Source organism: Callorhinchus milii, unplaced genomic scaffold, assembly GCF_018977255.1.
Source record: "Callorhinchus milii isolate IMCB2004 unplaced genomic scaffold, IMCB_Cmil_1.0 Scaffold18, whole genome shotgun sequence".
NCBI classification, from domain to species: Eukaryota; Metazoa; Chordata; class Chondrichthyes; order Chimaeriformes; family Callorhinchidae; genus Callorhinchus; species Callorhinchus milii.
Genome location: NW_024704759.1, coordinates 2,267,794 through 2,338,774, shown reverse-complemented (window position 1 = coordinate 2,338,774; position 70,981 = coordinate 2,267,794). Strand labels below are relative to the sequence as shown.

The window sequence follows — 70,981 nt, the reverse complement described above, 5'->3', positions numbered from 1 at the left end:
GCCCCGCAATTTTATTTTTATTTTTATTTTAATTTTTATTTTTTTCGCCCTGTCCTTCCCCGGTCAATATTATTATCGATAACGATATCGATAATAATAATAATAATAATATAATAATAATAATATAATAGTAATGATATAATAATAATATAAGATAATAGCAATCCCCCCCCCACGTACCTGCCCGTCCGTACCCTCCGTTCCTCTGGCTCCGGTCTGCTCCACATCCCCCGCCCCAACCGCCCGACCATCGGTGTCCGGACCTTCAGCCACTCAGCCCCGAGGCTCTGGAACTCCATCCCCAGTGCCTTCGCCGCTTCCTCCCTTTCCTCCTTCAAGGCCGGTCTCAAGACCTTTCTCTTTGACCGAACCTTCAGGTCCGCTCTCGACTCTCTACCCCCTCCTCACTCCCTCCCTCCCCTCCCCTCACCCTGACCATCTCCCACCTCCTCGCTCCCTCCCTTCCCTCCCCTCACCCTGACCATTTCCCCCCTCCTCGCTCCCTCCCTTCCCTCCCCTCACCCTGACCATTTCCCCCCAATGCTCGGGTCCTGACCCAACCGTCCAGCGCCTCGGGACGTCCTCCCGACGTGAAAGGCGCTCTATAAATGCAATTTGGTCGTCGTCGTTGTTGTTGTTGTAATAATCCTTGCATTTGATGTAGCGCTTTTCACACCTTCCCGACGTCTCAGATCCCCTCGCCCTTCCCCTCCCCCTTTAAATGTTAGGATCAATGACGAGAATGATCCTCGCCTGTGATATCGCGACGTGGTGGAGGCCAAAAAAAAAAAAATCGTCGTTCGTGGTATCGACAGCTCCGCGGACCGATAGGTCGAGAGAAAAAGATTGCAAACGGAAAGCCAGGCTCGAACGCGTCAAGAAACGTTAAGTCTGTTTAATTTGTAAATGATTTCAAATGCAATTTTTAAAATACTTTTGTCGGAAATAACCCACCCACCCCCACCCTTCCACCGCGACAGTAATTAAGGTCAATTTAATTGCCACAAACTATTATTCCGGTCGATCCTTCCAACCCTTCACCTCGGGGAGACCGTCTCAAATCGCTTCAGCCACAACATTACATTCGCATAGCGCCTTTCACGTCGGGAGGACGCCCCAAGGCGCTGGGCAGACTGAGCTTTGGGGGGTCGGGATCAGGGAGGGTGGGGGTTGGGGGAAGGAGGGTGATCTAAAGCACGGTCGAAGACCAGGGTCTTGAGATGGGTCTTGAAGGATGTATTGTAAATAACAATAATAATAATAATAATCCTTGTATTTGACACAGCGCCTTATCGCGTCATTGATATGTTCTAAAGCGCTTCACGGGATACACTGTAAAAGTGGATTGATGGAAATATTGCACAATTTCTTCAGCCAGGATTTGAAAGGGGAGGTGGATGGGTTGGGGGGAGCATGGTGGGAGCGATGTACGGGAAGGAGGGAAGAAGGGAGTTGCAGAGTAGAGGAAAAGTGCCTGTAAACCCATCCACCACTGTTGGGGTCGGAGAAACACGAGCAGCCCAGAGTGAGCAAGACTGGTTGTAACTGGCTTCCGCACACAATATTATTATGATCACTATTATACCTTTATTCAAATCTTACACTGAGCAGTTTGCCCTCTGGCTCCGAGTGTAACCAGCACCCGATCTGTGGACTGTCTTGTATATTGATGGTGAATGCAAATAGTTGCTTCATTATCTCAGGTTCTGAGGGTGTGTGTGTGTGTGTGTGTGTCTTTTTTCAAAAAAATTGCTGGTGATTAAAAAAGCAAGTTCTTTTCTTTACAAAGTCCTGGGTGGGGGCGGTGGGGGTTTGCGGGGTCTGCACTTGGGAATAATGTGCACATATGGCACTGCATTGAGGCTGCACAGCAGCTGCATCAGGGCCATCATCAATAATTTGTTGGAACAGGTCTGTCCAAAGCACTGAATACTTTATTTCAGCCATTGATTAAATTGGTTGAAAAAAGCCCATCGTCTCACAGAATTATTGCCAGTTTGCAGACTCACAGGCTCCCCAAGGCCGTGCTCTCTCTCCCGGTTTTTCTTCTGGTCAGTTTTTTTTTTGCTGAACGACACACACTGAAAGCCATCAAAACTCCACCGTGCTTAACAAGACAAAAAAAACAGACCGAGAGTTCCAAATGTGCGACGCCACTTCGCACCTGGGAATTTCCGGATATCTGGAATGGAATGCACACTCTCTCCCCGGAGGGACACATCCTGCTCATCTAATTCCCGGAGAGCATCAGGCCCAGATCGGCGAGAGCCAAGGCTTGGGAAATAAGAGTTTAAACCAGCTGCTGAGAGCGCTGTCTGGCAAGCTTCCCGCTTCTTGTCCAACTAGGACCACCCTCCCCGTTGGCTTGCAGAGTTAACAGGAGCCGAGTGGGAAGAATTCGTACCCCCTAATGCTCTTGCGTTCTCTAATGGCTGTAGTTTTTTGCTGAACAAATGCTGCTCGTATTCTCAGGACACCCACCCGGATGGGGGGGAGGGGGGGCGCAGGGAGGGGGAATCTATATTAATAGTAAAGCAGCTCAATTAGTGGCTGAACTGAGCACAATATTCTCTTCCCTTCCCCTCCCCACATCCTCCCTCCCGCTCTCCGTCCCAATAAAAGAATCACCGATAAACAAATAGCCAAACTTTATTGCACCAAATGCATTTAAAAAATCCATGGGGATGGAATGAACCCGTTATCGACAAGCGATGGAGAGAGAGAGAGATCTCCCAGAGATCACTGTGTGGCCAAGCCCAGCCCTTGGTCTCTAGGAGTGGTCGGTAAACACTTGACCGATCACAGCGAGTTTGGAGCTGAAATGCTGAGCGGGGCAGCTCAGGATCGGAAACAGTCTGCGGCCCGCCCTCTTGTCCTTCCTCGTCCTGTTCAGTTGGGCCCGCATTTCCCGTCTGTATTCCCGGCTGGTTTCCATCGTGTGCCAGCGCCTCCCGGCGTACTGCGAAGTGTGGAAATCCTGCATCAGCTCCTCGACCTCCCAACGCTCCTCCCTGCGGCGGCCGCAGCAGTGCAGCGCGGCGGGGTCGATGGGGTGCCCCTCGGTGTTGAAGATGTAGCCCCCTGCCCCCAGCACGCATTCCCCGTACGGCGTGGTGACCGTGTGGAATGAGACGCCGTCGTTGTGCAGGAAGTTGTCGGGATCGAAGAGCAGGTAGAGGTACTTGATGGTTTCCGCCAGGAAGAACGATTCCATGCGATTGTCCAGTTTGTGTTCCTGCAAGTCCTTGATCTGAAAGAGAAGGAAATAACCCATCAACGCCATGTCTGTGCCGCATGTATTAATTACCACTAGTTACGATTAATTTAGTTTCCAATATAATTAGAATTCAGTCACTTCAATCCACGACTGTTTGTGGGACGCTGTTGTGCGCAATTGGCTGCCACGTTTCACCCACAAAACACAAAGTCACTACGCTTTACAGTATATTTTGTGAAGCTCGTTGAGACGTGATAAGTCGCTATATTAAATGCAAGGATTATTATTATTAAAAGTCTTACTTGCCAACTCCTTCCCCGTGGCTGTTTGTTGGGGGCACTGCCGTGCACAAACAAAATTAACAGTCACTCCACTTTATAATAATATCCTTTAAAGGACTTTGACAGGTCCTCCTGACGTGAAAGGCGCTGTGTCAAATACAGTACTGTATATGTATTTCCCGCATGTGCTGGTGACCCCTTGTGGTAGAATGTCAGCACTACACCCACTTTTATTGTTGGCCACTTTTGGGTTGGGTTGAATTTGGACAAACAGTCCAGCCTCGATCCAGACGTTCTGTTAAAGTGGATATTAACACTGTTAAAGTGGATATTTGAACACAGGAACGGCAATGTTAGTGGAGCCCTAGCACTGGAACAACCACACTGGAACACCGTGCAAGTCAGTCGCAGGGAACCCCATGTACACCCATCCCCTTGATTTGTGGGATCTCGGATCGGGGCTGAGTTCCCGTGAGTTGGTGAGATGTGCACGGGCTTCCCTGGAGACGACACACTCTCCATACCATAGTGCTGGGACACTGGGACCCGCTCAACATTGGGCCCAATGTTTCTCAACCCAACGTTGATCATTGGACAACTTGACCAAAAGGCAGCACACCAGCTCCTGAGTACCAGCGTAGAGCTGGTGTGGGAGCTGGACAGACCGGGATCAGCACTCACCGTGGCGAAGCCGCACTCCACGCGGCTGATCCTGTCGATGGCCTCGATGACATCCCTGCCCACCTCCAGCAGAGTGGGGTCCCCCGTGGCTCGGTACAGATACATGGCGCTCTCGATCAGCTCTGTAATAATAATAATAATCCTTGCATTTGATATAGCGCCATATCACATCATTGAGATGTTTCAAAGCACTTCACAGAATATACTGTAAAATGCTTTTACTGTGTATTTTGAAGCCATTTGTGCACAGCAGTGTCCCACAGACAGTCGTGGACTGAGTTACCAATTTTTTTTGAGGGGGAGGGATTATGACCCCTGGAAAGCAATTCACCAATCACCTGACAACCAAGTAACCAGAAACTTGCCTAAGGTTTCACCCCGTCCGGGAATCAAACTTGGGTCCTCTCGCTTGCGAGGCAACCATGCCTCACAAGCGAGATAATAGCCGTTAATAGCCATTAAACTACGGGGCTCCCAACTAAATCTGTCAGAGGTGGGATGTACCTGGTCGGAGGGGATAACCTTCCCGCTTATCCACGATGGAGCCTTGCGGGATGCTGTAGAACTCGGGCAGGCCTCCGTACTGCTTCCAGACCTGGTAATAATTGTGGAAGGTTTTCATTGCGTTGTCCAAGTTGCCGATTAAACTCTGCAACGTGAAAACAAAACAGCGGTGTTTGTCCCGGCTCCAGACCCCAAAAACAGCTCCCGAGGGGGGAAAGGAGAGGTTCCCCTCACAAAAAAACGTCCATGAATTTGATTTATGAGTCCCCCCCCAACCAACATTGCCGCTTCTAATACTAATAATCCTTGCATTTGACATAACAACTTATAACGTCGTTGACGTCGATGTTTCAAACTGCTTCACAGAATATACTGTAAAGTGAATTGTAAAGTGTGTAGTTTGTGGGTAAAACATGGCAGCCAATTGTACACCGCAGTATCCCACAAACAATCGTGGTTTGAGTGACCAAAATGTATTTAATTTTTTTCAGAGGGATTATTACCCCTGGAAAATGATCCACCAATCGACTAAACAATTGGGTTCCTATTTATTGCTTGGTAAACAGAAATGTGTAAGGGGTAAGGAAACTTGCCTACGGTTTCACCCCACCCAAGAATTGAACCTGGGTCCTCTAGCTTGCCAGACGAGTGCTCTAACTGCTATGCTACAGGATTCCTAGACTATGAGCCCAAGTATTGATGTGAGTGATTGGGAGTGGGGAGGTGGGGATGGGGAAGGGGACCGGACCAGCAGGATATATTCAATGGGATTACAGTAGCACCACAGCTGCTGTGTAAGTCAACAGATAAGGTTCAGGAAACACAAAGGTGAAGGCAACATTGGTAAAAGGTAGATATTAGCAACTCTGACCTGGAGACCTGGCCAATAAGCATCCAGAGACTGAAAGATCGGCATTGTCACGCTGCCTTTGTACATCTGAACCCACACGTACCAGTCGTCAAACTTTGTGTAATTCTTAATGGCTTTTTCATATTCTACAAAAAGAAACAGCAAAGTCCAGTTAACAAGTTATTAGTAACAGTAATCCTTATATTTGGTACAGCGCCTTTCACGTCAGGAGGATGTCTCAAAGCGACCAATTTTATTGGGGGATTGCGATCATTTTCAGAACAATCTGTTGCCAGATCTCTTTCTCTCACATTCTCTTTCTCTGACATTCTTTCTGTCTCTCAGATTGTCTCTGTCTCTCACATTGTCTCTGTCTCTCACATTCTCTCACTCTCTGTCTCCCCTCTGTTGGGGCACTATAGCGGGGATAGCTCAGTGCTGCGTCAATGTAATAAAAACAAGCTGATGCTCACCGAGGAAGCTGGACATCAGCCCCTCATCCTGTAGAAGGATGGCTCCCTTCACCAGATACTCAAAGTAGGAATCCACCCCTGCCCCAACACCGGCATCCTGGGCCACCCACTTTGACGTCACCACATCGATGTGATTGCCCACCTGGATAGGAGGGGAAGAGAATGGAAATGGCCAGTTGCTACAAACTCTCATTTAATGAGCGAAGTAAAGGCAAACCAAGGTGGATCAATGTCCCGCGGGATTGGCTGCACAGCACCCCCTCCCCCCTCTACCATAATAATAATCCTTGCATTTGATATAATGCCTTATCACATCGTTCAGAGTCTCAAAGCGCTTCAAGGGATATACCGAAAAGTGGATTGACTGTGTATTTTGTGGGCGAAATGCACACAGCAGTGTCCCACTAACAGTTGTGGATTGAGCAAGCAAAGTATTATTATTTTGTTTTGTAGGGATTATTACCATAGAATCTCAGTAAATTTGGATACAGAAGTAAAACAATAATAAATAATAAGCCTTGCATTTGACACAATGCCTTACATGTCAGGAGGACACCTCAAAGAGCTTCACAGGATTACCTGTAAAGTGTAGTGACTGTGTATTTTCTAGGTGAACGCCTTGAAACAAAGCGCTTCACAGGTGATTAGTCTCATTTGAAGGGCTTGTGGAGTGGTATCAATCGTGAAACAAAAATTCAAAAAAAATAATAATTTGGTCACTTTGTGGGACGCTGCTGTGCGCAATTGGCTGCCATGTTTCGCCCACAAAATACACAGTCGATTCACTTTACAGTATATTCTGTGAAGCGGTTTGAGACGTCTCGAAGACGTAAAAAGGTACTATAACAAATGCAAGGATTATTAACAAAACGCAAAATACTGCAGATGCTGGAAATCTGAAACAAAAACAGAAGTCGCTGAGAACACTCAGCAGATCAGGCAGCATGTATGGAGAAAGGAAAGTGAGTCAACGTTTCTCTGTTAGCCCTTAAAAGCTTCTCTCTCCCAACATGCCCCAGTTCTGACGAAGGGTCATGGACCTGAAACGTTGACTCACTTTCCTTTCTCCATAGAGGTTGCCTGACCTGCTGAGTGTTCCCAGCGACTCCTGTTTCTGTTGGCAAGGGTTACTAAGTTTCTCACCAGTCCAATATTCGAACGAGTGCTCCACAGCGCTGCCATCGCCTTCCTGGCCACGTCCTCGAACACAGGGTCCCCGGTCAGCCGGGTAAGCGTGGCAAACTCCAAAATGAAGGTGCCGATCCCGGCTGTACAGGTGACCGGCGTCTCGTCGGGATTAACCCCGTTCATGAGGTTCACCGTGCCATACGGCATTCCTGTCGGGGTCTGGAAAGCTTCGCCCAACAATAAGCAAGAAAAAAAAAGCTTCACTCCAATGTCTTGCCCGGCTGAGGAGGCCAACACTAACTGTGTGGTTGGGCTGCCTATCTTTATGTCAGTGCATCGCCTTGGGGTATAGTACCGTGTCTGCCACTAGGTGACACACACAAAGACTATTTTTGTGCATAATACAGTTCATGATAATAATAATAATAATCCTTGCATTTGATATAGCGCCTTATCATGTCTTCTGGACGTCTCAAAGCGCTTCACAGGACATACTGTAAAGTGAATTGACTGTATATTTGTGGGCGAAACACGGCAGCCAATTGTGCACAGCAGCGTCCCACAAACAGTTGTGGATTGAAGTGACCAAATTATTATTGTTTTGTTTTCTTGAGGGATTACTATCAGGCATGTGGACTAAGGAAACTTGCCCAAGGTTTCACCCTCTCAGGAATCAAACCCAGATCTCTCGCTTGCGAGATACAGTAATAATCCCTGCATTTGAGTTGGCATCATTTGTAAATTGACATCTCAACACAGAAATGAAGAGGTGTCTGAATGGGGAACATTGGCACTAAATTGATCAAGTCCCAAACCCCCGCCTACCCCACCAAACACATGTCATCCCAAGGGTGTACATATTCAGCAAATAGAGTGATGTTTTGCTCTGCAGTGACTGTTATTAACTATGATAATAATCCTTGCATTTGATATAGTGCATTATCACATCATTAAGACATCTTAAAGTGCTTCACAGGATACACTGTAAAGTGGAGTGACTGTGTATTTTGCGGGTGAAGGTGGCAGCCAAATTGCGCACGGCAGTGTCCCACAAACAGTCATGGAGTGAGTGATCGATTTTATTTAGGGGATTGTTAGCTAGGACACCAGGAGAGAGAAACTCCCTTCTCTTTTTGAATAGTGCCGTGGGATCTTTAACATTCACTTGAACAGGCAGACGGGACCGAAGAACGGCACCTCCGACAATGCAACATACCCCCAGCGCTTCATTGGAGCGTCATCTTAGACTACGTGATTCCAAGGCCCAACATGGGTCTTGCACCCACAACCTTGCGACTGGTGAGAGCTATCACTGTGCCAGGCTGACACAAGCCTACTACATGTTAATCATGAGCAAACATTTGTGGGCAGAGGGAATTACAGCGCCAATGTTAATCTGACCCATGATTTGTTGATCTGAACAGCCTATTGGTGCGCAGAGCAGTGAGGCTACTCACTAGGTTATTAAGTGGAGTGAGTGAGAGATGCTTTGGAAGCACGAAACAGTGGAGGTTCCTCACCTGGTAACAGTCTGTGAGCAGCTTCTACAGCCTTTCGGAGCAGTGGTCCCGAGCAGGGCCAGCCCGGCTCCACCTCAATCCCTCCTTGCTTGGAAAGCAAGTGAGCCGACAACAGCCCCCCCACCACTGTGGAGAGAAACACCCATCAGCAAAATACAATGGCTCCCTGTAACCAGTCATGAAGCGAACGATCGATTGTATCCAGGGTATGTTGGCCAGGACACGGCAAGAAACTCCTTATTCTTTTCCGAAAGCATCGCGCAGTCTTTAATGTCCACCTGAACAGGCACAGGTGGGACCTCGGTTTAATCCTTCACCCGAAGCACGACATGTGCAGAATAATGATAGTCTCGGCATCTCAAAGCACTTCACAGGGTCACGCTGCCAAGTGAAGTGACTGGGCATTTTGTAGGCAAAGGAGGTCAGCGAATCTGTGCACTGCAATATTCCCCGAACAGTCATAAAGGGAATGATCAATTTATCTGGACGATTGTTGGCCAGGACATTGGGGGGAATTACTTTAACAAATTAGTTAAGATTAATTAATGAATAAATGAATTAGTTAAGATTAATTAGTTAAGATTATCTCCATTTGTTTCTGACTCTTCTAGCAGAGAAAAGAGCTGTTTGACTGTCCAGCTTGTCAATTCTTGTTATTAATTTGGACACCTCAATCGGACCAGCCGGGTCCTCGGGTCCAAGGAATATAACATATCTACCCATTACGTCATCATGGCTGCATCTTCCTCCCAGCTTACCGCGAATGTTTGTCTCAAACACAGAGGCGTTGACATCGATATCGAAGTCCACTCCATGCTCGAGCATATGGACAACCCTTTGAAACTCGGTTGTGTTGCCCAGCACCTGAACCAGAGGAGATCAGTGCAGTGAGTGGGGGACACTTCGTGGAAAGGATACAGAGGTTCAAACAAAGGACATCACTGCTATGGAGTGGCTACAGCGCAGACTTGCTGAGATGATGCCAACAACAAGAACAACAAATACTAATGTACATTTATATAGTGCTTTTCATGGCGGGAAGACGTCCCAGAGCACTGAATCAACAGCAGCAACAACAAGATTACATTTGTATAGCGCCTTTCACGTCGGAGGACGTCCCAATCCGAATCGAGAGGTTACGAAGTAGAACCCCATTATAAGGTGCCTTTTATACTGTTATAACACCGGTTTGCTTATTAGGCCCGGTTCCAGCTTCCTGTGCGCTAAAACTGTCCGACTTCCAAGTAAGATCTCCGAGGCGCCACCTGGCGTGAAGGGAGCTACATAAATGCAAGTTGTTGTTGTTGTCGGTCGTTGCACATAGGCTGCGCCCAGGAAGCGACATCGATGGCTACATGAAACGCAGGAGGGTATCATTGGGGGAGTGACCACAGCACTCAAACTATGGGCCTGAGTGGCCTCAGTCACTGATTCTACGAGAGACATATAACCCTGGAGCTGCCACAATCCGTCTCCAAGTAACTAAGAGAACCATCCCAGGCCACCGTGTGACAGAGGGGGAGCGGAAAGGAAAACCATCCCAGGGAGGAAGCCTGATGTTCTCAACAGCCCCAGTAAAAGACTTACCAAGAGAGTATCCAGTGCATCGATTAGGGTCAGAGAAAAGCTGTGGAACACAGAAAATAAACTTCAATTAATTTCTGCTCAGTAAGGCTCGAATCTAGGGTTGGTGTGGGGGGGAGGAGGGTACGAAGAGCTTCAACGTTGGCAATGACTTACCTCCCCCATGTGTCCTGCCCATCACAGGTCAAGGGTCTCAGTTCATCATACGGGAAAGCATTCTCCAAATAGTTGTTGTAGGCGTGGTAAAACATGGCTTTGACTCGCTCCCTGTGGGAAGAGGCACATTTGTACGTTTATCAGTCTGTGTTAACAGTAAAGGCATCAAACACTGTGGCCTCGTGGTTGGGAGATTGTGGGGCTCTGACATCTCAGCGCTGTGCTGCGGGGAGCGGGGGGGGGCAGGGAGGAGCGTCACATTATCAGAGGTGCTGAGATTAAACCGAGGTCCCATCTGTCTGTTCACGTGGACGTTAAAGTGGAGTGATGTCCTGTGGTGTAGTGGTTAGAGCACTCGCCTCGCAAGCGAGAGGATCCAGGTTCGATTCCCGGGCAGAGCGAAACCTCAGGCAGGTTTCCTTACACCACAAGCCACTGATTGTGGGACACTTGTGTGTGTATTTGGCTGCCGTGTTTCGCCCCAAAAATACAGTAAATTCACTTTGCAGTGTATCCTGTGAAGCGCTTTGAGACATCTCAACGACGTGATAAGGCTCTATATCAAATGCAAGGATTATTATTGTTATTATACAATTGGTCGTTCACCTCTCTGCTGTTTATGGGACATGGCTGTATGCAAATCAGCTGCCATATCACCTACAAACACAAGGTGACTACAACTGACAGCAATTCCCTGTGGAGAGATTCAGGATGTTTTCAAACACCTGTACAACATGCGAAGATTGCATTACGGTCGCAAAGCTGTTCCTGTTTATTCAGCAGGTCAGAGGTTAATGATGGCGTGTGCACATTAAGTTCTTCTTTATTTAGGAGAGGATCAAGGTTAACACAATCTATCTTATTGATAACAAACACAGAGGCTCCGTTCAAATCGTGTTTGCGAGCCAAATGACCAATCGATCGGTGGGGGGCGGGGGGGGGGGCAGTCAGCCAGGGCGCGAGAGAAACTGTTGTTTCTTTTCCAATCATGTCACGGGATCTCCACAGGAAAGCGAGAAGAGGAACTGTTCCAATTTCAAGTCTTGCTTTAATCTGCCTACCTCCGCCACCTGCTCCTCTCCCACCCACTCCCTCCGCTCTGCCACCACCACCACAACAACAACAACATCCATCTATTTATATAGAATAGTTTCGCCCGCCACCTATGAGCTCAGGCTCCCGCTCTGTCTCCGTAAAGCCTTTGAGACGTCCTCCTGTGTAAAAGGAACTGCGTTGGTGCAAATTTTTGCTCTTGTTAGCCTCATTCTCGTTCCCCCAGCCTAGCAGGCAGTTCAAGTTCAGCATTAAAAATACAGATGATCTTTCGTAACACAAAACACAGGAGGTTTTTGTGTAGTTGGATTCCAGTCCATTGCATTGTATTGTTGGGATCAGCGATGTCACCTGTCCTGAAACAGGGGAGCCAGGCAGGACTCTGGGAGTGTGCAGCACACACACAGACTGACTGACAGAATGTCAGACAGGCCGGCAGATAGGTAGGCAGACAGTCAAGTAGACAGGCAGAATACCAGGCAAGCACATAGCAAGGCAAGTAATAATAATAATAATCCTTGCATTTGATATAGCGCTTTTCACGTCGGGAGGACGTCCCAAAGCGCTTCACAGAACACACTGTAAAGTGAATTGACTGTATATTTGTGGGTGAACGCGGCAGCCAATTGCGCACAGTAGGTAGGTAGGTAAGCTGGTCCTGATTCTCACCTTCAAACCCCTCCATGGCCTTACTCCCCCTCTACCTCTGCGACCTCCTAACCCCCTACCAACCTGTCCGCTCCCTCTGCTCAGCAGGCTCCGGCTTGTTTCATGTCCGTCATCTCGCCCACCCCACCATCAGCGGCCGGGCCTTCAGCCATTCTGCCCCCCACCCTCTGGAACTCCATCCCGCAGTCCCTCCACCTCGCACCCTCCCTCGCCTCCTTCAAAACCTATCTCAAGACCCTCCTCTTCGACTGTGCCTTCGATCATATTCCTCCCCCCTCTGTCCTCCATACACCCTGATCCTGACCCCCAGCTTGGGTCTGAAACACTGACAGGCAGGGCAAACAGGTAGGTAGACAGGCAGGTGGGCAGGGAGGTAGGTAGGGAAGACAGGCAGGTAGGACAGGCAGATCGGCAGGGCAAACAGGTAGGCAGGTACATAGGGCAGGCAGGGAGGACAGGCAGGCAGGGAGGACAGGCAGGAAGGGAGGACAGGCAGGGAGGGAGGACAGGCAGGAAGGGAGGACAGGCAGGGAGGGAGGACAGGCAGGGAGGGAGGGAGGGCAGGCAGGTTGGACAGGTAGGGAGGGAGGACAGGCAGGGAGGGCAGGCAGGGAGGGAGGGAGGACAGGCAGGTTGGACAGGGAGGGAGGGCAGGGAGGGAGGACAGGCAGGGAGGGAGGCAGGGAGGCAGGACAGGCAGGGAGGGAGGGAGGACAGGCAAGGAGGGAGGCAGGGAGGCAGGACAGGCAGGGAGGGAGGGAGGACAGGCAGGGAGGGAGGGAGGACAGGCAGGGAGGCAGGGCAGGCAGGGAGGGAGGGAGGACGGGCAGGGAGGGAGGACGGGGAGGGAGGGAGGACAGGCAGGTTGGGCAGGGAGGGAGGGAGGACAGGCAGGCAGGGAGGGGGACAGGCAGGGAGGCAGGGCAGGCAGGGAGGGCAGGGAGGCAGGGCAGGCAGGGAGGGCAGGGAGGGAGGGGGACAGGCAGGCAGGGCAGGGGGACAGGCAGGGTAGGCAGGGAGGGAGGGAGGGAGGGAGGGCAGGGAGGCAGGGCAGGCAGGGCAGGGCAGGCAGGGAGGCAGGGAGGGCAGGGAGGCAGGGCAGGGCAGGGAGGACAGGCAGGGAGGGGGACAGGCAGGGAGGGAGGACAGGCAGGGAGGCAGGGCAGGGAGGACAGGCAGGGAGGCAGGGAGGGCAGGGCAGGCAGGGAGGGAGGGAGGGAGGGCAGGGAGGCAGGGAGGGCAGGGAGGCAGGGCAGGGAGGGAGGGAGGACAGGCAGGGAGGCAGGGAGGGCAGGGAGGGAGGGCAGGGAGGGCAGGGAGGCAGGGAGGGCAGGGAGGCAGGGCAGGCAGGCAGGCAGGGAGGGCAGGGAGGGAGGGCAGGCAGGGCAGGTTGGACAGGCAGGGAGGGCAGGCAGGGCAGGGCAGGCAGACCAGTAACACACCGCCTGGTCACTCAGTGCCGCACTGACCTGTAGAGAGCCATGTCCGGGCCCCGCAGCTCCCTGGCCCCGGCATTGCTGTTACCGGCTGCGGTGACCAGGAAGAAACAGGCGGTGCAGAGGGCGCCGTTCATGGGCACCGGCACCGGGAGCCGCTGATTGACGTGAGTCCCAAACCCGGAAGCGATCGCGGTGGTCCCGTCCCTCCTGCCCCGCCGGCGCATGCGCAGATTCCCATCTGTGGCCATTTAATAACAAATCATAATAATCCGTGAATTTATTGTAATAATAATTAATACTAATCCTGGCATTCGATACAGCGCCTTATCACGTCTCATTCGCTATATTGCAAAGTGTAGTGACTGTGCATTTTGTGGGCGAAACGCGGCAGCCAATTGTGCACAGCAGCGTCCCACAGACAGTCGTGGGTTGAAGTGACCAATTTATTATATTTATATATATATATACATGTAGCGCCTTATCACACTGGAAGGACATCTCAAAGCTCTTCATTGAATGTATATTGTTGTTCCCCCACAAAATATACACACAATTCATTTTACCGTATGCGCTGTGAAGCGCTTTAGGACGTGTCAGTGACGTGACCGGACGTTAAATTAAATGTAAGGAGTATCATAGAGTAAAAGTCTGCCTTTTTGCAGCGAGCTGCGATGCGGTGACTATGTGATGGTGCCCTTAAGGCAGCAACTGAGCTGGTGCTGTAATTAGAGGGTTGCATCAGGCTGTTACCACTCCCAACCGCCACAGTTGCTGCAGCTCAATTATTCATAAGCTCTTTGGGATTCCGAGTAAAGAATAGCGCGTTACGTCCACTGCCCTGCGTGTGCTGTGTAACTCCAGCAAACCACCCACCTCGAGAAATAATGTACTGTACCACTGTTCGTTCTTGTACGTTTGGAACTGACCACAAGTATGCATTTCGGGATGTCCTCCCGACGTGAAAGGCATTGCACAATTGTAATTTGTTGTTCTTTACGCAACAGCTTGCATTCACATTTGCACCTTTCACCCAGGATGTGTGTCTCAAATTACCCTCACCACTTTCCCACCCCCTTTGAGTTTATTGTTATCAGCTACAAGTAGTTGGCCATTCGCTTCAGGAGTGTTTGTGGGATGCTGCTGTGCGCAACTGTCTGCTGCGTTTCACCTACAAAAGACACAGTCACTCCACTTTGCAGTACATTTAGTGAAGCACTTTGAGACGCCTCAACAAGGCGCTATATCAAATGCAAGGAACATCGAAAGCTAACGTTGTCACAGAAAGAGGCAGTGATTCAGGCTGAGCAGAAGTTTGGGTGAAGCAGTTTGTTCACTGTGTACTTACTAATCGCTGCCTTTCATTAATCTCTACCAACCCTCAGCTGCCAGTGATGATATTTAGGAGTGATCTCATATCCCTGTTTATAATCATCCGTTACCAGGAGACTCGTGATTCGGTAGAAAGACCAGTAATCCTGTAATCCCCTGCGTATCTCCTGGAAGATGAGTTGTTTGCAAAGATATCAGTAGCGTTTCCCAGCACCAGCTGTTTATTTTTGGCCATCTACTTCGAAATGCAAGACTGTTTTATGATAGATGTGAAATTAGCATAGTTTCAAGAGTCATTCAATGTGATAATTATCAGCCCGGCTCAGTGGGCAGCGTTCTCACCTCTGAAATCGAAGGCTGTGGGTTCAATACCCACAGCAGGACTTGGTCTAATGAAAATGAAATGGGAGTTTCTGCCAGTGTCGTTGGCTATTTATGGAGTCAATTGTGGAGTCCTGTAGCTTAGTGTTTAGAGCACTCACCTCGTAAGCTTTCTTTTCTACCCCCCACATCTGTTCCCTGACCAGGACCGATTTTTTTCCCACTCCGTTATATTGCCCGCCTCCGTCCATACCTCATAGCCAACGCAGCCAAAACCCTCGTCCAGACCTTCTTCACTTCCCAGCTGGACTATTCCAATTCCTCGCTGGTCTCCCCGCTCCACTATACACAAAATACAATTAATCCCAAACTCCACTGCCTGGATACTCACCCACATAAAACTCTGTACCCCCATCACCGCAGTCCTTGACTGGCTATACTGGCTCCCAGTTACCGAAAGGATCAATTTCAAGTTCCTCACTCATTTTCATATCCCTTCATACCCTGGCACCTCCCTCCCTATTCAAACTGTTTACCCCTCACTCCACCACACACTGCCTCCACTTGGTTGGCTCCAGCCTCCTGTTTGTCCCTCGTCCCCTCCGCTCCACCATTGGCAGCCATCCCTACACCCACTATGCCCCGAAACTCTGTAACTCTCTCCTTCGATCCCTCCGCCATGCCCCCTCCCTCCCTTCCTTCAAATCGTGCCTCAAAGACCTTCCTTTTTGATCGTACTTATGGTCACCTCCCCCCNATACCTCTCTCCCTCGCTTGGTGTCAGATTCCGCCACTGTCAAGCGCTCTGGGACACTACCCTGTGTGAAGGGCGCTATATAAACGCAAGTTGTTGTGGTCGTAAGCGAGAGGACGCGAGTTTGATTGCCGGTCTGGGCGAAACCTTAGGCAAGTTTCCTTACTCCGCACGCCTGGTTACGTAGCAGCGAATGGGAAACCCGGTTGTTCGTTGGTTGACGAATCGCTCTTCCTGGGGTAATAATCCCTTGAAAAAAATTGTAAAAAATAATAACGTGGTCACTCAATCCACGGCTGTTTGTGGGGACGACGTGGGCGTAATTGGCTGCAGCGTTTCAAACCCCCCCCCCCAAAATATAGCCAATCCACTTCACGGGTGTATTCTGCGAAGCGCTTTGAGACGTCTCGAAGACGTGATAAGAAGGCGCTTGCTATATCGAATGCAAAGATTTTTATTACATTAACATGTAACCTCACCCCCTCCCCCCCCCCACCCCACACAACCCCCTCCCCCCCCCCCACCCCACACAACCCCCTCCACCCCCACACACCAGAATCACAGAGAGGGAAGAAGCAGTTCGCTGGATATGGAGGTACAGTATTTCTCAGTTACCATATACACACACACACATATACACAGTGACGCTTCCATTGCGGTTGGTCGTGTCTCCTCCCCTCCCCTCCCTCCCTCCTCCCCCTCACCCCTCCCCCCCCCCCCCCCTCCCCTCCCCTCCCAGCCCAGAGCCACTGGGCTTCCTCCTCCCTCTCTCGGTGACGCAGCCCCCGATGTTCAGTCGGGGCGTGAGATCATTCGCCATCAGAGAAGCGGAGACAACGTGGAGTCAGTCCTCAGTCGGTCACAGACTGACACCGGGGGACCGGAGAGTGACTCGGCAGAGAGCTGAGCTGCGGGGGGTCCGGGGAGGGCAGCATTTCAGTTCTCAGTGCCCGGTGAGTATTGGGGGGAAAACCGATACATTTGTGGATACATTGTATCCACATTTATTGGGGGTGGACACATTCGCGGATACATTTGCACCGATACATCTGTGGATACATTGTGTCGCGATCGATACGCGTTGTGTTGGTGTCTGAGTGGATACATTGTATCGCTGTCAAGACATTTAGTGTCCGACGCGTTGGGAACAGATACATTAATGATACAGTACCGAAGAATTGATACATTAATGGATACATTGCCTCTGATTCTCTCTCTCTCTCTCTCTCTCTTTCTCCTTTTCTCTTTCGTTCTCTGTCTCTCTTTCTCTCTCTCTCTCTCACACACACTGTGTGTGTGACAGAGAGAGAGAGAGAGAGAGAGAATCTGGTCGTTAATATTTCCCATCCAGAACCGGCTCTATTTTTCAATCCGATTCACTTCCAACCCACCTGCTTAATGTCTGGCTGGCGTGTCAAGTGAATTCATGACTTTTCTTTATGTATACATATATATATATATGTATAAAATATATACATTTAATTTTTTTAAATAAAAATCGCAGGGTTTGGAAAACGCATCAATATATTTCTCAATATGATTTAATTGCTCGAGGGACAGACTGCAAAAGGAGATGGAGTGGTGGCGGGGTGGGGGTGGGGGGGGGTTCATATCTATCTATCTATCCATCTGTTTATCCATCGCTCTCTCTCTCTCTCTCTCTCTCTGTCTAATGCGTGTGTCTCTTTCCTTGAGTACTGTTTGAGCCTGGGGTGGGCTTTAGGCGTGGTTTAAGGGGGCCAAGAGGTGTATAATCTTAATTTGTTGCCAACCTGGAGCCCCTTCTGGTTGGATTGGACTCGCCTGGTTTTGCTGAGGAAATGGACAAGCAAAATAATAAGGAGCAAACACCAGCCAAGGAGATCAGTGCAGTCACACACACACACACAGTGACTCACACAGACACACACAGACACACACACACACACACACAGTGACTCACACAGACACAGACATAGAGACACACACACAGTGACTCACACAGACACACACAGACACACACACAGTGACTCACACAGACACACACAGACATAGAGACACACACACACAGACACACACACACACACACACACACAGTGACTCACACAGACACAGACATAGAGACACACACACAGACACACACAGTGACTCACACAGACACAGACATAGAGACACACACACAGACACACACACACACACAGTGACTCACACAGACACACACACACACATACAGACATAGAGACAGACACAGAGACACATACATAAAGACACAGTCACACACACATACATACATACACACACATACATACATACATACATACAAACATACATACATACAAACAAGCGTGTGTGCATGTGTGTGTGTATGTGTTCCAGTTCCATGTGATGATGTACCGCAGTGTCTTGCACGTCAATCTCTCAGCTGATTTAATTTGTCTTAAAAACACGGATGTGATCTCTTTCTTTCTCTCTCTTTCGCTCTATCTATCGATCCCTCCCTCCTTCCTCCCCTCACTCCCTCCTCCCATCTTCCCTTCCTCTGTCTTGCGAGCATTTCAGATATGTATTAAAGGACGGCGACTTGCAGTGGCTGCGTTTCTTCTGCTGAAAGCTTGAGGTTTCCTGGGCTGATCAGCTGGTTAAGAAAGTCAACATGATGAGATGCAGTTTCCCAAAGTCTCATCTCTTTCCCTTCCCCCCCTCTGCCCTCCCCTCCCCTCTCTCCTCCCCTCTAGAAAATGTTTAATGGGATTGCATTACAAGGAAATGCACTCTCAATAACGTTTCACCTTGTGTGCTTTGACCTTGGAGGGGGTGGTGGGGGGAGAGTATAAATTATTTTTCTCTCCTCTCTCTCTTTCTCTCTTCCAGGTACAATAATAGCTAATACAGTAGTTTCTTGCTATATATACAGTTGTTAATGTCCTTATTTTCCTATCCTTCGCGCTGTCTTCCCCCACCCTTTAATTCTCACTCAGAGCTCCCTATTTACCTTTCCTAGATTTCGAGAGGGAGGGAGGGGGCAAAGTTCTGGGGGAAGTAACACTGCAAAGAAACACGAGATCAAACATCAAGCCACAGTGGCTGACCTCTCGCCCTCCATCCAGTGACCCATGGCTGCCTGGCACACCTGTGTGACTTGCTGATCTCCTCGGTTCAACACCTCCCCTCCCCAGGACCTGCTGCCCAGACTCCTGTATTGGGATTGGCCGCTGGAGTGAGACGTGCCTGGTGTCTCACCACGAGCCTAAAGTCTTCAGGTGAAAAGGGTGGCTATGGGTGCAAAATTCTTAATTAAATGCAATTAGTTGTTAAAATTGGGTGATTTCGAGGTTAATAATCCCTTCAAAAAATAATTATAATTTGGTCATTCAATCCACGATTGTTTGTGGGACGCTGCTGTGCATAATAGGCTGCTGCATTTTGTCCACAAAATATACATTCAATTCATTTTACAGTATATCCCGTGAAATGCTTTGAGTTAGTGACGTGATAAGGCACTATATCAAATGCAAGGATTATTATTATTATTATTGATTGTGTATGTTGTGGGTGAAATGGGGCAGCCAATTGTGCACAGCAGTGTCCCACAAATAATCATGGATTGAGTGACCACGCTCCCCGAAACACTTCGCCTTGCCCCCTTCCTTCCCCATCTTCAGGTCCCCCCTGAAGATCTTCCTCTTTGACCGTACCCACGCCTGTGTGAGGGGTACTGTGTAAATGCAAGTTGTTGTTGTTTTGTGATGAAAGCGGTGCTGGCCAGCATTCATGGACCTGCTTGGCTTGAGAAGGTAGCAGTGGGGATGTTCGTTCTCTCTCATGACTTGCCAGCCCACTTCAGAGTGCGTTTGCCATTTAAGGTCAGCTAGACAGGCACAGATAACAGGTTTCCTTGGCTGAAGGGCATTCGTGAACCAGTTGGATTTTCACAGTACAGTATGTTTTGTGGCCATTATTTCTGATGTTAGCTCAAATTACAATATAATAATAATCCTTGCATTTGATACAGCGCCTTATCAGGTCGTCGGGACATCCCAAAGCGCTTCACAGAATATATTGTAAAATGGATTGACTGTGTATTTTGCAGGTGAAATTATTAATCATGTTAATAAACTTTACAGTATATCCTGTGATGTAGAGCGTGGGTGCTGTGCTTTTGGAGGAATGCTCAGTCATTCCCCAGTTCGCTGTCACGCTTTAAACCCTGACCCGTGGAGTGTCAGTTTCAGCAGGAATTTCTGGCTTGCAAGCCAGCTCTCATCCGCTGAGCCAGCAGCTTTGTGCACGCGACTCCATTAGCCAAGAATCCCAGCGAGTCCCAGCGATTCCCAGTGAGCAGACGATCACTTTATTCTCGAGCGATGACCAGCGCGGCATTGACTGCTAATGTGGCATCCAATCCATGTGCCGCCACGTGATAAATTCACTGTCGATTCATTTTAATTATTAATAAAATTCCATACTTGATATACAGCGTAAACAAGCAAACTCCGAATAACTCGACCCCGGCTTAACTTGTCACTACCACTTAAATCATCGTGCTGTCAATATCTCTGCTGCAGTTATTGATGTATTTATACACATGCCTAACTCGCCACTCCTTTCCCTTGGTGTGACAAGTAATCAGAAGTTTATATACATATATACATATATATTATATACATATATACATATTATATATACATATAGTATTATATATTTCTGCCTCCAATTTTCTACTCACATTCTCCCGAAAGTGCTGACTTGTGCCAGTGTAACAGACACCCAACAAACACTTTGCTCAGCTGACCCCAGACAGTGAGTGTTGTCAGGCTATGTGTTGCTGGTGGGGGTGGGGGAGACTAGGATCACAGCTGAATCCAAACCTGTCCTCACCTGATGTCAGTACAGGCTCACAATCTATGAGGAGTTCTCACCCACGATGTTAATCCTTTTGTTTCATAATAATAGCTGTAAAAAAATGCCTTGAAACACAGCGCTAGCAGGGAAGTTGCTGCCGGGTGTAGTGACTGTGAATTTGTAGGTGGACTGGGTGGGGTCATTAGAGAAGCTGAGGTCAATTCTCAAAACATGATTGATTTAGAAATTTTAGCTGTTAAACAGAGGCTAATGTGGTAACGAGGCTCCTAGAGTGACGATGAGGCGAGTGGCTGATTCAACAACAACAACAAAATGACATTTATAGAGTGCCTTTCACGTCGGGAGTACGTTTCAAAGCCCTGAACAGTCAGATGTCAGGGCCCGAGCATTGGGGGAGGGGTGGTGTAGGGGTGAAGGAAGGCAGAAAGGTGGGAGGGAGACCAAAGGCACGGTCGAACAGAATTTGGGGTAAATTCTGAGATGGAGGGGGGTGGGGGGGATATAAATCAGGATAAACAACAACAAATTGCTCCCTTCACATAGGGCAGTGTATCAAATAATAATAATCCTTGCATTTGATACAGCGCCTTATCACATCGTTGAGAGGTCTCAAAGCGCTTCACAGAATATACTGTAAAGTGAATTTATTGTATATTTTGTGGGAGAAACACGGCAGCCAATTTGCCCTGTAAACAGTCGTGAATTGAGTGACCAAATTTTTGTTGAGGGGTTAATACCCTCTTCCTTATTATTATTATTATTATTACTTCAAAGCGCTTCCCAGTGGTAGAGTTGGATGCTGAGACGAGAAGGGGAGCAAGTGGGAGGGGGTGACTCCAGGTTTCTTTGAAACCACCTCAATCCTGAATAGCATATTAAGATGTGACGCTCTTTTAACCCAAGAGCCAAAGTGAAGGGCTGTACGTGTCTTAAGCGAAACAGAGGTTGAGCCATCTCGACTCTCCACTTGAACTCACAGATAAAATTGTCTGCAATTAAGCACTGATTTGGAAGTCTGACTCAGAGTCTGTGATGGCAGGTGAGGGAATATCTGTCTCACTGGGTAATCCAACCATGTTGCCATTTGAAACAGAGGCAGCTTTGCTAATGTTATAATAATAGTAATAATAATAATCCCTGCGTTTGATATAGTGCCTAATCATGTCGTTGAGACGTCTCAAAGCGCTTCACAGAATATACTGTAAAGTGAATTGACTTGTGTGTTTTGTGGGTGAAACCCAGCAGACAATTGCACACGGCAGTGTCTCACAAACAGTGGTGGATTGAGAGACCACATTTTTTGTGGGGAGAGATTATTACCTGGGGAAAGCGATCCACCAGTCGACCAACAACCTGGTGTTCTGGTTTCGTGGTGCAGGGGCAATGAGCAGAGATCAGGGGGCAGGAGTAAGTCAGCGAGTGCGAGTGCAAAACATAGTATGTTTGATGCGGTTGACTTCTCTAAGGAATTCTAGAATTGTTACAGCACAGGAGGAGGAGGAGGTTTGCTGTGTGCCTGTGCCAGCGTTGTGAGAGAGTCGCTGAGTCTCGTTCCCCAGGGCTTAATTAGAATCAAAGAATCTTACCGCACTGAAGGAGGCCATTTGGCCCATCATGCCTGTGCTGGCTCTTTGAAAGAGTTAACCAACTAGTCCCCAAAAATCTTTCCTTTTCAAGTATCTCTCCAATTCCCTTTCGAGATCTACGATCAAATCTGCTTCCACCAGTGCATTCCAGATCGTAACAACTCTGTGTGGATTTTAAAAAAAATTCTCTTGGTTACCAACCCACCTGCCAGAGGAAACAACTTCTCCCTACCGACTCTTATCAAAACCTCGCATCATTTTGAACACCTCTATTAAATCTCCCCTTGACCTTCTCTGTTCTAAGGGAGAACAATACCGTATTCTGTGCCAGGGCGGCCTTTTGGCCCAGGCTGTGACAGGCTGCTAAGGGGGAGTGGAGCGCAGATTAAAAAGCTGACGACTCTTTAAGTCCCTGTCCCTGTTGATTCCCGGAATGTTCCGCGTGGCGGTCACCCAACTGATTATCCAAGTGTCCGGAAATTGCGGCCTCCACCACCTCCGCATCTGCAAACGCCGTGATTTTTTTCTGTAGCGCATTGGTTAGCGCACTCACATCGCAAGCGAGGTGACCCAGTTTCGATCCCCGGATGGGTCAGGGCGAACCCTTTGGCAGGTTTCCTTACTCCACACACGCGCCTCTGTTTATCCAGCAGTCAGTAGGAACCCGCTTGTTAGTTGATTCGCGGATCGCTTTCCGGGAGTAATAATCCCTCAAAATAAAACTAATTGGTCACTTCAATACACGACTGTTTGTGGGACGCTGCTGTGCCCAATTAGCTGCCGCGTTTCACCCACAAAATACACAGTAAACCCACTCTACAGGATGTTCTGTGAAGTGCTTTGGGATGTCTCAACGACATCAAAAGGCACTATATAGAATGCAACTATTATTATTATATTGTTTTTTAAGGACTGCCGGGCATGCAGATTTTTTTAGATACAAGTGAAGTAGGCTTTAGAACTTGTTCGCAAGTTCCCATTTCTCTTTAATCACGTTAAAAAGACACAAATCCCAGGTTTTATTCCTCAGCGTTCCCATTTGTTCCAGTGATTATCTGATCCTCTCAACAGCCCCATCTGGTCCCATCTCTCGCTGCTCCAGATTCGGAAACACATTGTAATTATTTTAAGTACGTAAGACTTGCACATTTTATTTATATTGATTTGGTGTTGCCTGGAAACCTGCCACTGTCTGTGAGATGGCATTGTCACTGCCTTCTGATCACCAGCAGAGAGACCATTACAGGAGGCTGTGTCTCACACACTAACACTTATCTATAAATCGCTTCACGCTCTGGCACCTTCCCTACCTCTCTGCTTTCTCCCCACTCCACCACCCGCCGCCTCCACTCAGCCGGCTCTGGCTTCCTGCTCATCCCCTCAGCTCCACCATCGATGGCCGTGCTTTCAGCCACTACGCCCTGAAGCTTTGTAACTCTCTCCTTCCATCCCTCCACCTTGCCCCACCCCTCCTTCTCCATTTTCAGATCACGACTGAAGGCCTTCCTCTTCGACCGTACTTTTGGTCACCTCCTTCCTTCCTCCCCCTCCCCGGCTCAGTGTCAGGTTCCACACCGATAAGCGCTCCAAAATGCTGCCCTGTGTGAAGAGCGCTATATAAATGCAAGTTGTTGTTTTGTTGATCTCCAGGGGAAGAGAGAGCAGTGCAGACTGAGTGCTTTACACACTGATCTCCAGGAGAGAGCAGTAGAGACTGTGTCTCACACACTGATCTCTCTCACTGATCAAGACAGAGAGAGAAAGGCACATACTCTGTGTCTGTTCCTTGTAGATGATTAATTAACATTTAATTGTTTTTAAACACTCAAAATAACTCTCCATCATCGGACTCGCTAAATTTGCTTGACTTGTGAAAGGTACCAGGACTGTGGTTCCTCAGTGAGAGGGATGTCATTGCTGAGAGAGGGGGTGCAGTGTCATTGCACAGAACAGGTGACTTGAGTTGCATTAATCTGCAATTCCCGTGAGTCAGTGCAAGACCTTCACAGTAAAACACACGGCAGAACAGTCAATGATTAACGTCTGCCCCATTTAACTGAAGGACGGTCGTGTGACATAGGAACATAAGAACGTAGAAACAGGAGTAGGACATTCAGCCCCTCGAGCCTGTTCCGACATTCTATCAGATTGCGGCTGATCTGTATCTCAACTCCATTTACCCGCCTTTGTCCCATATCCCTGGATACCCTGACCTCACAAATATCTATCCACCTCAGTCTTGAAAATTTGAATGGATCCAATGTCCACAGACATTTTGGGGGAGAGTTCCAGATTTCCATGAAAAAATGCTTCATGATTTCACTCTTAAAATAGCCTGGCTCTAATTTTAAGATGATGCCCCCCCTTGTTCTGGATTCCCTCCAACTACCAACAAAGGAAATAGTTTCTCTGTAGATACCCTATCGAATCCCTTTATCATGTGAAACATTTAACTGAAGGACGGTCGTGAAACACCTCAATCAGATCATCCCGCCCACCATACCTTCTAAACTCAAATGACACACTATCTTTACAATACATCCTGCAAAGCGCTTTGAGACATCTCAACAACATGCTGAAGCGCTGTAGCAAATGCAAGGATTATTATTATTATTGTCAAAAGGCAAAACACTGCAGATGCTGGAAATCTGCATTAAAAGCAGACGTCGCTGGGACACTGGGGAGAGAGGAAAGTGAGTTAACATTTGCGGTCGATGACGAAAGGTTACTTTCCTCTCTCCATAGATGCTGCTAAGTGTCCCTAGCAACTTCTGTTGTGTTTTATTATTATTAATATTATTATTATCTTCTCTCCTCTGTGTTACAGTGACCTTGCCTGCTTGGGAGCAGTGCTTGGCTTTGTGCTCCAGCGCTCTGTACAATGGAGGAACTCCAGGACGTGCAGCTGACAGAGATTAAACCACTACTGACGGATGGGGTAAGGGACGGACTTGTTCTCATAAAGCAAAGTGAGCAGGTAGGCGGGCGTTCCTGACGCTCCTTAGACACACTCACTGCTGTCGGGGTTAAGAGGAGGAAAATAATGTGCTTTGTTACTGGGATGGGGGAAGGGGGTTAGCGTGGGGCAATGGTAGCGCTCTCGCCTCTGAGTCAGAAGGTTTGTGGGTTCGAGCCCCACGATGGTCCTTGGAATCGCATAGTCTAAGAGCTAATGCTCCAATGCAATGCTGGGGGCGTTGCCGCATTGTCGGAGGTGGAGTCCTTCAGGTGGGATGTTAAACCAAGGTCCCGTCTGCCTGTTCAGATGGAATTTAAAGATCCTATGGCGCTGTTTGAAAAGAGAAAGGAGTTTCTCTCTCTCCCAGTGTCCCTGGCCAACAATCCCCCAAATAAAATTGGTCGTTCACTCCATGACTATTTGTGGGACGCTGCTGTGCGCAATTGAACTGTCGCGTTTCGCCCACAAAATACACAGTCACTCCACTTTACAGTGTATCTTGTGAAGCGCTTTGAGGAGTCTCGACGACTTGATAAGGCCCTATAGCAAACACAAGGATTATTATTATTATGAACTAATTTGTCAATGGTGGGAAAGAGGAGGGAGAAACCTTGGATAAAAGTGGTTTAAAAATAGACTCAATCTCCACTGATTACTTCACAGAGCAATTTTTGTTTATCTCTCTCTCTCTGTGCATCATCATTCACACAGTAACAGGCTATAGAGCAACGCGTGTATGGGGGACACTTCATTATCACTGGTTGCCACTGTCGGTTAATGCAGTGAGACTTATCTCCCATTGACTTTAACTGTGGCCGACTGGCTGAATTGATAACCCTCTCCTGGGTGGCAATTAATTAGGTTATTGACGCCTTTCTCTTGTTCTCTCTCTTTCTTTCTCTCGCTCTCTTTTCCTCTCCATCACTGCAGAACTCGGCGAGGAATTTCCAAGACTTTGACTGCCAGGTGAGCTCCGCAGCTATTTCCACATCATCATCATCCTCCATTTGCATTGTCTCCTTAACATAGGTGCCCTCTCCACCCCCACTCCATTGCCTATTTCCAGAGAGTGTTATTATTGTCCAGCTACTGAAACCCAATGTTACCCTAACTACACATTAGGGATTTGGTTGCAATATTTCCCTTCTTTCTCTCCCGTGCCCCCCCCCCCCCACCCCCAAAACATGGCTAAATAGCCCCAGAACCTCACACAGAAATAAATCTACACCAGGAGGTAATTGGACCTTGAGAATGTGAGGTGGGGAGAGGGGGAATCTCTGTAGTGTTGACGATTGCTGACAATTGCTGACAACATAATCCACAGAACTCATATTATTCCTGCTCCCTGAATGGGAATAAAGGGGAGTAAATGGTGACTCGGTACATCAATGGTAATTATAGTAAATAATAATATTCCTTGATTTTTATATAGCGCCTTATCGTGTCATGAGCTGTCTCAAAGCGCTTCACAGAATATATTGTAAAGTGGAGTGACTGTGCATTTTGTGTGCGAAACACGGCAGTACAATTGCGCACAGCAGCGTCCCACAAACAGTCATGGAGTGAACAACCGATTTTATTTGGGGATTATTTGGGGGACTCTAGCCAACATTTGTGGGTAGAGTGACCAAATTTATTTCATTTTTTTGGAGGGATTATTACCCTGGAAAGAGATCCGCCAATCAACTAACAACCAGTTTCCTACTTACTGCTCGGTAAACAGAGGAGTGTGGAGTAAGGAAAGTTGCCTAAGGTTTTGTTCTGCCAGGAATCAAAACCAGGTCATCTCGCTTGCAAGACGAGCGTGCTAACCACTACGCTACGGGGGGGTGGGGGGGGCGGGCACTCAGTATTCAAATCATTGGAGCACCGAGCCACAAATCCCAGGGTTGGAGCTCTGATTGCGTTACAACAGAAGCGTCCTGTGTGCTCGCGGTCACTCATGTGTTATGTTGCAGATTTGCGGGTAATCCTGGATAGAGTGAGAGGCTTTAGTAAAGGATCGAAGGCAGCTGGCATTTCTCACTGCCGCACACAGCCTGGCGAGCAAGTGAGCGAGCAAAACTGTCAGAGGCTGCTGTCACCAGCCAATAATTCAAATGAAATCAATCTTTGAAACAATGTGCGCAATGAAACCCACTCATTAGCATGCAAGGGGCTGTGTGCTGTTTTGTGCTCTGTTCTGCTGCGTGGAGACCAGGTCTAAACACAGCCTCTCTTTACTAGGGAGGAGAGAAAATGGAGAGGAGACAGGATGAGATTGTGAAAGGGCAAGGCGAGGTAACAGGGGAGAAAAAAACTGTTTGCTTTAATTGGGGATTGAGCAGCAAGCGGACACACTCTCCGGTTGTTAGCAGAGAAATTAGACTGCCGAGCGCAATTAGCTGCCGTGTTTCGCCCACACGATATACCATCAATTGACTTTACAATATATTTCATGAGGCTGACAGGAGTTTGTTCACCCAGAGGATTGTTGGGCTGAGGCTTGAGTTGATCGCCACGAGTGGATGCTGAGGCCAGTTCAATCGCACCGTTCAAAAGCGAACACCCTAAACTTGTCCCGAGTGAAAACTATTCAGGGAGGCGGGAAAGAGCCCGAAAGTGGGATGAATAAAAACAAACGGCGATTTTGGTCAAAACAGAGTTAGCGGTGGCCCAGGGATCGAGCGGACTCCCTCTGTGCCAAAAATACAAACACAAAATAAAAATAAATAAAACTCCCAGGGAGCGCTTTGAGAAGCGTCGATGACGCGATGAGGCGCTGTATCAAAGGCGAGGCTGTATTGTTAAACGTCCACGTTTATTCCCAGCACAGAAGACGAAAGCCTTTTGGCTTCGTTCTGCCTTTGCTTCTGTCTCAGAGTCATCGCTTAGTTACTCACTTGTCGGACCTCCCAGTGTTTGGATGCTGGGTTACGGGGTTGCCATAGAAACCAGCTCTGCCATCACAGTACCCACTAATCACCGGCGGCTTTAACATTCCACGGCGAAGAGCTAAGACCGGGAGGAAAGGCAAAAGGTTGCAAAGCGCTCCCCACGTTCTCCAAATCAGGGTTAGCGAATGTTTTCTGTGTGGCGAGGCTGAAATAAGACGCTGTTATTCCCTTAACATGGGCGGTGAGGTCTGGGGTGGGTTATGTGCGTTCTGGCCTGTCACTACCCCTTGGAAATCCAGATCCGACCTTCACTAATCCAATCAGCTTAAACGGGTGGAGATTTACCTCGTGGCGGCTCTAAGGCACCCAGTTGCTGAGCGTTGCAGTCAGCGCCAAGGAAGGACTCGAACACGCACGCACACACACAACATCGGATCGGCACAAAACTTTCAGGGAAAGCCCTTGGTGTCTCTGACAATCGATCGGCCCACAATGTCAGGCTTTCTGGAGCTGCGGGAGATTGACTGCTCGCTTGCCGGGACGGTGAGTGTCAAACGGGTTAAACCGCGGTGGCTAGCGGAGCCCGTCTCTTTAAAGAATGTTGGCTTTTTCCGTTCGTGGCAAGTCACGTCATGTAAGTAAGTGCGTGTGTGCCCGAGCTGTGGACAAGAAGATGGCAACAATGCTCTCACGTATTTCATGCCGAGCTGCGATGCCCATCAGGAAGCTCACAAGGGAGTTCCTGGTACCTACCTACCATCCACCTAGTGAGGGCTCATGTATCAGACACCCTAAACCATAAATAAAGTACGTGTGGGCAAGTAAGTGGGTGCCTTGAGACGTCCTCCCGATGTGAAAGGCGCTATATAGATATAAATTTGTATTGTATCGTCATTAGGATTGTATGTGAGTTACAATTGAAAGACTGTTGCATAAGGGGGCGCATGAAACTGAGCACCAGCCTTAGCTTTACGTGCAGCATAGTAAACGCTCTTAAATTGTTTGTAGGAATTGGGTCCGTGCATTGGTAATTGGGGCATCGAGGGGAAACCCAGAGAGAGAGAGTGGTGGGGAGGGGCAAGAGAAAGGGGATGACCTGTGCCTTTCCCTCCCACAGGAGCATGAGATCGAGACAGCTCACGGCATGCTGCACGTCACCATGCGGGGGGCCCCGAAGGGCAACAGGCCCGTCATCGTGACCTTTCACGACATCGGCCTGAACCGTACGTACCGGTTTTTGAAACCTTTTATTTTGTGTCGTTTCTCCCTTCTTTCCCGTCTGTTTTGTCTTTCGGGTGGACATGAAAAGACCCCCCCCCATTCCTCTCCCACCCCCCCACCCTACCCCACCCCACCCCACCTTTCCACAGCCTCCGTTTCCAAAGAGACTTGAGTTTTTCTCCCAGTTTATCGCCAGCCCAGGTGTCAGCCTGGCTCAGTTGACAGCATTCTCGCCTCTCGGTTCAAGTTGTCCTGACCAACGAACGCCCCACCCAGATAAATTGCTCATTCATTGCTGTTTGGACGGGCGGGCGGGGGTGGGTGGGGAGTAGGTCAAACTTGCTAATGTAAATCACACCCACCTTTGCCTACAAAAAACAGGCGCTACACATCATTACCTTGGTTCAAGTATCTTTGAACTGGCACAGTCTCTGGTCTGACAGTCCAGGGCAGTGTCGGGGGAGAGTTGCAATACCTGAAACGTTAAACCGAGGTGATCAGGCGCTATATCAAACGGAAGGATTATTATTGTGGTTGTTCCCTGGATTGGGGGAGGGAGCGAGGAGGGGGTTGAGTATTGTGAGGACGAGTTGCCTTCACTCACTGCACATTTGGCTTGTTTCCGTCCCAGACAAGTCGTGCTTCAACACGTTGTTCAACTTCGAGGACATGCAGGAGATCACGCACCATTTTGCCGTGTGCCACGTGGATGCCCCCGGTCACCAAGAGGGCGCTCCACCCTTCCCATCGGGGTGAGATATTCTCTTTATCGCGGCTTGTTTAACACAGAGATTCAATTGCATTCCAACCGGACGGGGGGTGGGGGTCAAACTTGCTAGCGCAAATCACTGACAATTTTGCCCGCAAAAAAGGGTCACTTCGAGTGATTACCTTGTGAAGTGCTTTGAGAGGTTTCAAGAAATCACTGTGAAAGTTCTCTCTCCGTCTCCCGAAGTCTGGTTTGATTATTTTGATTGCAATTGGCTAAGATTTGACAGGAAGCACTTAACGTTGACCTGCCTCTCTCTCTCTCTCCTCAGGTACCTGTATCCAACCATGGATCAGATGGCTGAGATGCTGATGTCAGTCCTGACCTATCTGAAGTGAGTCCAGCTGCAGTCACTAGATAATACAATACACTATAATACAGTTACACAGCACCTTCCACGTCGGGAGGACATCCCAAGGCACTGGACAGTCAGGAGTTTGGACCCAAGCTGGGGGTGCAAGGCCGGGGTTAATAACACACGGGTGGTGAGAGGCTGGGGAGAGGAGGTGTGGTTTACATTCCTTGAGAGTTGAAGCTGTAAAAAGGTTGGATAAGGTGACTTGGCTGAGGTATTTTTGAATTAACAAAGGGATTTGACGGTTTAGTCATCGATAACTCTTTCCCTTTTGGGACGAATTTGCAATCGAGAGAGAGAGAGAGAGAGAGAGGACGGTTCAGACGTGAGAACAGAAAGAATTGCTGTGTGCAATGGGGGTGGAGAAGAATTCGCTTCACTGGGAGCTTTCACAATGAGAGAGGTACACACTTGAGAATTAAAGAGGAAAAAAATCTGCCGCGATCAAATATAGCAGAAATAGACTCGATGAGCTGAATGGCCTCCTGTTCCTATCAGTGGCTTGCGATGAATCCAAGCTCCCCTCCCAGTGATCTCCCCCCCTCCCTTCCTCCCTGGCGGTCTCTGACTCCGTTTTTTTCCGGTTTCTCCGCAGTATCCAGAACGTGATTGGGATCGGAGTGGGAGCGGGCGCCTATATCCTAAGCAGATTTGCTGTGAGTTCGCATTCCTCCATCCAGCCTCCCACCCAGGGCCGAGCTCCCTCCTCATCCTCAAATAATAACGTGGTCACTCAATCCCAAGACTGTTTGTGGGACGCTGCTGTGCGCAATTAGCTGGCGCGTTTCACCAACAAAATTCAATTTACAGTATATCCTGTCAAGCGCATTGAGGCGTCTCAATGATATAAGGCCCTATATCAAATGCAAGGATTATTATTATTATTATTATTGTCCTCACAAGTTCAGAACTCCGGAGATGCCTGCTTTGCTGCTAACTCAGAATTCACTCTGAGTGGGGGTGACGTGGGGAGGCGAGGGAGGAGATGGAGGAGAGGGAGGGGAAAGTAATCACATTAATCACAGCTGAAAATGTAGAGGCTGTTGATGGGGAAATGGGACATTGATATTCCTGGGAACATTGGTTGATAATAATGATAATAGTACAATAATATCATAATAAAGGCGAGATAGCCAGAATGTCGAATCCTAAGGTGATGATCAACAACAACAACAACTTACATTTGTGTATTGCCTTTCATGTCGGGAGGATGTCCCGAGGCACTGGAAAAATCAAATAAAAGTCGTTCCCTCCTCCTGGGCAGAAGTTTGCTGGGAGAGTTTGAGCTCAGGATTGGGGTTGGAAGTTGGGGGGGAGAGAATATTTATGCAATATTTCTGTCGCTTTCACCCCACCTGATCTAAAGAGCGTGAAGCACCTCTTAACTGTCTCCACATGGTTCCTACTCACTTGCTGGTCTCAAACTAACCCCCACTTTGTTCTGTGCAGTTGAACAACCCAGGGCTCGTTGAGGGTCTGGTCCTCATCAACATTGACCCGTGTGCTAAAGGCTGGATTGACTGGGCAGCATCGAAAGTATGTATGTAGTTACCCACTTGTTAAACAAACGTTTATTTTCATATATAAATATATATATGTATAACAAAGAAGGATGTTCTTTTTGGTTTTATCCACTATTAGCGGCTCAGTGTCATTAATCTCCACCCCCTCCGAGTTATAATCTGCGGAGATTAACCCTTGTGGTCATTATCGGACATTCAGCACAATGACCGGCTCAGGAATTTCAGGTCCCACTGATTATTGTTGTTGGATTACGTAATGGGTGAAATGATCCACATGTTTCCCAACTGGAATCACACTGTGTGCTCACACCATAGGAACAGGAGGAGGCCGTCCAGCCTCTCAAGCCTGTTCCACCATTCTATTAGATTATGCCTGATCTGTACCTCAACTCTCCAAGGCTCTGGAATGAGTCGTTGTGTCCCAGTTTCACTCTTTCCTCTCCCGCCATTCCCTCTCCCACCAATCCCTCTCTGATCCCCTCCAATTAGGCTTCTGTGCCACCCACAGCATGGAAACAGTCCTGCTCAAAGTCACTAACGACATTCTGAACATCTGCGACCAGGGCTCTCTCTGCCTCCTTGTCCTCCTCGACCTCTCTGCTGCCTTCAACACTGTCAACCATTCTATCCTCCTCCACTGCCTCTCCTGTCAGCTCAATCGTCACAGACCTACCCTTGCCTGGTTCAAATCCTACCTCTCCCACCGTATCCATTTTGTCGCCACTAATGGCTAGAGGTGTCCCTCAGGGCTCTGTCCTTGGCCCTCTCCTTTTTAATATCTATATGCTCCTTCTTGGTGACATCATCCACAGACATGGGGTCAACTTCCACATGTATGCAGATGACACCCAATTCTATCTCTCTGCCTCCACCCTCGACTCCAGGACCACTGTCTGGAGGCTCCCTCCATCCAGTGGGTTCCAGCCTGCTTTACGTCCCCTGCCTCGCCTGGCCCACCATTGGCGGGCCTTCAGCCACTCTGCCCCCACCCTGTGGAACTCTATTCCGCAGTATCTCCGCCTCGCCCTCTCCCTTGCCTCCTTCAAGACCCATCTCAAGACCCTCCTCTTCGACCGTGCCTACGGTCACCCTCCTTTGCCCCCCGCCCTCCACCCTCCCCGATCCCAACCCTCAGCTCTGGTCCAAAACATTGATTGTCCAATGCCTTGAAACGTCCTCCCGACCTAAAAGTGACTATACACGTGTAATTTTGTTGTTATTGTTGCTAATGGTGGTATCTCTTGCCTCTCGTTCTCTTCCAGCTGTCTGGGTGGACAACCAACCTGGAGGATATTGTCCTGGGCCATCACTTCAGCAGTGTGAGTTGAACCTATGTTTTGTTTAACTCTGTGTACCAGGCTTGGAATTCCCTGCTTAAACACCACCAGCCCCGTCCCCCCATTCAATTTAAACCACTCGCTCTCGCAAGCAAGAGGTCCTGGATGGGGTAAAACCGTACTCCAAGTCTCCTAACTCCACAATCAGCTTCCCGTTTCGCCCACAAAAGCACCCTGTCAATTCACTTGATACTATAAACTGTGAAATGCTTTGAGACGGCTCAACGACATGATAAGGTGTTATATAAAATGCAAGGATTATTATTATTTTTTGTTAAACCCCCCTCTGCTGCCCCCTGCAGGACGAGCTGGAAAACAACATGGAGCTGATCCAAACTTACCGACTCCACATCTCTCAGGACATCAACCAAGACAATCTTCATCTGTTTGTCAACTCGTACAACAGGTGAGGAACCTCCAAACCCAGCTACTGACAGCATTTAGCCCTCCTCGCACCACAGAGTCAATAGATCAAACCCGAGGAGGAGATCACATTGTGGGTTAGAGCTTTGCATTTCCTAAAGTCCTTCCTCCTCACTTCCAGATCAATAAATTCCAGATAATGGGAAGTAATCTTTGCAATATGCTGCTGGGATCTAAGTGTACAGGGTATCCACAAAGTCCTGTTACCCGCCCCCTCCCTGTTTTTTCTCTACACTGACCAACAATCGGAAGAATGATGATCATTGTATTTACGAGTACTTCATTGTATTCAGTACAAGTGTTTAACTGTGTTTAGATGTCCAGAGGATCAGTGTCTGTGAGTGTGTGTGTGTGTGTGTGCGTGTGCGTGTGCGTGCATGCAAACGAAAGTGATCGCCATCATTTTCATGGCAGATAATGATCCAGTCCCATGTTTGGTTGCGACATTTTCTACAACATGTATGGAGTGAGGAGGAAGTTACTGTTATCAGACATTGTTACACTTGACTCATCTGCAACAGGAAATACAAATTCATTGTCAGAAAAACAACAGTAGGGTTTGGGGGGGATGGTAACAGGACTTTGTGAACACCCAGTAGATGTATCTTGTGTTGCCTGGGTAACGGTGACATTATAACATCTTCTTGTTTTTCTCCCCTTCCCCCCCCCCCCAACACAGTCGTAGAGACCTGGAGATTGAACGGCCTGTCCTCGGAGTCAACGAAGCTGTTGTTCAAACTCTCCAGTGAGTGACCTTCTAACGCACAAAATGCAGGTTCAAAGGCTCTGCCACTATCCCTCCCCTCCTCAGGCCGCCAAGATCCACGTCCACACTTTCCATTACGTCTCTGCTCGCAGGACCTCCCAACTCTACCCTCCACAAGCTGCAAATTATTCGGAAATCCTGCACTAAACTCCGTGAGCCCATCACCCCCGGCTTCTCCCGACTTCACTGGCTCTCCGTTCCCCCAAAGGATTGAGTTCAAGATCCTCATTCTCATGTTTAAAGCCTTTCTCGATCTTGCTCCTTCTTTATTTCTGTGACCCTCCTAAAACGCTTTACCCGCTCGGCAAGCATTGGCCTGTTCTATGTCCACCGCCCTCTACCTGAAGGAGTCCTGTAGCTCAGTGGTTAGAGCACTCGCTTTGCAAGTGAGAGACCTGAGTTCAATTCCAGGCAGAGGGCGAAACCTTGGGCAAGTTTCCTTACTCCACACAGAGCCTAATAATAATCCCTCCAAAACCAAAAACAATAATAAATTGGTCATTTTCAATCTACGACTGTTTGTGGGACATTGCTGTGCGCAATTGGCTGCCGCGTTCGCCCACAAATATACAGTCAATTCACTTTATAGTGTGTTCTGTGAAGCGCTTTGGGACGTCCTCCCGACGTGAAAAGCGCTATATCAAATGCAAGGATTATTATCATTATTATTACCTGCCCGACCACAGGGCCCGTCTCAAGACATTCCTGTTTGACCATGACTTCGGTCACCCTCCTATCCCCAACTCCCACCCCAAACCCTTGTACTGCATCAAACACGACAACAACAAACCTGCTCGCCCTGGATACCTGTTCTTTAGTCAATAAACACAGGGATTATTGTGATTATAATAGCCTTTCCTCTTCGCTGTTTGTAGGTGTCCTGCTTTGCTGGTTGTCGGGGACACCTCTCCGGCGGTGGATGCTGTGGTAGGTGACAGCGACTGAGATCGAGCCCTGCTCATTATCCCGTCTGTGGTGAATGGGACAACAGAGTCTGTCACACAGAGACCAAGAAACCCTTTCGCTTTTGGTTCTTTCTGCGTTGGGTACCTGCTCGCCCTTGGACGCTTGTTCTTCAGTCAAGAGCAGCTTCTGGGAACAATACAACACATTTTATATTTATGCAGAGCCTTTCACGTCCAGGGTCTCAAACTGGGTCCCTGAGTTGGTGGAGGAGTGGGTGGGAGCTGAAGAGGAGGGGGAGGGGAGGGGGGTGGGTGAGGACCAAAAGCACAGCCATAAAGGTAAGGCTTGAGGCGGGCTTTAAAACTGGGGTGGGAGGGATTATCTGGGATGGAGACAGGAAAGGAATGGCTGAAAGCTTGCCCGCTGATGTTGGGGCGGACGGGGCGGGGCAGGATGGGGGACACGAAGCGGGGCAAAGGGAGAGTGTCGTGTCGGTGGGCACTGAGAGTAAGGTAGGGTGAGGCCGTGTGACCATCTTCACCACACGTCCAGGCCACTTCCCTCTGTCCGGTTCCAAACTAAATCTCCGCCACGCTTTCTGCACGGCTCCTGTGTGATCTTTAGGGACATCAGTCTTGTTGGCTCATTACTAACATTCTCACTCTGTTCCCGCTTTGGCTCCAGGTGGAATGCAATTCCAGATTAAACCCCACCAAAACAACACTACTGAAGGTGAGAATCCCAACCCACACACCCCCACCCTCCCTACCTCCCACAACACCCATGGAGCGTGACTCCCGTTCTCCTTTGCTTTGCTTGTCCGTTCTCTCAAAAGAAACCATCCTGACTCGACTCGTATCAAAATGTTTCCAGCACTGGGCTGAAGTCCACCATGTCACCAGTAGCTTTGACTCTTTGAGGTGTGACTGTCCCACAGAGCAGTGTGTCACAGCCCAGCGTAGCGTGACTGACTGATTGACTGTCTGACTGGCTGAGGCGGACATTTTTAACAATGAAAACTACACTCTGGGTGCACTGGGCGTGGGGTAGAGGGGAGGGGGACTTGTCCCATTTAGCACTGTTACCGGCGGGTTCTGAACCAGGCCACGAGCGTCTGTTGTAATTATCAGTTGTGGCCACAAGGAGGACCTGGTGACAGCTGGTCCCGCAGTGGCCCCCTGGGGTGTTTTGCTTGTAGGCTGTGGTTTGCTGGGAGCCCCCACCGGCCCGGCAGTGAGACAGGTGCTCCACTGATAGCGATGAACCTTTGCTTCTCTTTCATTGGCAGATGGCGGATTGCGGAGGTCTACCACAGGTTGTTCAGGTGAGTGGAGGGGCCACGGAGGGATGTCAAAGAGGCCTGTGGACTGAGGAGTCCCGTAGTTCAGTGGTTAGAGCACTCGCCTCGCAAGAGAGAGGACCTGGGTTCGATTCCCCGGGCGGCTCGGGGCAAAACCTTAGGCAAGTTTCCTTACTCCACACTCAAGTCTCTGTTTACCCAGCAGTAAGTTGGAACCCGGTTGTTAGTCGATTGGTGGATCGCTTTCCAGGGATAATAATCCCTCAAAAATAAAAGTGTGGTCGCTCAAACCACGACTGTGTTTCTGGGGCACCGCTGTGTAGAATTGGCTCAAAGCGCTTCGTAGGAATTGGTGTAAAGTGCAGTGGCTGCGTATTTTTTTTGTATGAGGAAGTTTGTTTGTAATGCGACGCGGGGTGAGTGGACTAATGGTGTGTTTGTGTTCATGCCCAGCCCGGCAAGCTGACAGAAGCCTTCAAGTACTTTGTGCAGGGCATGGGCTACAGTAAGTACATCTCCGAATCCGTTACACGTCCTCGCCACGCTTGGTGATCATTTTCCTAGCTGCGTTTTAACCTTTCGCGGAGACTCGAATATTGTTCCAATATTGTTCTGAGGAATCGGCTCTTCCATTGGAATTTCTACGGAGTAATATCCCAAACCACGTGTAGCTGGGGATTCGGCATGTTACAGCAAGGCGAGTGGAGCGAGCAGGGCCGAGGACAGCATTGGGCTGAGATTCCTCGGGGAGGGGGAGGCCAATGCTCCCAATTCTGCCCTTACAAGCTAACTAATCCAATTAACCAACTAACCTTAACCTTTAACCTCAGTCTCACTGCTGCTAACCTTGTTCATGTTTCAGGCCATTCCTTTAATGCAAGTCAGTTTATTTTCAATGGGGGGGAGGGCGATAGAAAAGGGATGAATCCCAAGACAATGACTTTTAGGGTGAAGATGTGAAAACTTGCCTCAAATTAAATTACGCCTGGTATGGTGTCAATGCAATGCTGTGTAGCAGTGCCCAGTGTGTGTCTGTGTGTCTGACTAACAGCATTAAGGGTTAAGGTGTAAAACTAATTGCTCTAACGTCTTATTTCCAGTGTTTCACGCCCATTGTAAGTACTGTATTTTAATGCGATGGAATGAAAACTGCATGCGCTAGAGCTACACTCTCTGGGAGAACTCAATGCAATACTGCTGTTGATCGGGAAACAAACCAACCTCGGCTTTGGCTTTCACATGAAGCAAAGCTCCTTTCAGGCAAAACCAATTTCCTTTGGGAGGGGGAGTGGGAGGGGAATAAATTTGTCTCCAAAATCTCAAGTATCTGCCGGTCCAAGTCTCTGAGCGAGCTCATTGCTCATAGAGTCCTGTAGCATAGCGGTTGGAGCGCTCACCTCACAAGCGAGAGGACTTGGGTTCGATTCCCGGGCAGGGCAAAACCTTAGGCAAGTTTTCTTACTTCACACACCTGTTTGCCAAAGTAGTAAGTAGGAACCCAGTTGTTAGTCGATTGGCGGATCGCTTTCCAGGGGTAATAATCCCTCCCCCACCCCCCAAAAAAAAAGAAAAATGTGGTCACTCAATCCATGACTGTTTGTGAGACACTGGCTGTGTGCAATTGGCTGCCGCATTTCACCCACAAAATACAGTCACCCCACTTTACAGTATATCCTGTGAAGCGCAATGAGATGTCGCAATGAAGCACAATATTAAACACAAGGATTATTATTGTTAATATTATTATTATTTATCACCCTCCCATCACAGCACCGAGCTGTGGTGATTTTTTTTTTCACGCGCAAAAAAACCCCCGAAAAATATGATATATTTTGTTTCCTGAGCCGCTGGAGACTTGAGATTGGAGCGATGGGCAGTAAAGGGCAACCCCCCTACTTCCCCCTCACTCACTAACACCGACTAATACCAGCTCGCAGTATTGCATGTCGCAGTCCTAGCCTTTCCACTAGAATAGGAGCCTGCACCAGGAGAAAGGGATACGGTGAGTCCTGTTTGCTGACAGTCTGGCAAGGTTGGGCACTTGTACCTGGAGCCTGGAGCATGTACTGGGATGTGAGTGCGACCCCCTCCGCCACCCCCACTCCCCACAAACACACACACGCTCCCATCTCTCCTCCGACCCCCCACCCCCCCCACCACCAGGCTCTGCCGTCCGCTGCCTCACCTGACGAAGCCCAAGTGAACCGTCAGCAAATTGTTGGTCCTCTTTCGGTCCTGCTGCGGATTTGTGTGTTTTGTGGTGATCTTTTGACCGACTTCACTCACTCCTTTCACCACACTTGATCTTTTTCTCCCCCTTCCCCTCCCCCCTTCCCCGCCTGCCCACCCACCCCCTTTGCCAACCCACCCCTTTTCCATTCCGCGTGTCACGAACACGCTGCTCGCAGAGAGACGGAGTCTGAACCTGGAGTCTTTAATCTAAGTATTGGCGGATTATGTTTTGGAAATGTCGAGCTACAATGCGCCCCGGGTTGAAAATATTTGGGCACGGGAACGGGAGATGAGAACGAGGGAGAGAGGGAGAGTGGGCGTTCAGCTCAAGGAGCTCACTCCTCCGCTCCTTGGCTGATACACTGCTGAGCGCAATTGGCTGCCGCGTTTCGCCCACAAAATACACGATAAATTCCCTTTACAGTATATTCTGCAAAGCGCTTTGAGACATCTCAATGACGTGATGCGGCGCTACATCAAATGCAAGGATTATTATTATTACTTTGATTACAAACCACGGGTTCAGACTCCATGAGCACAGTTGTGTTGAAGGGCGGTGAGTGAGGAAGGACTAACTGTTCCTGCGGGTGCTGATGGGGGTCTGTGCGTGTGTGTGTGTGTGCGTGTGTGGGGGGGAGGCGAGGAAGGTGTTGGGGGTCGATGTGCTCCATGCTGTGTGTCTGCCATAGAACAGATATCTGTCTCGGAAGAGCTTCGCAAAATACAGTAGGTTAGAAATGAAACCATTTGTCTTGTAGGCCAGAAACAAAACGTCTTTCTAATGCGATCGGGGTGCAAGGAAAGAGTTCTGAAGTGTTTAAAAGTAGATTACTGGCTAAATTACCATTCTCTAAACAACGTGTGTGGAGTGGAGTGTGTTCTTGAATTCTAAAGTGTGCACTGTCCTGCGTTCTCTATTTGACTTCTATTGTGTGGTTAGTCTCTCTGTATATCTATATAGACTATATAGATATATATATATATGTGTGTGTGTGTGTTGTGTGTGGAGTTGAGGTACAGATCAGCCATGATCTTATAGAATTTCAGAACAGGCTTGAGGGGGCTGAATGGCCTCCTCCCGTTTCTATGTTCCTCTGTGTGCGTGACCAGCATCCTGAATCAAAAGCGCAAAGAGTGTTGTTGTTTTTAACCCCCTGACCTGCCTCTGAGTGGACTAAACGCTCCATAAACCTAACCTAGGGTGGGGTGAGGGAGAGAAATCCAGACAGAAAATCTAATCTCGAGCTTCGGGAGCCCAGTTTCTCACTTTGTCTTAAAATGTGAGTGTTATTGGAGGGCGCTTTGAAAAGCAAGTGAGGGCTGTGCTTGCTTTCTAACCCTCTATTTAACCCCCTCCTCCACCTCCCTGCCTCTCCGCCCCCCCCCCACCCCCCCCCCATGTGTGTTCTGACCTTCATGCTCCCACTTACACGGTGCAAACTGCTGTTTATTTATTGATATGTAATCGATATCGTCGCTGAGTTGGTTGGAGGCGGACACTTGTGAGAGGGCGTCTGTCTTGTCGGTCTGTCTGTGTGACCTACAACTGTACTTGTCTACGACAATAATAATCTGACTGGTTCTCTTTCTGTGTGCCCCCCTCCCTCCCCCACCTCCCCCCCTCCCTCACACTCCTCCCCCCTCCCCCCCACTCCCTGCTTACAGTCCCCTATGTGCAGCTCAGCCACCTGCACAATGAAACAGGTAGCTGTATGTGCGTTCCGTGTTCCCGTCATGTTTCGCCATGCCTGTCACGCTTTGGCATCACGGCTTCCCATCATGGCTTCGCTGCTTCCATCATGCTTCTGGGCTTTGGCGTGTTCCCCCAGCCCCACCCCCACCCCCTATCCGTGTTACCAGGTTCTCCTCATTAATGTTCTGCTTTAGCTTGGCTTTACCGTAGCAAATTTAACACCGAGACAAACAATGTCTTGTTGTCTTCCTTCCCTCCTACCTTCCCTTTCCCTTTGTGCCAAACAAGATATGTTTTGTTGTCTGTCCAAACCCCCTCTCCCCCATTCCCCACCCCCCCCCCACTCCGCCCCCCCCCCCCCCCACCCCTCTCCTTTCATTCCAAGACAACATGCTTTGCTGGCTCGGTGCATCATGGCAATGTCTCCATGGCAACGGCTGGAGAATGGCGTGCGCGTGATATGGGGTGGGGGGGTTGGGGGGTGGCGTGGTGTTTGGGGATGCACGTGCGTGAGGGGGGGAGGGGAGTCGGGGGGGGTGCCAGTGTTCGACAGGAATTGGGACCTGTTCCCACCGGATTTCTTCGTGGCTCCTTCGCTTGGATGTTTCTGGGGGGACAGCATTTGGAAATTAGATGTGAGGGGAGAGGGGGAGAGGTGGGGTGGGGAGGGGGGGGGAGGAGGGGGAGAGAGACCATCGTGGATTATCCACATGGATTATTCCCGTGTGCAAACAGCGCCCGAGACGAAGAATTGACAGCCAGAGAACCATCCACTGTCTGCCTACAACAAACACCCTCCTCTCAGAACCCTTAATATCCCTTTACTTCCCAGCCACCCCTCCATATCTCTCTCTCTCTTGAATCCCTCAACTGACTTCTTATCTATCCTCATTAGACCAGTTACTAGGAGCGAGGACTCTTCCCACTCGGTTCCTGTTAACCCTGCAAACCAAAGCCCTAACGGTCAGGTGGTCCTATCTCAATAAGCAGCGTTTCTGCTTAACAGACAGTGCTCTCAATGACAAGCTACGGCTGTTTTAGCTGGTTAGACGCCAGCAGTTACCCCAACGCACACTCTGAGCTCTCCCAACACCCGACCTCCAAACTTTGCCTTGGCCCTCGCCAACCTGCGCCCTAATGCTTTCCAGAATTGGGTAAGCAGAGTGCGTCCCTCTAGGGAGACAGAGAGAGAGAGAGTGGATTCCATTCCGACAATCTTATGTCTCGAATTTCCGTGTGTAGGTGGGAACCGCATTCTTGGGAGTAGTGCAAGACTTGGACAAGTTGTGACAAAATGGTTGTACTTAGTAAAGCTAGTCACCAGCAAGTCTCCCCAGAAACACAGCCCACGGGGTGTGAGAGGCAGGAGCAACCAGCCCCCGTTGTAGGTTGATTTTTTTTTATTGACTTAACATCAAATGTGTGTTCTTTCCCCCCCACCCCTCTTTCTTTTTCTCTCTCTCTCTCTCTCTCTCTCACACCCACCACAGTGCCGACCGTCACCATGACCCGGCTAAATCGCTCCCGCACCACCTCCACCTCCAGCGTGGGCTCAGGAGAGGGGGCTCGGAGTCAGCAGCACGCGGTCCACCCGCCCATCGGGGACACAGCCCCGCAAACCATGGAGGTCTCCTGTTAGAAGCCAGATAGACGGCCGGCCGGCCAGCCGGTGGGGCCCACCACCGCGCCAAGGCAGGGTTACGTGCCGCGATTTGTTTCGGCGTTTGTTTTACTTTTTTCGTTATTTGGAGAGAATTCTGAAAAAAATGTGAACCAGGGCCCAGGAAATGCAGTCTCCTGGTTTAATGTCTCACTCCCGCATGCCTCCACCTGTTACAACCCCCCACCCACTTCCGCCACCCCCACCCCATCCCTGGCTAGGCCTCTGTAAAGCTAGTTGATGCTTTTTATTTTGTTGATTTGTGTGTGTGTCTGTGTGTGTGCGTGTGTGTATGCACAAGTGTTTTTACTTCTACAGAATGGTGGACTTGGAAGTCACTCACTCACTGTTCCGCCTGCCCTCCCAGCCCCCCCCCCCCCAGAATGGCGGATTTCTGTAACAAATGCAAGGCTTATTATTATTTCCTTTCATTTAACGAGATATTGTAAAATCGCTAGAGAGATGCCAGTCTCTCCTTTGTTTGTTTTACTTGATCCACACTAAGTTATTTTCATTCCAACTTTTTCTTTCAAAGGTCATTGCACCTTTTCGTCCCCCCTTCATTCCCCCATTCCCTCTCTCTCCCCCCCCCCCCACCCCAACCACCTCCTGTGATTGCAGTGGGTGTTCTCAACATCAGGTCTGGACCATTAAATTGGCTCAATGACCAATTGGTTTTTGGTGGATGGTAAAGAGTGAGGGAGGTCTGTGTCTAAACCTGCAACTGAGAACGGCTGAATTCTGGGCGGCTACGAATATAGAGACAAGTTTTCAGATCATCTCAAAAGTTCGGAAGCTTCTGTTGTTAATGGCTCAAGTTGTTGTTAAAGTTTTCCATTAATCGCTTTACCTTTGCCCCTCTCCTCCCTCCCTCCCTCCCTCCCAAAGTAAGGTGATGATGAGGAGGAAGAGGTTGATGATGATTCACGATGATGAAGGTGCCCCTTTTAAATGCCAAGTTTAAGTCTAATTCCAACCTGAAATCTCACTGTTTCTCTGTTAAATTTTTTTGGAACTTTCTCACACGATGTTAGTGGCTCCTGTATCCTGAATCCAACAACTCCAAGTCCCGCCTTAGCGTGATTGGTACCTGTTCATCCCTCATCAGGCTTGTCTTGTTCTCCGCAGACCCACGCCAACCAACCCCCCCCTCCCACCTCATCCCACTCCTCCCTGACTCCACCCCCACCCTCGTGGTTGAAGCGCTAGTTTAAAAAAAATAAAAGATTTGAGAAAAAAAACATGTGGGAAAAAACTCACTGACAAGATTTCTTCTCGCGAGTGCTCTGACGCAAGACTGTGGCATTTTTATAGCCCCCTCCCCGCCCCAGCTATAGAGGGTCTACACTGTCGTGTTTAGTGATTGGTATTGGAGGGGCGGGGTTACCTGGAGAGGGAGGGGGGCTTACTTGGAGGGGCGGGGTCACCTGGGGAGGGGGTTTACCTGGAGGGTGGGGTTACCTGGAGAGGGGAGGGGGTCACCTGGAGGGGCAGGGTTACCTGGAGGGGCGTGGTTACCTGAGGGGTGATTGACACAGATACCTATAGAGAAAATCCATGCAAATTGCCTCAGTGTGTGAGCTTTGTGCTGACCTGTTATTTTCAGACAGTAAACCTCGTCATTGCCACGTCCCCCGTCTCGTGCTCAGATGTCTCCTCACGCACTCCTGCTCTCTGGCACCCACTTCCCTTGAGACAAGCTGCGCCGCTTGAAATGCAAAGCGCTGGGTTAGTTGGAAAGAATTGCCTCTTAAGTCATCCACAGCTGACGGGCGTGTGGGTGGAGGAGGCCCTTAATCAAGTAATGAATCAATCAAGTATGTCGCTCCGTTTCCACCGCTGAAGCAGTTTGAGGGTCAGTCAAGCATCGTATACACGTCTCTCAGGCCTCACAGATTCACCATACAGCAACACACGGACATTCCACTTACAACAGGCCACTTACTAACACGCCATCAAACCCTGACACGCCAATCATGACGTAACCATCTTTTTAATCCCGGCCACACTCTATATCCCCCAAATAAAAAAAAATTGGTTACTCTTTTCATGGCTGTTTGCGGGACATCGCTGTGCGCAATTGAGCTGCCACGTTCACCTGTCACTCCATTTCAAGTAAAATCCTGTGAAGCGCTTTGAGACATCCTTCCGACATGATAAAGCGCTATACCAAAGCACTTAAACTCTCTCTCTCAGACCTCTCTCCCTGTCTCTCTGCACAGTCTCTCTCTCGCCATCTCTCTCTGCCCTCGCTCTTTACATGCTCTCACTCGCTGCACTCTCTCTCGCTCGCTGCGTGCTCTCCCTCTCTACATTTGCCCTCTTTGCATTCTCTCTCTGCGCTCTGTCTCATTCTCACGCTCTCTCTGCACACTATCTCTCACTCCCTTCTCTGCATTAAGCTTGTTAACATTTTCCACCAATTCTGATTGTGATTCAGTGACTGAGAGAACATGAGTTTCCAGTGGTGTGTGAGACAGAAATAAAGTCAAGAGTAAGGGATGACAAGCGCTCTTACTAACTCTGTCGCTTTTCCATCTTAAAACCTGAAACAATTACAACATGCGAGATTGCGCATGAGATTTCTAGGGGTGGAGGGGGTAGAGAGTCTGGATGTGTCACACAGGTTTTGCTATTTGTACATAATTATGTAATATAAACGGGAACCATCTAGGTAAATATCTTTTGAAATAGATCATGGGACGAAAGCAGACAAGATTTGACCCGGCATCTTTCATACCGGGAGGGCATCTCAAAGCGCTTCGCAGGATTTACTATGAAGTGTAATGACTGTGTGCTCTGTAAGTGAGATGGAGACGGAAACAGAGGCGAGGAAACATCCGTCAAGTCTTAAACCTCCAAAGGAGACCCTCCTGGTCCAAGGTGTTGCTGGCTGCAATGTCCTTAACGTTGCCAGCGGCCGGATGAACTGCACAGAGCTCGTCTCTTCCCCAATACAAGGAGGCCATTCAGCTCACACTCCCACCACTCAGCTCACAGTAAGGCAATAGGCACCACTTTTCCAGGATCTCAAACCCATGGAGGATCACTGGTCCCTTGCATTTCCCTTCCTCCTGCAGGCTACTAAACCCCCCCACCCACTCCTCTCCCAAACAAGCTACTTATCAATTACCCGCTGCTCAGGTTATCTCTTCCCCCCTCTCTGCCAATCTTGATGGTGCCCTAGACATGGTTCATCTGTTATGTGTCTCGTTGAAACAGATGATTGACCTGCTAGTCGGGGTGAGATCATTGAGGACATTGTGTTTCTTGCTTCAAAAGCAGAGAGGAAAGTGTGAGGCATTGACCAGCGATGCACAGACAAGTGTCTGTGTGTCTCTGTCTATATGTCTCGCTGGGGTATGATACATTTCTGCTTGTCATGTGAGGGTTTAAATGAGTTGGTCTCACTAACACCGTCACACTTTGTTGTTTATGTTTTGCTGTGTTATGACATGGTCATCAAGGGAATAAAAAGATGCTGATGTCTTCCCCCAACCCCACATCATTCCTCCCCACCACCCCGCTCCCCCCTTCACAGGCACAAGAGACTGACCAGCCTCCGAGGTCGGTTGTTTTTTTTTGCATGATGTTACCGCACTCTCATTGGTGTTTTTTGTTTTTAGTGGAGGGTAGGTTTGGTGGTGAGCTGTTATATATTACTAGCAAGCGGTGACGTGAGCAGACTGGTGCTGAGGATTGAGTGTGGGTCTGAGGTTAGAGCTGCTGTTTCGTTCCATTCCACTCTGTCTTTGTCTATCAGATTGCCCTTCTCCAAAGATTACGATCAACTGGTCGTTTGGCAGATCGCTTTCCATGGGTAATAATCTCTTAAAATAAAGCAGTAATAATAATTAGACGCAAAATACTGCAGATGCTGGAAATCTGAAACTAAACGTAGAAGTCGCTGGAAACACTCAGCAGCTCAGGCAGCATCTACAGCGAGAGGAAAGCGAGTCAACGTTTCGGGTCCATGACCCTTCGTCAGAACGAAAGGTCATGTTCTGACGAAGGGACGTGGACCCGAAACCTTGACTCACTTTCCTTTCTCCATAGATGCTGCCTGACCTGCTGAGTGTTCCCAGCGACTCCTGTTTTTGTTTTAACAATAATTGTTTGGTCGATTTCTGGGCGATGCAAAACTTTGGGCAAGTTTCCTTATTCCACACGCCTGTTTACCTGGCAGTAAGTAGGAACCCGGTGGTTAGTCGATTGGCGGATCGCTTTCCAGGGATAATAATCCTTTCCGCCCAAATAAAATTGGTCACTCAATCCACGACTGTTTGTGGGATGTTGCTGTGCTCAATTGGCTGCCGTGTTTCACCTACAGTCAATATCCAGTCAAATATATAAATATACAGTCAAATAAACAATGCATTTTACAATATATTCTGTGAAGTGCTTTGAGAATTATGTCATAAAGTGTTATATCAGATGCCAGGATTATTATTAGTAAGATTGTGCAGAACTTTGGTACATCCTTAATCTCTGTCCCATTTGGAAAGATGTTTTATTTTTCCGTGGTTGTTAAACAAAAATGAAGTGATACCAATCGCAATTCACTGAACGAGGTCACCAGGAAGGTTGGTTGAGGCCAGGACTCTGGGACTCATTTAAAAAGCAGCTCAATGCTTTGATGAGGAGGAGAGTTGGGTGTTCTGGGGGGATGAGATCAGTCTTGTGCTTTTGTGTCGCGAAATACTGCACCAATCTCTGATATTAGAAAAATGATCTTAAAAGTTCAGTAAAATATCAAGTGTAAGGTACTTACTGTTCATGCCTCGCAAGTGAGAGGACCCGGGTTCGATTCCCGGGCAGGGCGAAACGTTGGGTAAATTTCCTTATTCCACACACCTCTGTTTACTTAGCAGTAAGTAGGAACCTGGTTGCTAGTCAATTGGTGGATCGTTTTTCCGGGGGTAATAATCCTTTCAAAAAAAATGTAGTTACTCATTCCCCGACTGTTTGTGGGACACTCCTGTGTGCAATTGGCTGCCGCGTTTCGCCCACAGAATATACAGTCAATGCAGTTTTACAGTATATTCTGTGAAGCGCTTTGAGACATCTTGAAGATGTGATAAGGCGCGATATAAAATGCAAGGATTATTATTCTGAGATGACGGAAGAAAGTGAAAGCTTGAAGGGATTAGTTTGACCAGAGTATAACTCTCACCTTCTCCCCACATCACCCTTCCCCCTCGCCCCCACCCCCAGCTCATACTGTGGTTTAACAATCCTTGTGATGTGCGTCCTCTGCTGGTGTCACGTTTAAGGCCAAATTGCTTTGTCCTTTGTAATTTTCACACCTTCCCCCTCTGTTGCTCCCCCTTCAACACCCTCTTCTGCCCTTGGGGTTTCCTTATGAGGCTTTGGACGTCGACAAGCCCCGTGACTGTTCCACTGGGTAGGTGAGCAAGGTGGGTGGGGGGGGGCAGGAGTCGATGAGGTTTTCCTTGGAGATGAACTGGCTCCAGGGTGATGTTCCCAGCTACGGAATATTGTGGGAATTGAGTCAATCCTCTGTATCAGTCTCGGTAGTCCGGTTCCTGTGGAATTTAAGAGTCCAGCAGCGAACTGGTTAACCTGCTCACCTCGCAAGCAAGAGGGCCCAGGTTCGATTCCCGGGCAGGTCAGGGCAAAACTTTAGGCAGGTTTCCTTACTCCACACGCCTCGGTTTACGTAGCAGTAAGTAGGAACCCGGTTGTTAGACGATTGGTGGATCGCTTACCAATGGTAATAAATCCTCCTGCAAAAAAAAATGGTTACTCGCTCGATCTATGACTGTGGGACGTCCACGTGGAACGTTGCTGTGCTCAATTGGCTGCCGCGTTTCGTCCAGAAAAATACCGTCAATCCATTTTACAGAATACAGTATTATGTGAAGCGCTCTGAGAAGTCTCAACAATGTGATAAGGTGCTGTATCAAATGCAAGGATTATTATTATTAACCTGGATCAGGTTTTGTGCTGCACACAGAGGTGCGGGTAGCGAAGGGTTAACGGCCAGGAGTTTGACTCACTGGAGCTCTCCGAGCACATGTTACCCCACTCTCCATCTGACGGCAGAGACTCAGTAAGCATGTAAACAAAAAGGTTTGTTCCATTGCAGGCCGGGCGAGCTATTGAGTAACAAAGAAGAAAGGGGTTGTAGCAGTGAAGCAAGACAGAGCACGTCACACAGGAAACACGATGAGACCTTATAGCCATGTGTCACACGCCTATAAATGCTTATCACTAACTCAACGAGTTACTTCAAGCAATCATTTAGATTCATCTCAAAGAGCTGCAGCTTTCCCACAACACTCGCCCCGTCCCAACTCTTAAGCTTGCTTAAAGATCACAGATACATCGAAGCTCAGCAGCCCAGTTGGGACACATCCCTGGACACTGGATTATGCAGTGAGGATCTGGTAAAGAGCGAGCTCCCAACTTCACACAACAGGAGACAATGCGGTTAGTGTCTTGCATTTTCTTGCAGTGTAAGTGTCTCTTGTTTCACGCCAGTTTGTGGGACGTTGGCAAATTGGCCGCCGAGTTTGCCTACAACATACACAGTTGCTGCACCTTACGGTAAAATGCTGTCAAGAGCTTTGAGACATTTTGACGATGTGATGAGGCCCTGTATCAATTGAAAGGATTCTTCTGATTATTTTATCATCTGTAGATTCCCCCAACCTCCCCCCTCACATATACACGCCTGAAGCACATTGCCCACGAATAGTAATAATCGTTGCACTTTATCACGTCGTCAAAACGTCTCAAAGTTGTACTGTTCGGCCACAGCACCAGAGAACTGGAAAGCTGGTTTAATTATACAGCGTCCGCCCACAGAGAGCTGTGTGAATGGACTTAACGAGGAGTGCATTAATTGACAAGTGTTGAAATAGTGCTATTCAAAAAGAGAAGGGTGTTTTCTTTCTCCCGGTGTCCCGGGCCAACAATCCTCTAAATAAAATTGGTCACTCACTCCATGGCTATTTGTGGGACGTTGCTGCGCGCAACTGGCTGCTGCATTTTGCTCACATAATACACAGTCACTCCATTTTACAGTATATCCTGTGAAGCACTTTAAGACGTCTCGACGATGTGACAAGGCCCTATATCAAATGCAAGGCTTATGGTTATTATTAATATTATTCTCTTTCAAGTGCCTGGTCAGTAACAGTTTGTCTGCAAAAAAAAAGTCACTGCAGATGACACTTCATTCTTGTAAATTTCATTCTTCATTTGGGCCACATTGGAAGATGACAAGTGGCTATAAAAATGAAAGTTCCTTCTTTCTTAAACTCACTTGTGACTCAGAGAGGGTGGTATGGAAAGTCTCTCAAGACCCTATGAATGAATGGTTCTGAGGGGTTTTGTCTCCTTTGCATTTGATACGATGCCTTTCACGTCGGGAGGACGTCAAAAAGCGCTCTGTGGGATTCAGTGTTGCGTGATTGTGTGACTGTCTGTCTGGTGATCAAGGAACCTCAGGATAAATGACAAATTAAACCATCCCTAAGAGATCCCAAGCCTCGTCCCAGGGAACCCAGTGTGGGGCAGCCCCCACCCCGTAAAAAAATACCAGATATTTCTGTACTTCAAAAAATTAATAACATCCCCTTTCTGCACCTGTCTGATTTATATCTCAATTGTTTGATCTGTAAATTTGCGTGCGTCAATCTATTTTAAAAGGAACGAGATGTTAAACAGATCTGAGGTTCACAATGCTTGCAAAATCTGTTACTTGCAAAAGAGTATTGTTCTCTATTTTGCATTACGTGTCTGTCTGTCCATCTGTCTCTGTCTGTGTGTAAGTATGGGCCTTTTTGTCAGACGTACATATGTGTGTGTGTATGTATGTGTGTGCATTTTACAGTATCTTTCTCACTCTCTCTGACATTATGCCTTTGTGTGTGAGAGAGAGAGAAAGGATTCTTATAATAATAACAATAATCCTTGCATTTGATATAGACGTCTCAAAGCGCTTCACAGAATGTACTGTGTATTTCGTTGCTGAAATTCAGCAGCCAATTTTGCATAGCAGTGTCTTACAAACAGTCGTGGATTGAGTGACTAAATTATTATTATTTACCAGATATTTATTTGTAATATATCGGGAGAAAGTCAAACTATACGATAAGGTGTCATAAATTAATTTCAATTTATTTATAACACCTTATTGTATAAATTTATCTGTAGCGCCTTATCAACTCAACACATTTCAAAGTGCCACCCTAAACCTTGGTTTAACGTCCCATCGAAAAGTTGGCTAATCCGCCAATACAGATTATTGCTATATTGCTGCTGTGTTACACTTACGCTGTGAGCTGAGTGCTGGCCTGGGGCTCACCAACACAACCTCCAGCAACAGAGGCAAGAGTGAGCAAAACTGACATTGACATTCTCTGTGTGTGTGTGTGTGAGTGTTTCTGTGTGTGTGTGTCTCTCTCAGTGTGTGTGTGTGTGTGTCTCTCTCTCGCTCAGTACCATCAAGACATATTCTGAAAAAAGAAGTCATTATTTCCCTTTTCCTTTTCCCTGATACTGTACAAGTTTTTACCTGACCCTTCCAGCCTGGCGTTTCTGCGTGTTTTAACTCCAGCTCTGTTATGTGTGAATAACATAAATATACATTACATAAAATCTATTATATCCCAAATATATAATATAACCACGCCTAATAATAATCCCTCCAAAACTAAAAACTAAAAACAATAATAAATTGGTCATTTTCAATCTACGACTGTTTGTGGGACATTGCTGTGCGCAATTGGCTGCCGCGTTTGCCCACAAATATACAGTCAATTCACTTTACAGTGTACTCTGTGAAGCGCTTTGGGACGTCCTCCCGACGTGAAAAGCGCTATATCAAATGCAAGGATTATTATTATTATTAATATTATATACGTTAGAATAGCACACACAAGGGATGTGGTGGAAGCAGAACAAATTAGATCAATTTCTGCTAGAAAATAATATCTGGGGACACTGTATATGTCAAGCGACTGACAGGATGATGGAAGGTTAACTAGATGGACCTTGGTCTTAAGAACATAAGAAATGCTAGACGAAAGAAAAACCAAGGTCCATCTAGTTCGCCTTCCACCTTCCTGATGGTCGTATTTGCTAGGTCTTCTTTCACTTAGCGAATTATTTTGTTCTTAAGGTCATGCAAGCCAAGCTGCTTGTCTGTGATGTGTGGCGATTGTGAGACTCAGAACCAGAATAGCTGAGCTCAGGGTGTAGCTGAGAATGAAGAGATTGAATCGATGTTTTTCACAGTTGCGCCTCACACAGGCAGACAGGCCAGCAAGAACGAGCTGAGCGAACAGAGAGAGAGAGAGAGAGAGAGACCTTCTCTTCACTTTGAAAAAACACACCGCTGTTACTGACATTTTGCCCCTAGAGCCAAATTTGCCAGGTTCTCCCCCACCCCCCAAAAAAACACACTCTCTGTCCTCAGTTGGAGTTGAGGTACAGATCAGCCATGATCTAATAGAATGGTGGAACTGGCTTGAGGGACTGAATGGCCTACTCCAGTTCCTATGTTCTGTGAAAAGGCTTGCTTCGTTTCCAACGCGTTTTGCAGTTTTAAAAAGTGCTTCGAGGCATTTTATTTGACACAATAACAACAACAACAAATTCCATTTGTATAGCGCTGACTTGTGACCTTGTGTAAACACAAATAATTATTATTACTGCTGAGTTTGCGTGATAAGACCACGATCAAATCTTAACTGGTCAAAGCCTTGGGACGTCCTCCCAACGTGAAAGGCGCCATGTAAATGTAATTTGTTGTTGTTGATAACAATAATAACCTTTGTATTTGATATAGTGCCTTAGCACGTCTCCAAGCTCTTCACAAAATATACTGTCAAGTGAATTGACTGTAAATATTGTGGGCGAAACATGGCAGCCAATTGCGCACAGCAGCGTCCAACACAAACAAAAACAAAAATCGTGAGTTGAGTGACCAAGCTATTAATATTTTTACTATTGCTGTTGATCGAGAAGGTGAGGGGGTGGGAATGTGGGGAAAGGTTAGGTACTGACGTAAGATCAGGGACCCCCGTTAACTAGATGATAGAATCTCCCCCTACCCCACCCCCTGACCCTCACCCCTCGCCCACCCACCCCAACCCCTCCACCCCCGAGACTGCAGCTGCCTGGGCTGTGACGCTACTTCACTGTGGTTGGAAACTTTGGTTTAACTTTACAATGGGTTGTGGTTCAGTGATATCCTTCCAGAATGTACGCTGAGCAAACTCGAGAGATCTGACAAAAGGTACAAAGAAAATGAAAAAGAGAGAGAGAGAGATTTAGAGATTAAAGCTCCTTATCGGGATGAATCACCAGTTTTTTTTTTAGCCCTTAACTGGTATTAACTTGACAGATTGGTAGATTTCACTGACTCTAATTGCTTGAATTAGCGGAAAGATGGGAGGGGAGAGGACGGGCGGTGTTGTGTGGCGAAAGGAAAGCTCTGTGAAAAGATTTGAATCTAGCAGCCTCAGAAGGTACAAAGTGTCTTTGAGCGGAAACACGATCGTCTTCTGATGTTCCAGAGCGCAGATCGCTGGCAGAACAGCGGCTTCCTATACACTGGGTGACATCTGCGCTGATCAGCTTTTTATATCACATAAAACTCGGCTCAATTTACACAACAAAAAATACAAATTCACAATAATAATCCTTGCGTTTGATACAGCGCCTCGTCACATCGTTGAGACGTCTCAAAGCGCTTCACAGGATACACTGTAAAGTGGATTAAGTGGGTATCATGACATGATAAGGCGCCATATCAAATGCAAGGATTATTATTATTACTTTGTTCGCAGGAAAACATCTCAGTATCTCTCCCTGGATCATATGGTTTTTGCTCAAGTTTTCAAACCTGCGTATTTCTCTCTCTCTCTGGCTATGTCTGTCTAAGCTGTGAATTGCTTCATGCGGTCAATCAACACACAGGTGCTTTATAGACAAAGCAAGTTCTCTCGTCTTATCATGGGGAGATGTGGAGAAATGAGACCAAAATCACCAAACCTGGAGAAAACACCTCAAAACAGTCAGACATAATTACAATAATAATAATGCTTATTAATATGCCTTAATGACATCTATCCAATTGGCATTAAGGGCCCCTGTGACTTCAATTGAAAAGTTGTTTGCTCTTATGTATTTGTGAAAGCTATATAAATCCTTACCCACATTGTTGTACAATGTTACACCTCAAATTATAAATGGTCAGGAACCAGAAGCCACAGAGAGATTAACTCCGGCTCAGCAATGCCCAGCTCTCTTGCTTTAAGATATCCTCTCGAAGTGAAACTCGCCACATCAAATGCAAGGATTGATGGAAGAGAGAGAGAGAACAAGTGAGGCTTAATAATAGTAATGCTTGCATTTGATACAGCGCCTTATCATGTTGTTGAGACGTCTCAAAGTGCTTCACAGATAATACTGTAGATTGAATTGACTGTATTTTGTGGGCGAAACGCGGCAGCCAATTGTGCACAGCAGCGTCCACAAACAGTCGTGGATTGAGTGACCAAATTATTATTTTGGGGGGCGGCGGAGGGATTATTACCCCAGAAAAGTGATCCTCCAATCGATTAACAATCGGGTTCCTACTTACTGCTTGGTAAACAGAGGTGTGTGGAGTAAGGAAACTTGCTTGAGGTTTTGCCCTGTCCGGGATTCAAACCCAGGTCCTCTTGCTTGCTTGCGAGGCGAGCACTCTAACCACTGAGCTACAGGACTCCGCAAGGTAGGCAGGAGTGAAGGCGTGAGAGATTGATAATGAGGATCGTTGAGGTCGATCCATTGTGTGAGCAATTTCAGGCCCCAAAGGCTGATGCAAATGTAGGCAACATGGCTCGTTAGTTTGTTTTCGTTCCTGATCAAAGTAACATGTTAAACGCTGCAGGCTGGAGAATCCAGTGATAATCCAACTGCCAGTGGTTCAAAGACATGCAATGCAATGCTCCGAGCGGGAAATTTACCGCCGGGAGATTGTAAGAGCAAATCTAAGACGCCTCCAGGGAGAGGAGAGAAAATAGGGCTTAAAACTCAAATTACAGCAGCTAATCAACTGCAGTACTCGAGGGGTTAACGGGAGAGACTCTCCCAGAGGAGCCGCCATTGAAAACACCCCCTCACATATCTCTCCCCTTGTCTTACAGCTTCCTGGACTTAAGGCAATAACAAGCAAATTCACGGGCTACAAGATATGGGCAGTCGGCCCAGTAAAAGCAGTCGCATCACCTTCCAACCCTTACAGGCCACCAGCAACGCACCCACACGTGAGTCACTCACTCGAGGAGTTCAAAATAAACCTGTTTGTGATACTGACCAGAGACCGAGAGTGGTCAGCGCTGAAATAGGACGCGTCAGAATCCATTCCAATCGATGGCAAGCTAGATGGTTTTAGCTGGTTAGGCTCAAGCAGTTAACCCCAATGCACACACTTGGTTCCCCTCCCAAGCCTTGCCAACCTGTGTCTAATACTCTCCCAAATTAGGTAAGCAGGATGCATCCCTCCAGGGAGAGAGAGAGAGAGAGAGAGAGAGAGAGCGCATTCCAGCCAACAATCTATCTCTGGGGTTTCCATGTGTAGGTGGGATGAATGAAATTCTCGGGTTGGTTTGGAGACTCTTAAGGAACGGTGATTGGTTTCTGCATGTGTCAGACACCCGGCTGACCAAAAGATTCCTCCCAAAACCCTTCTCTCTCCCACGCCCTCATTTGAAGGTCTAACTTCCCCTTAAACACTTCTCTATTATTTGATTCCACCACCGCTTCAGGCAGCAAGTTCCACATTGTCACTACTCTCCGCGTTACATAGTTCCTCCTAAATTCTGTTTTAGATTGCTTCCCTGCCCCGCAGTCATTCAAAAAGAGGAAAGGTGACCAGACAGCTCAGATATAAACTACTTCAGACCACGAGGTGTGGAACAGAACGCTACGAGAGGCAGAAGAGACAGTAAAAGTAGAAGACGAGAGAGGGAACTGGACAGGGATTTCAAGAAGTTCAAGTAGAAATAGAAAAATAGAAATAGTAAAAATAGAAAGTAAAAAAAAATTGTGTCCAAATTTAAACCTCGGTCTTATTTAATAGAGATTTTACTGCAGAAACGCTGCTGACATTCTCTCTCCTACATTCTCTTTTTCCCGAAGCTCTCAACAAAGTAGTGATGGAGGTGGTGGCATTGTATAACTACCCTTCGAACTTGGCATCGGGAGCCACTATCAAGGTGGGCGACAGAGTGAACATCATCACAGAGTGAGTACTGACTCCCATCTCAACCCTCCCTGCCCTCCACCCCTCCTGATCCCAGACCCCAGCTCGGGCGCAAATCTCTGACTGGTCCAGTGCCTTGGGGACGTCCTCCCTACGTGAAAGGCACCGTTTAAATGTCATTTGTTGGTGGTGTTGTGTAGCCGCTGCCCAGCGTGAAGGACACTATATATATCTGAGTCATCGTCGTCGTTGTTGTGTAAGTGTATTGTCGTCACTGACAACTCGAGTGTCACTTCATTCTTTTCCCTGTTGCAATTCGCAGGGACGGCAATTGGTTGAAAGTCATCACCGTGACAACGGGCCAAGAATTTTACATCCCTTCTAACTACGTGGCCAAGGTGTATCACAGGTAAACTCACCTGTGTTATTAATTATTAGTTTATTCATAAGAATAATAATTATAACACTCCTTTCATTTGACACAGCACCTTATCACGTGGTGCTAACGTCTCAAAGTGCTTCACAGGATGTTACTGTACAGTGTAGTGACAAGTGCATGGCAGGCTATTTGCTGACTATTAACCAAACCCGTTGCTTGTGTTGAGCCGGGAGTGGGTGGCCACTCAGGGCGGCTCGAGTTCTCTGCAGACATGTGGGTGATGTGTGTGACCTACAAACAGTGATCGCAGCGGATGGGCCCTCAGTGATCTAATCATTCGGGGCGGACGGCAAGGACATTGCTGTGCGCGTACTGGCTCCATCCACAAAACATACAGTCACAACCCTAGCATCCTGTGAAGTACCTGAGACGTCTGATTGTATCACCACCAAACTCGCTCTCGCTTGCTCGCTCTCTAGTTGGGGATGAAAGGTGAAATCACACTGCACGGAGGGAATTGTTAAATGTGTGCAGTGTCAGCTCGTGTGTGTGCGTGTGCGTAAGTGTGTACATGTGCATGCGTGTGCATGTACAAGAGGAAGCACACCAAGTGCTTGAACGTTGAAGATGAGTCCAATCTGACCACCGTACCCCCCACCGCTCCTCAAGCCTCACTAACACGCTCTCCTCCTTCCTCTCTCCCCTTCCCCACCGCCCCCCCCCCCACCCCCACCACCACCTCCTCCCCTCTCCGCAGGTGGCTGTTCGAGGGCATCAGCAGAGAGAAAGCGGAGGAATTATTGATGTTGCCCGTGAACTGGGCGGGAGCGTTCATGATCAGAGAGAGCCAGACCAGACGGGGTGAGTGAGACAAATTCCTAGGAGATCCGAGTGATGGAATATACACCGAGCCGGCGAGCGGGAGCCCTGCTCACAAAGCACGGCATGTCCCAACCGTGGTTGAGTCCTGTAGCTCAGTGGTTAGAGCGCTCGCCTCACAAGCGAGAGGACCCGGGTTCGATTCCCAGTCAGGGCAAAACCTTAGGCAAGTTTCCTTATTCCACACACACGCCTCTGTTTATCCAGCAATTGGTAGGAACCCGGTTGTTAGTCGATTGGCCGATCGCTTCCCGGGGGGAATAATCCCTCCTAAACAAATAAAACACGCAATCCACGACTGTTTTGGGACGCTGCTGTGCGCAATTGGCTGCCGCATTTCGCCCACAAATATACCCAGTCAATTCACTTTATAGTGTGTTCTGTGAAGCGCTTTGGGACGTCCTCCTGACGTGAAAAGCGCTATATCAAATGCAAGTATTATTATTATTATTATTATATTCTGTGAAGCGCTTTGAGATGTCTAAACGAAGTGACAAGGCGCTACATCAAATGCCAGGATTATTATTATTTTAATTATTATTATTATCATTATTACCTCTTACCCAGCGGTTTGGTGATAGGAGCTGTCAGCGAGATGTGAAGCGTTTCCTCTCAGAGGAATCTAATCAGATAACACTGCGGTGACAGAGCTATTTAGACCCAGTGAGAGAGAGGAAGCCTTCTCTCAGTTTACTAGAAAGATGACTGATGGCAACTTTTAAAGGGGTGGCACTGGGCTGATCTCGCAACGATGGGCCAGGCAGGTTTGCACTGAGCCCACCCGTCTTTTGGATCATACATTAAACCCAGGTCCTGTCGGCCTGCTCAGATGGACGTAAAAGATCCTGCGGCGTTACTCGAAAAGAGAAGGGAGTTCCTCTCTCTCTCTCTCCCGGTGTCCTGGGCCAACAATCCTCCCAACGTTTCGCCCGCAAAATCCACAGTCAATTCACTTTTACAATATATTCTGTGAAGCGCTTTGAGATACGTCTTGAGGATGTGATGAGGCACTGTATCAAACGCAAGGATTATTATCATACGATTAAACAATACAATTGGTCGCTCACTCCATGGCGGTTTGTGGGACATTGCGGTGCCCAATCGTGCTGCCGCGTTTGCCTACAAAATATACAATCACTTAATTTTGCAGCCACCACTGCACAGTGTGAGACAGTTCCTCTTCATCTATTTGACAATGCCCTGTTTATAGCCTTGTTCTAATGCAAGGATTATTATTATTATTATTATTAAAAAAAAGCAGAAAAGGGAAGCAGAGTTAACCGTGCTGTTACAGTTTGAGCAGGAAGCTCTTACACTGAACGACTGCACCTGTCAGACCTCATCGGAGCTGGCAGATGTTGCAATGAGCATAGTGACAACGTTACTGGCCGTAACAGGATTCCACCATCCCACATCAAGCTCCCCAGGCGCAGCCGAGGTGCTAACCCTCTCAACATGCAGCACAGAAAGTCATTAACCCTTCGCGGGCTGTTGGCATGTGCCAAAGAGCGGGTGGTGAAGGGGTGCCGAGCCGCGGGTTGAGCGTCAGTCGCTCAGTCACACTTCCCCCCACACCTTGTACCCTCCAAACCTCTTGATTGCAACTCCCAGCTCAGGCGCAAACTCCTTCACTGTCCAGCGCCTTGGGCCATCCTTCCGACGTGAAAGGTGCTGCATAGTAAACCTCACGTAAGTCGTATCAGTTGAGGCCTACCATTTAATACAACTTATGCAAAGTATGAGTTATGTCAAACTTGCATAGAATATAAACCCATGAGCGGGGGGACCTGGGCAGATGGACAACTTAGGCTGTTATACGATTTATACAGATCAGATTTATAGGGAGTTTTATTGTATGAAGGTAATCTGTGGTGGTGGTGGTTGTTGTGTTTCGAGGCAGTGTTTGCCAGCTATTCTCTCACTGTCACCTCCCTTAACGGTGCCAGTAAATCGCCCTCTCCTTGTCCCGCAGGCTGCTACTCTCTGTCCATCAGAAGATGCAACAGCCCCTTGTGGGACTCCCTCAAACACTATCGCATCACCCGCCTGCCCAATGGCTGGTTCTACATCTCACCACGACTCACCTTTGCCTCTCTGCAGGAAATGGTCGATCACTACTCAGGTACGTGTCCGAGACACTGGCACCAGCTATCCGCACAGTGTGAGACAGTTCCTCTTCGGCTATTTGACGATGTCCTGTTTGTAGCCTTGTTCTAATGCAAGGATTATTATTATTATTTTTAAAAAAGCAGAAGAGGGAAACCGAGATAACCGAGCTGTTACAGTTACCAGCACTACCACCCACCCCCCCCCGCCCCCCCCACCCACCGCGCGAGAGAAATGTCTAACAATTAAGGAACAGGAGGCCATTCAGCCCCTCGAGCCAGTTTCGCCATTTTGTTAGATCACGGCCGATTTGTGTCTCAACTCGAATTGAGGAAGGAGGTGAAAGCCTCTGCCTCTGGCATTGGCCAGAGATGCCAACTACAGCCAAAGCCAGGCTTTATACCCTGTGTGTCAGCCTGGCTCACTGGTAGCGCTTTCTCTCTCTCTCTCGCCTCCAAGTCAGAAGGTTCGTGGGTTCTAAGCTGATGCTCCAATGCAGGGCTGGGGGAGGGGGTTGCATTGTCGGAGGTGCCGTCCTTCGGATGAGGCTTTAAACCGAAGTCCCATCTCCCAGTTCAGGCGACGTTAAAGATCCTATGACACCTTTCGAAAAGCGAAGGGAGTTCCTCTCTCTCCTGGGGTCCTGGCCAATACGTCCCAAATTAAAATTGGTCACTCACTTCACGGCTGTTTGTTGGATAAATATACAGAGTATATCGTGCAAAGCCCTTTGGAGACATCTTGATGATGTGATGAGGCGCTACGTCAAATGTAACGATTATTATTATTTACATAAAGAGCTTCAGTAGAAATACGAGATTAGAAACAAGCATCAGCCTGTCTCAGGCGGCAGCGCAGAAGTGTGAGGATTATTCTGATTCTGCAAGCAATGGCGCTGTGTTTTCACCTGTCTCTTATGCCTCTCCCTTTGCTCTCCACCCATCCTCCCACCCCCACAGAGTGTGACGAGGGCTTGTGCTGCCTCTTAAAGGAGCCGTGTCGCATTCAGGGGTCCGTAGCCCCCCTCCAGCAGCACCCCGCCCCCATCATCGTCCAAAAGCCGCAGCTGAACTGGGGCACCATGGACAGGTGAGTGTGGAGTCCCGTGGCACTGTGGTTAGCGCGCTCGCCTCGCAAACGAGAGGACCCAGGTTCGATTCCCGGGTGGGGCGAAACCTTAGGGGAGTTTCCTTACGCTACACGCCTCCGTTTACCCAGCAGTAAGTACGTAGGAACCTGGTTGTTACCATCGATTGGCAGATCGCTTTACGGAGGTAATAATCCCTCCACAATTTTTTCCTAATTGTGGTCACTCAATCCACAGCTGTTTGTGGGAAGCTGCTGTGCGCGATTGGCTGCTGAGTTTCACCCACAAAAATAAGGTCAATTCACTTTACAATATTCTCTGTGAAGCCCTTCGAGACGTCTCAAGGTTCAAGGCGCTATATCAAATGCAAGGATCATTAACAGCTACTACAGACACTTGATGGGCTGGACAGCCTTTTATCTTCTGCGCTGTGAATTTTCACGGTTCCGAAACTCACCTCCCTCCCTCTCTCTCTCTCTCTCTTCCAGCTCGGTCCTGATGACCGATGATAAGGAGCCAGGAGAGGAGTCCCCGGTCAGCCTGGGGCTGAGGGAGGCCATTAACTCTTACCTCTTCATGACTGAAGATCTGGCGCTGACCGAAATGAGCGACAAAAAGTCGCGCTTGAAACTGTTAAAGGCAAGACTGCAGAATAGCCAAATGCAAGCCAGTCAGAGCCAGGAGGAGAGACTCGCCAGCTTCGGTTTCAACTGAGCCACGTCCATCCATCCAATGCGGCTCACTTGCACCCCCTCTGAGGAAAGGGGGATCTTTGGGTGCATTTGCACAGACTTCACGTTAACGTTAATTATTTTAATCCTCTTTTTAACTTATTCAAATGGTTAGCGGTCACGTGGGTGCAGCTGAGCTATACCCTTTATTTTTAATTATCAGAGTCTTACAGCACAGAAAGAGGCCATTCGGCCCATCACTGTGCCTTGTGCCAGCTCTTTGAAAGAGTTATATCCAACTCGTCCCATTCCCCCCGCTCTTACCCCACAGCCCTGCAAATTTTTCCTTTTCAAGTACATCTGGTTCCCTTTTGAGATCTAGTCATTATTATTTGTTTAGTATGATCTCCCCTTCACACCACCCTTGCGAAGCGCTTCAAGACTTTATTCCACGTGAAGGCAGCTGTATAAATGCAAGTTGTTGTTGAAAAAAAAAACCTGATGTGGATTCTGACTAATCCAAGGTTCCAGCTCCTAACCTCTCGCTTTGATAACAAAATGTCTCCACACAAGATAATGCACTTCTAAGTTACTGCGATGCATATTTTTAATGAACTATCTCACTGTGATGCTGGCTGGATCCAGGTTACAGGAAGATGTAGGCTGTGAGTCAGGTTTAACCTGCTCAATGGAAAATTCCATTGAAATAGTTTATTCACAATATTTCATGTGCTGAAGGCGTCTGATTTGCAAAACTGTAACCGAGCAAGTCTGTCTGTAAGAGTCACGTTTTGCCCACAAAATACAGTCGATTCCCTTTACAATGTATCCTGTGAAGCGCTTTGAGTCGTCTCGAAGACGTGATAAGGCGCTATATCAAATGCAAGGATTATTATTATTGTTATGCAATTTCCCACAGAGAAATGGTCCTAACCTTTATCGTCAAGGGGCTTATCAATGGGGCTCTCTCGTCTCCTGATCACTTAATGAACGAGAATCGAAAAGGATTTCAGCCTTTTTGGTCAGTAAAGCGGTCCCCAGCCACCAGAGCCAGCGATTTACTCAGCTCAGTCACCGGATCATAAATTGATCCATTGGAATCCTAGCCGATGGAAGTCAACGGGAAGAGGCTTGTTCCATTGGAAACCTACTGGTGGGAATGGGAATAGGGAGTTTTTTCAGCTCTTGCAAATCGCACACAAATATAGTTAGGACCATAAATTTAATATGACTTATGCAAACATATGAGTTTATGTCAAACTTGCATAGAATATAAACTAAATATTGAACGGGACTTGGACAGATGTACAACTTGGGCCATAACACGACTTATACAGATCAGACTTATGATAGTTTTACTGTACATTTATCCAGAAAGTGGAGGAAAAGAAAATTGTGGGGCAATCTCATTAAACAGTAAAATGTAATAATTTACGTGTAAAATGCAGAATTGAGCCGTAAACTCTGTATAATTTATTTGACGAGTGAGTGGTGCCCGGTGTAAAAAAAAAGTGTTGTTTTTGCCAGATTAGCTACTGTGAATAAAGCCAATCATGTAACTGATGAAATGTCTGCACCTTATGATATGATGAAAGGCTTGGCCACTGATGGTGGTGCGGAGGTGGGGAAAGAATCTAACAAATGTGTCAAGTGCTTTGAGACGTCCTTCCAATGTGAAAGGTGCTACATAAATATACAGCCTTCGGTTGAGATGTTAAACCGAGGTCCTGTCTGCCTGGTCAAGTGGCCGTTAAAGATCCTGCGGCGCTATTTGAAAAGAGAAGAGAGTTTCTCTCTCCCGGTGTCCTGGCTGACAAGCCCAGCCCCCCGGACCCGCCAGTAAAATCTGATCACTCCATCCATGGCTGTTTGTGGGACACTGCTATATAGCAGAGTCGAAGACGTTTTGAGACGTCTCAGCGAACTGATGAGCTACATCAAATACAAGGATTGTAAATATAAGTTGCAACTGTGTAGAGGTGGTGGGTGGGGGGGTAGAGAGACCTTTTACAGCTTGGCAGCGATGTCGGGTGCAAAGATTGGGTAAATGTCCCATTCTCACCCCACCCACCCAAGATTAATAACTGTCGCACATGGAAGAGGGTGATCCTTAGGACCCAGTGTGATATTGAATTACAGTGTAAACGCGCACAGGCTGATTTTGACACCTTGCCCCCGGCATTTTAAGGTGCGACCCGTCCTCGCAGGTCATTCTGAGAACTTCCCCAAGTGTCGACCAAAGCGCGGCTGTTACTTTTGCGGTCGTCACTCGATTTTTTTTGTAAGTTCGGAGCTCTGCAAAGACCTGCTTTGGAGGTGCTGGGTTGTGCCAGCGATGCAGGATGGTGATGGCGCTTGTATTTTGGTCCCTGGTCTTTCTGTCTGAATTTTCTGTCCTGTACATTATGGAAGTGCTGCTCAAGTGACATCAGATACACGGTGCCACAATGCAACCTCTGTGCTTCCTGGCACAAAATTTGTGGTCAAATTACAGTCACTGCAATACACCTTACAGTAAATTCTGTGGGGAGCTTTGAGACATGGAGTCCTGCAGCTCAGCAATTAGAGCGAGCGAGAGACCTGGGTTCGATTCCCAACAGCTCGAAATGTTGGGCAAGTTTCTTTACTCCACACGCCTCTATTACCTACCAGTAAGCAGGAATCCGGTTCTTAATCAATTGGTGGATCACTTTTCCGGGGGTAATAAATCCTTTTCAAAAAAAAAACTTGACCACTCAATCCACGACTGTTTGTGGGACGCTGCTGTGCGCAATTGGCTGCCACGTCTCGCCCACAAAATATACAGTAACTTCACTTTACAGTGTATCCTGTGAATCGCTTTGAGATTTGATAAGGTGTTATATCAAATGCAAAGATTATTATTATTTATAATTATATTCAACAGAAGGGAATCTGCGCATGTGCTGCCAGGGACAGGAGGGAAGAGAGCAAAGCGATCGCTTCTGGGTTTGAGGCTCACGTCAAACAAACGCCCGACCCGCAGCTTGGGTCCGAAACACTGATTGTCCAGCGCCTTGGGACGTCCTCCCGACATGGAAGGCGTTGTACAAATGTAATTTTATTGTTGTATCCTCTGTGTTGCAGTCACTACGCTTACACGATAAATTCTGCGGGGCACTTTGAGACATCCTTTCCCCCCCCCCCACCCCGGTCCCCCACCACCCCAGCCCCCCACCCCATCTGTATCAAATGTAAGGATATTAAAATTATTATGATTAACGATCTCACCTCCCGAGTCTCACCGATGAGCCAGCCAGGCTGTTCAACCATCAGCAATGGCCCTGACACTGTCACGGAGCTGACTGCCTTGGAACCTTTCCAATGTCTCCTTGAACCCAGTTCAACCTTCACCCCCACCCACCCACCCACCGCACACCCTCTCCCCAGAGAAATGGAGTTATGGAAAAGGATGGTAGAAAAAAAATATAAATACTTTCAGAATGAATCAAACTCTTTGACATTCTCTCTGTGTTTGCTTGTGGAATACATTTCTGCATTATTTTTTTCCGCAAAGTATGGACTCAAAATATCTCAAGCTCAAAGCTGTCGCCTCCAAACGCCTCCACCTCAGCTTCCAGCCCCCGCATTATGACCAGCGCTGGAGAGAGAGAAAAGGGGGGGGTCGGGTGAACCTCTCCTTCCCCCCTCCCCACCTCCTATCCCCCTCCCCCCCTCAAGCTGGCTGAAATAAACCACGTGGTACGTGTGTGTGTGTGTGTGTGTGTGTGTGCGGGGGGGGGGGAATGGAGGAATTGAAGTGAAGCAAGATTGAAAATAAAACACACGCACACACCCCCCTACACAAAGAAGGAAAAAAAACTCAGATCAAAGAAACGTCACTGTGTAGAGGACAGGATATTCACTACAATACTGAAATGAGGAATAGTCACTTAAACCATAACATAATATTCTATAAAAAATGTGATGTGCGTAATCTCTCCCACCCCCCCAATTGGTGATGTCTCGCTGTGTTCAAAACAGCCACCAGCAAGTATTTCCTTGTAAATAACAACCATTGCATTTGCTCCCTCGCCTTATCACATCATCGAGACATCTCAAAGCGTTTCACAAGACTTGACTGCAAAAGTGTAGTGACTGCGCATTCTTGAAAGCAACGTCCGCACAAAAAGCCGTGAGGCGAATGATCTTTATTTTTTTCCTCTCTGGGGGAAGATTGTTAGCCAGGACACTGGTGGAGAGAGAGAGAGAGAAACTCCCTTCTCTTTTTCAAATAGCAGGGGGTGTCTTTAACGGGTACCTGAACAGGCACAGACGTGGGTTCAACGTTTCATCCAAAGGACGGCTCCTTTGCTGCTCTCAGCACTAAACTCCTTCACCCTAAAGTGAATGACAAACGGGTGAACAGGAAGGGTGGTTGAGGCCAGGCCAGGGAGTTGGGACTCATCTGAGAAACAGCTCAGTGCTGTAATGGGAGTTCGGGGGGATTGTCAAAGGGTGGGAGCAAATGGTCCGAAGGGTCTTCATCCCCCAACGTTTCGTCCAGGAGAGGGACCATCTACACGGCCACAGTCGGGTTGTGATATCATGGAAAATTGTGCAATTGTCAGTCTTGTTCTGAGGCTGTAACCAACAGCCAAATGCAGTGAACGCAAATAGGGGGGGTTTTGCAATTGTGAAACCACAGTTTGGTCTATCTCTGCTGGCTGCCGTGTCAGTAAAGACAAGTGACCACTAAACACAGGAAGAGAGAGACAAGAGACCTTTAAAACCTGAATTGATAAACAAGTCTTCCTGTTGTGTTGTGTGGCTTTTTTGTTTGTTTTAAAATTATTGCTCTTTTTCCTCGCACCCCCCCCCCCCCGGTCACCAAATAACCACACACCCAACTGACAGCAGTTTATCACCATCAGATTTCACTGCCACCATGACTCAGTCACTGCCGACTCCACCCCACCAATCCCACTCCCCGAAATAGGGCTTGAATCCATAACCTTGGAATAACTGCTCGAACTCGTAAGTAGTCCAGCCTCGCACCTCGTGGCACGTGGATGCGCGCAAGTTGGCCGCCAAACTGGCCTGCAAAAACGCAGTCACTACACACACCGTTCCAGCAAAACGCAGTCAAACACCCTCAAGACGCGAAAGGCGCGGTTTCAAAACGCGAGCATTATTGTCAGGCTGTCGATAGCTGGATGTTGATGGCAACGGGGGAGGGGAGGGCTGTTAAGGCCAACGTTGCTTCCTGTTCTTGCGAGTAGAGAACCTGGCGTCAGACAAGCACCTGCGCCCCCCTACCCCCACCTCCTTCGGATTAGGGGCAAATGGAAACCCACGGGCGCCATGTGATCACCACCTGCCTGCCTGCCCGCCCCCCTGCCCACAAGGGTACACGTATGAGTTATTTTTAAAGATGAAAGAAACATCCCTAAACGAAGCAGATATTACGTTATGCTCCCAGGTGCTTTCAGAGGTTCTCCCCTCTGCGCCCCCACCCTATCGCTCCGCCTTCTCCCATGATCACTGTCGTAGTATTCCATCCTGGAGTCCCTCTGCCTCACCACCTACCCCCGCCCTCTCCCCCTTAAGACACAGCTTTTTGACCACCCCCCCACCATCTCGTCTCTAACACCCCCTCCTCTCGGCTCCCAGTCAGCTGTCCAATGCACTTCGAGACACCCTTCAATACCATTTAACATTAATCCTTGCATTAGGATACTGCGCCTTATTTAATAATCCTTGCACTTGATAATAGCGCCTTATCATGTCTTCGAGACGTCTCAAAGCACTTCACAGGATACACCGTAAAGGGATTGACTGTAAATGCTGTGGGTGAAACAATTGCGCACAGCAGCGTCCCACAAACAGTCGCGGAATAAGTGACCAAATTATTGTTAGTATGCCTTTCACGTCGTTGTGGCTTCTCGAAGCATTTCACAGGATACTCTATGAAGCAGCTGGGACTATTTTGGCTAATTTGCACGTCCCACAAACAGCAGCAGTGAGTGACCGATGATTTGAATGAGGACAGACATCGTATTGCACTTACTGCCCTGTGCTCTGGCGGTCAGTTTAATATAGGGTTTAAGGCTGTGAGAGTCAAGTCTCGACACGGTTGATCTTATTCTCTGCTGAGCAAGGTAGATTCACACTTGATGGGACTATATAATTTGTCATTTGGAAGCAAAACAACCCATCCTCTCTTACTCTTATCGGCAAGTTTCCCTACTCCACATGCCTCAGTTTACCAAGCAGTAAGTAGGAACCCAGTTGTTAGTCAATTGGCGGATCACTTTCCTAGGGCAATAATCCGTCCCCCAAAAAATAATGATTTGGTCATTCAATCCACAACTGTTTGTGGTACAATTGGCTGCCGTGTTTCGTCCATAAAATACACGGTCAACTTACTTGACAGTATATTTTATGAATCAATTTGTGATGACTCAACAACGTGATAAGGCGCTATCAAATGCAAGAATCATTATTATATTAACAACTTCATCGGTTCTCTCGAAGTACAAGTTATTCCTGTTCTTTGAGAGATTACCCGCAACACTCTCGGGAGACTCACCCTGGAATGATGGAGAGGAAGAGGGTTTCTCTCTCCCGCTCTGTGTCTCGGCCAACAATTCCCCGCGATGAAATTGATCCTTCACATACGTCATGGCTGTTTCCAGGGACATCGCCCCGTGCAAACTGGCTGCAAAACACTAAAGTCGCTATGCTCTACAGTAAATCTTTTAAGATAATAATCCTTGCATTTGATATAGCGCTTTTCACGTCTTTGAGACGTCTCAAAGCTCTTCACAGAATACACTGTAAAATGAATTGACTGTATATTTTGTGGGCGAAACGTGGCAGCCACATCCCACAAACAGTTGTGAATTGAAGTGACCAATTTCGTTTTTTTTCTTGAGGGATTATTATCAGGTGTGTGTGTGTGGAGTAAGGAAACTTGCCCAAGGTTTTGCCCTGCCGGTAATCGAACCCAGGTCTCTCACTTGCGAGGCGAGTGCTCTAACCACTGAGCTACAGGAAGATGTCCTTCTGCCACGTATGGCGCTGCATCAAATGCAAGAATTATTATAATACACAACATACATAATTGGGGCATTCGTCCTTCGGATGAGACGTTAAACTGAGGTCCCATCTGCCTGATCAGGTGAATGCTAAAAGATCCCGTGACGCTGTTCAAAAAGAGAAGGGATTTCTCTCTCCCGGTGTCCTGGATAACAATCCCCCCAAATAAAATTGGTTGGTTGCTACAGGGCAGGCAGCCGGGGGCAGGATCCAGCCCGAGACCATTTCCACCATTCCAACTTCCACTCCCTCCCTCCCTCCCTCCCTAGTGAATATCCTCCTTGGGCAGCGGCAGGAGCCGGCGGTTGGGAGAACGCAGCGTGGAGGGACTTTACCGCCGTCTGTCAGGAAGGCAAGCGCATCACTTATCAACTGCACCCTTAGCAACCAACGACCTCCATTCTCTCCTCCCTTCCCCCCCAGCGCGGGTCACTATATGCAGCGGCAGAAGCCGGCGGTCAGTTGCTAAATCTCTCCTGGCAGACGGCAGTAAAGTCTCTCCGCACTGCGTCCTCCCAACCATCGGATCCTACCGCTGCTGTTCACCAGGGAGGGAGGGAGTGGAATGGTGGGGGGCCGCCGACATGACACCCTTTCGGACCACCCTGTTTTTACTCCACGTCCACGGATGTTTGTGGGACGTCGCTGTGTGCAACTGCGCTGCTGCGATTCACCCACAAAAACACACGGTCGATCCACTTTACAGTACATCCTCTGAAACGCTTTGAGACGTCCGAACGACGTGATCAAGTTATTATTATTATTAGTATTATTGATATGAAAATAACCCAAATGTGGGAGAAGGGCGACAAACTAAAATAAATAAAAACAGCCGGGAAACTCAGCAGGTCAGGCAGCATCCATGGAGAAACAAAAGTGAGTCGACGTTTCGGGTCCACGACCCATCGTCTGAACCCAAAATAAAATGGAAGTCCTGGGTAAAGAACAATAACATTCTCCTTTATTATTCAAACACTTAAGAAATCGATCGGAGTCAGCAACTGCGGACAAATAATTGCTACCACACATAGATAATCCGCTCTATATATACACAGGGGCGCGTGCGTTTGTCAAAACACACGCTTCTATTTTAGTGCATAATCAATGTAAACGTTGAAACCGTTCTGTACACACACGTACACACACACACACACACACAACCTCCTCTCTTCACTCCTTCTCATCTCATCCATCGGTGGTGACCAACCGTTTTGGTCAGCCAACAAAACAATCGTAGTAATAACAAAATAGCACAGAATTTATGCCATGGATTCAAGAAATATTCAATCGAGAAACATTTATTCTGTTGGCCAACCAAATAGGTAATTAGCCACCGCTGTCATATATCTATATATATACACATATATATTTAGATTTTTTTGGAAAACAATGAGACATTTCCCCTCCGCCTTCTCTTTTTCTTTGTACCAACCTCCCCCTTCTCCCACCTTGTTGGGCGCAGGGAATCTTTGACGAGTGCATAGTATCGGATAATCGGATAATCTCTCTCGTCTCCTATGCGCTCAGCCCATCCTCCCCCTCCGCGCCTCCCCCCCGCTCCCCCACACACACACTGTAAGTCACAGGGTGCAATACCAAGTGGAAGAGGTGGAAAGAGAGAGGTTGGGGGGTGAGGGTTACACCTGCTATTTTTGGGTGTAAAGCGAGAGAACAGTACCCGACCACACATGAGAATTGCGACATGAGAAAGTGGAGTAAGATATGAACGAAGTCCAGGCCACAGCCCACAGTCCGCTAAGGCCAAGCGTCGCCATCGCACCCCTCCCTCTCGCCAGGTGGAGGAGTGGGGGGTGCCCAGGCCGGGGGGGGAACACAGCCCCCAGCGTTCTCTACAGAGTCTACGAGAGAAGCTCAGCTCAGCTCACACGGCACAGCAGGATGCGATCTGCTGCACTTTTCCCAGGTCCGCCAGCAGCTGTTTCATCCGATGCTTGAGTTGAGGCAAACGGGCCAACGGATCCGGAGGCTCCAGTTCCCCGGAGTAATCGAGCCAACTCTCCAACACTAGCGACAGACACAGAGGAGCAGTCACAACACACACATCCACAGTGAACAGTCACCTCCCCACCCCCGCACCGAGAAACAGCCCCTTTACCCAGAACTCACTCGTTCTTCTCCCCCCTTTATCATGTGGACGGACAAACACGCACGTCGCACAACGACAACAACAAATTATATTTATTCCCTTCACATTCAGAGGAAAATGACACAGGAAACGGGTTGAACGGCATCTTTCTGAGCTCTAATAATGTCACTGATCTACCAAGAAGCAGGATTCCAACAAGCTTGATGTTGGAGAGGGCTACACAATATGCTATTTGTGCCTGTGTGGGCGTATACGTGTGTATGGGTGTGGGCACATATAAAAGTGTATGTGATACACATACGTGTGTGTGTGTGTTGTGCTCTTGTGTGTCTGTGTGAGTGTGCACTGACCCCACATACACACAAGAACATAAGAAATGCTTGATGTAAAAAAGACATGTGAATGTGTATTATATATTTTACAGGGGGGCTGCGTACATCAACACAACCACCCCTCCAAACTCTCTACCCCCATACACCCAACCCACCACCTCTACAGCAAAGACCCCTTTCCCCTGATGGGACGAGACAGGGGCTGGGGTTAACCTACCATCTAACTCTCGCTCGATGAAGTCCATGCGCTGGGAGACCTCGTCCTGCATGGAGGCAATGTGTGTCAGGAGGTTGACTTGCCATTGGAGCTGGGGGTCGTTGGTGCTCCCCTCCCCCTCCTCCTTCTGCCGGCAGCTTTCCCTCTCCCGTGGCATGTCGGGAGCTGAGTCAGTACTGCAGCTACGAGCCTGCCAGAGAGAGGACACGAGTTACAGCCTCTGAAACACAACGTCTGAGAGTGTGGGTGTGTGTGGGTGGATGTGGGTGGGTGTGTGTGTGGGCAAATCTGTGGAACAGGCTCCCTAGGGAGACACTTGAAGCAGGAAATGTTAATCCCTTCAAACACAGATTAGTTTTCTTTTAGGAAATAACACTATGGGATATAGCACGTAGGCAGTTCGGGACATGTGTGCATGTGACCACCATGTCTTTTTTTTACGTCTAGCATTGCTTATGTCCTTATGTGTACGTGGGGTCATACACACAAGGATATAAGAAAGACCCTAAGTT

General features: G+C 48.2%; 4 protein-coding genes across 12 annotated transcripts in view; 2 read left to right on the top strand and 2 right to left on the bottom strand.

Moving 5' to 3' along the window:
- Positions 1-2,633: 2,633 nt before the first annotated feature.
- On the bottom strand, positions 2,634-13,721 carry edem2 (ER degradation enhancer, mannosidase alpha-like 2). Its single transcript, NM_001292665.1, is given in 11 exon segments — positions 2,634-3,250; positions 4,180-4,301; positions 4,684-4,828; positions 5,555-5,679; positions 6,007-6,148; positions 7,150-7,361; positions 8,655-8,780; positions 9,413-9,518; positions 10,242-10,281; positions 10,395-10,505; positions 13,586-13,721. Coding segments are annotated over 11 exon segments (1,713 nt in total). The 5' UTR covers positions 13,690-13,721; the 3' UTR covers positions 2,634-2,770.
- A 3,016-nt stretch (positions 13,722-16,737) lies between these two features.
- LOC103189914 (protein NDRG3) lies at positions 16,738-54,627 on the top strand. Of its 9 annotated transcripts, none has more exons than XM_042341675.1 (18): positions 16,738-16,912; positions 25,215-25,364; positions 26,277-26,312; positions 29,340-29,445; positions 30,075-30,195; positions 30,484-30,546; positions 31,163-31,223; positions 32,017-32,103; positions 33,353-33,409; positions 33,730-33,833; positions 34,530-34,595; positions 35,492-35,543; positions 36,207-36,254; positions 36,811-36,846; positions 37,276-37,327; positions 37,923-37,937; positions 40,720-40,758; positions 42,238-42,791. In XM_042341675.1, the coding sequence occupies exons 2-18, from the start codon at positions 25,269-25,271 to the stop codon at positions 42,384-42,386; spliced, it is 1,188 nt and encodes a 395-aa protein (XP_042197609.1). In that variant the 5' UTR covers positions 16,738-16,912; positions 25,215-25,268; the 3' UTR covers positions 42,387-42,791. The 9 variants fall into 9 exon arrangements, with proteins under 9 accessions (XP_042197609.1, XP_042197610.1, XP_042197612.1 ...); XM_042341677.1 differs by having other exon boundaries at positions 16,740-16,912; positions 25,215-25,325; XM_042341676.1 differs by lacking the exon at positions 37,923-37,937.
- LOC103189913 (src-like-adapter 2) lies at positions 54,622-60,995 on the top strand. The gene is made up of 7 exons (XM_007910472.2): positions 54,622-54,694; positions 55,569-55,674; positions 55,955-56,041; positions 56,769-56,872; positions 58,863-59,012; positions 59,956-60,085; positions 60,572-60,995. The coding sequence occupies exons 1-7, from the start codon at positions 54,622-54,624 to the stop codon at positions 60,795-60,797; spliced, it is 876 nt and encodes a 291-aa protein (XP_007908663.1). The 3' UTR covers positions 60,798-60,995.
- Positions 60,996-68,752: 7,757 nt separating this feature from the next.
- The window catches only part of LOC103189912 (PHD finger protein 20), a 20,718-nt gene continuing 18,489 nt past the window's right edge, over positions 68,753-70,981 (bottom strand). The window contains exons 18-19 of the mRNA XM_042341928.1: positions 70,470-70,659; positions 68,753-69,838 (exon numbers count right to left, since the gene is read on the bottom strand). Of these exons, the coding sequence (XP_042197862.1) occupies positions 69,696-69,838; positions 70,470-70,659 (333 nt within the window). The 3' untranslated portion in view covers positions 68,753-69,695. The remainder of the gene's footprint in view (positions 69,839-70,469; positions 70,660-70,981) is intronic.

Bases quoted from the DNA above. Each gene is read 5' to 3' on its own strand.
- LOC103189914 (XM_042341675.1), top strand. From the start codon at position 25,269: ATGGAGGAACTCCAGGACGTGCAGCTGACAGAGATTAAACCACTACTG. The intron at 33,834-34,529 runs GTGAGGAACCTC...CCCCCAACACAG, and splicing joins TTTGTCAACTCGTACAACAG to TCGTAGAGACCTGGAGATTG. The intron at 35,544-36,206 runs GTAGGTGACAGC...CTTTGGCTCCAG, and splicing joins CTCCGGCGGTGGATGCTGTG to GTGGAATGCAATTCCAGATT.
- LOC103189913 (XM_007910472.2), top strand. From the start codon at position 54,622: ATGGGCAGTCGGCCCAGTAAAAGCAGTCGCATCACCTTCCAACCCTTA. The intron at 55,675-55,954 runs GTGAGTACTGAC...TGCAATTCGCAG, and splicing joins AGAGTGAACATCATCACAGA to GGACGGCAATTGGTTGAAAG. The intron at 56,873-58,862 runs GTGAGTGAGACA...CTTGTCCCGCAG, and splicing joins AGAGAGCCAGACCAGACGGG to GCTGCTACTCTCTGTCCATC.